This window comes from Taudactylus pleione, unplaced genomic scaffold (genome assembly GCF_031769625.1).
Source record: "Taudactylus pleione unplaced genomic scaffold, aTauple2 ptg000013l, whole genome shotgun sequence".
NCBI lineage: Eukaryota > Metazoa > Chordata > Amphibia > Anura > Myobatrachidae > Taudactylus > Taudactylus pleione.
Window position 1 is genome coordinate 2,731,669 of NW_028284416.1, and position 72,089 is coordinate 2,803,757.

Sequence of the window (72,089 nt, forward strand, 5' to 3'; positions counted from 1 at the left end):
ACATTGCACAAAATAAAAATTCCGCTGTCATAAAATATATTTTATGACACAAATTATGCTTAAACCACAACATTAATATGTAACATGCTATGAATTTGATCTGTACTGTATGTCATAGTGCACAGCTTTTGTACCAGAAAATAAACAAATTATACCCATTTGTTAAAGTACCAACCAATCAGCTCCTAACTGTCACTTTACAGGCTGTGTATGAAAAATGACAGTTTGGAGCTGATTGGTTGGTACTTTTTCTCTCTCCCCGGCTTAGTACATAGACCCCCACTGTATGTCTCCAATCAGATATAACTTATGATTATTCTCATGTTATACTGTATTATACCCAGGGGAAATGTAACAAATAAAACACACAAACCAGATTGACTATTGTACTTTAAGCAATGTTGGATTTGTGGAAAAGTCACACAGAATAAAGGGCCTGATTCAGAGCCGCTCGTAAGTGGCAGCTCGTTCACTCCAAGCGATGTTTGCCCAACTGCGCATGCGTACGGATCGTTATACGCATGCGCGAACCAGTCAGTGCGGCCGAAATTCATGTGCTCGCAAAATAGCGAATGCCTGCTAATTTGAGAGACAGGATGAGGCGTATGTGGGTGGTAACAGGGGAAGGTGCTTGAAAACGGGGAGTGGAGATCCGAACGCAGGCGTTTTATGGGTGTGCATAATTAATACAGGAGCGTCATTGACCACGTCACTGGGTTATTTTATAGCCAGAACTGCTCGCAAAATTGTGGTAGCAAAAACCAACCACAAGAATAGCGAGCAGTTCATACCCTGGTCGATGTACTCGATTAATCTAATAAATAGCGGACATGACGTATGGTGCGAGCGGCCAGGGGGCGTAGTTTCCAAAAAAACAACCGCAAGTTTTGTTCGCTCGTTCAGACCTAGAGGCGTGAACAGACTGCAAACAGCGAACGGTTCATTTGAATAGTCACCCCTATTTTCTGGACGAGCGAGTGCTAATTGCGTCCGGCTCTGAATCAGGCCCAAAGTCTATAGTGCCAGAAACGTTGGGCTCTGACAGTATAAAAATATGGTAATTTAGGTTCCTGATCCTCGTCATTACCTATCACTATCCGAGATCCGGATGTTCAGAATTACCTGTAACTGCTATCCGAAGCGCATGCAGCTCTTGACGCTTGCGCAGTTTGCTAAAAATCGCTTAATGCATCCACATTTGGAATTGCATGCAAGTCAGTGTTAGACGCAATATATATTAATAGTTGAAGTGTAATAAAAGTGTATCATCAATGTAATGCCACGTATCCACTAGATGATATAATGAACGATTGAACAATAACGATATCGTTATCGTTTAATCATTCATTATATTGTGCAGTGGACTTAGGGCCTGATTCAGAGCCGGACGCTATTTGCGCTCCCTCGTTCAGAAAATAGGGGTGGCTATTCAAATGAACCGTTCGCTCTTTGCGGTCTGTTCACGCCTCTAGGTCTGAACGAGCGAACAAAACATGCGGTCGTTTTTTGAAAAAATACGCCCCCTGGCCGCTCGCATCCTACATCATATCCGCTATTTATTAGATTAATCGAGTACATCGACCAGGGTATGAACTGCTCGCTATTCTTGTGGTTGGTTTTTGCTACCACAATTTTGCGAGCAGTTCTGGCTATAAAATAACCCAGTGACGTGGTCAATGACGCTGCTATTTTAATTATGCACACCCATAAAACGCCCGTTTTGACCTTTAAGCACGCCTGCGTTCGGATCTCCACTCCCCGTTTTCAAGCACCTTCCCGTTACCACCCACATACGCCTCATTCTGTCACTCAATGTATCAGGCATTCGCTATTTTGCGAGCACATGAATTTCGACCGCACTGACTGGTTCGCACATGCGTATAACGATCCGTACGCATGCGCAGTTGGGCAAACATCGCTCAGAGCGAACGAGCGGCCGCTTACGAGCGGCTCTGAATCAGGCCCATTGAGCCCACACTGTACGATATCTGTCAGTGCCGGCACCCTCCCTCATCCCCGACAGCAGGTTCGGGCGATGAGCGGTGCCGTAAAATATCGTTATCGTTCAATCGTTCATTATATCGTCTAGTGGATATGCGGCATTAGTGATCTGTTGTTGAAATTGTATTTGAACTGAGCAACAAAAAAAAGAAGAGAATAACCTGTGGCGCTATGGAAAACAAAATATATATATATTAAAAAAAAATAAAAAATTAGAAAAATATTTTTTAAAAAAGGGACAGATACACCTAGCCACTGTGCTTATATGTTGCCAGCAGAAACCACTAACAAATAACAAAAAAAAAAGAATAGTGCTAAAGGGGTATCTGATAATCCCTTAATAATAATCATGAAATTAAACCAATTAAGCAACACTAAAATATTAGTAAATAAATCAATAAAAATGCAAATAAGCCATTAGCAATTTATTAGGTCAATCAATAAATAAATAATAAAATATAAAAAAATAAATTAAGCATAATAATATAATTTATAAATGCAATAAACATAGGGCCTGATTCAGACCCAGTTACAAGCGCTCGCAACCGGGTCGATGGTGTCCCACAGCGCATGCGCACGATGGAGCCGGCTCCGTCGTGCACATGCGCAAGACCCGGCTAGCAACGGGCAATCCGTCGCTCTGGGTCTCGCACCAAAGGGGGCAAGCTGTCAATGTTGAGTGACAGCTCGCCCTCTTTGGTGGGCGGGCTGGGGGGGTGGCTGCCCAAACGGAGACGTTCCTGTTAGAGCCGAAATCTCTCTGGGGCTTGCGGCCACGAGACCCTACCACAAGAGTCTCGTCGCAAGCCCGATGGTCGCGATGGTCTTGACCATCGCGGCCATCATCATGGCCGCTCGCAATAGCTGTAGGTGGCCACCCACAGCTATGCGAGCGGCCAAGAGGCCGATCCAAAACAAAATAGCCCGGCCCTAATTCAGAGCGAGCGGCTCTGAATCAGGCCCATAGAACAGTATAAGAGAAATAATCCTTTGAAACTATATGAACCCAGTGCTTTGTCAATCGGGCTGGGTGGTGGTGATAAAATATTGCCTAAAAGAAACAATGGACCTCATTCAGACCCGGTCGCAAGCGCAGAGCGCTCGCAACCAGTTCGATGTTTAGGCCCTGCGCACGCACTGCGGCCGCACTGCGCGTGCGCAAGCCCCGGAGCGAGAGAGAAATTCTCTCGCTCCGGAGCTCTCTACAAAAGGGGCGGCTGTCGATGTTGATCGATAGCTCGCCCCGCTTTGTAGGCGTGGCGGGGGGGTTTCACTAACGGATGCCTGCCGTTTTGTGGGCGGCCGCACTGACATCAGCAGTGATGTCAGTGGGGAGCTTCCTGCTCAATCAGAGCAGGAAGCTCCCTGGGGCTTGCGGTGGCCAAGACCCTACCTTAGGGTCTTGTCGCAAGCCCCGATGGTCGCGATGGTCTTGACCATCACGACCATCAACCTGGTCGGTTGCTAAAGCTGTGGGTGGTAACCCACAGCTTAGCTAGCGACCAGGAGGCCGCACTAGAAAAGTAAAGCGGCCGCCCTCATTCAGAGCGAGCGCTCGCTTCTTGCGACCGCCTCTGAACGAGGGCCTATGTCTCTAGTTGCAGCCACAATGATGTTCCGACTTGTGATTTATATTAACATGTATCCACGTTTATAGGAAGCAATAAATAGATCTTCCAGTTCTGTTAGGAAAAGAAAATTAATGTATATAAAAGTGTGTAGTGGATATAACCACATTTCAAAATAATGTAATGGGGGAGACAATGGTTATGCAGTGGAGATAAAATCGTATACCTGCAGCCGCGTCCGGCTAAACAGAGATTGTTATCTCCACTCCAACATATTGTATAGGAGGAGAAAGTTCTTTTCCTAAAAACAGGCTCCCAGAAAACCGCACTGACAGCGGGTGCTTACGAGTAATGTGAGCGGCCATTCAAAAAAAAAAATTCTAGTATTGATTGACGTATTGTGTTCTCTGCAGTTCTTCTACGCTGACCAGGGGTTAAAGTGGGCCGGTATGGGGCGAAACTGCGTTCCGTCACCTCTATTTGGAGACGGGACCAGTTCCGCCTCCTCCGACCCAATTACAAGATGTATGTGCTCTCGCCATTCATTTGACAATACTGATTTTATAGCTACGAATTCGATCTTGTTAAAGAAAAACATTTAGGGGTATATTTAATAGAGTGCGGGTTTTTAGAAGTGGAGATGTTGCCCATAGCAACCAATCAGATTCTACTTAACATACTGTATATCTAGCACCTTCTAGAAGATAATAGCTAAAATCTGATTGGTTGCTATGGGCAACATCTCCACTTCTAAAAACTCTCACTTTAGTAAATATATCCCTTAGAATTTAATTTTTTTTCTGTTTGTTTCCGTGCTGATTTTTGCAACTTTTTTGGGTGGTTTTTAAATTTTGGTTACTCATTTAACAAAATCATAAATGAAGGCGTACAAAATGAATTACCTAAAACAATGTGGTGCCGTGCTGGTCAGGAATCAGGTGCATTTGCTCCCGGCATGGCAATTATACGCATTATGCAGTAAGCCTGCCCCAATCCGTAAGCTTGGTTTGCTGTCATCATCAGTTTGTACATGCGCCATCTTATACTAGGTATAATCGATATGTGCGAATACAGGCGCATTTACGCTTATGCCAAACTCTGAGTAGCACGCAGTTGCGTGGACATGTCTTCACTGTACATTGCCTATGTGAGAACACCCCATTACAGCCCAATTATGCCCCTTCCGTTGAAAGTGAAGATACCCTTAAAATGCGTACGACCCTCCTCTACCACTTGCATATGCTGGATTACCAAGCATGCGCAGGGCACACAGATGAAAGACGCTTCGCAAACAGGCGCCAGGCCCAAGAATTTTATTTTTATAAATTAATTTTGCTGACAAAATTTGCTTCGAAAAATATCTGGTCAATTTATTTAAAAATTTATTTTGCGTTATTTTTTTAATGGACAACTATTTCCAGAGACAACGCAAGACTGTATATGGATCGTGCATATGGCGCACGGGATGGCATGTATCTTCTAAGGGTCATATGTACACAGGTAAAGCAGATGGAAGAGAAATCACTGTAACGTTCAAAGCCAGTAATAAGGCACTTCAGTTGCACTGGGCTAGCTTTTTACTTTATCGGACTCAGGGCCTGATCTGCTCGCAAGCGCTATGCGCTCGCAAGCAGGTCGATGGCCGGGCAGTGTGCACGCGCCACGTGCGCACTGTGCGTGCGTGAGCCCCGGAGCGAGCGAGAAATCACTCGCTCCAGGCTCGCAACAAAAAACGGAGCGGCTGTCGATATTGATCGACAGCTTGCCCCAAAGGAACGCCTGCCGTTTGAGAGCGGCCCTACTGACATCACTCGCGATGTCAGTAGTTGAGCTTCCTGCTCTATTAGAGCAGGAAGCTCACGGGGCCTTGCGGGAATGAGACCCTACCACAAGGGTCTCGTCGCAAGCCCGATGGTCGCGACCATCGTGACCATCACCTGGCTGCTCGCAAAAGCTGTGGGTGGCTCAGCGAGCAGCCAGGAGGCCACGTCTTAAAAAAAAAAACGGCCGCCCTGATTCAGAGCGAGCGCTCACTTTTTGCGAGCAGCTCTGAATCAGGGCCTCATTACCATAGGCAGGGTGCTGGAGGTCCCCCAACACAGATGTCTGGAAAACCCACTCTGGGCTAAGCATACTGAATAAAATATGAATTTAATCAGTGGCATGTCTATGTCATGCACTGCATAAGTATTTGCAATGTCTCCTGTTTGTAGAGGAGGGGGATGTGTCAAAATCATAAGCTTGTCCTGTTCGTTATAGGAAAACTGTCCCAGCGCACACATTATAGATCAGTCAGTGTCGATCACACATTTATGAGTAGGTCAAATATTTTGTGCTGACTTAATTCATTCAGACATAAGCCTGATGGGCAATGGGACCTGTCTAAGTTGTAGTTAGAGCCTAGTATCCTGTATGATGGAGATTGGGAAAGGAGATACATTGTACTTACCTGGGCTCATCGGTCACACAACACATGAACTAATCTGCTGTCAGTATCACTTTTTATACCCGAATCCCTTCCCTGCTGACTTTCCAATTACATCGTGGACTTCCGCTGGGAAATCATGCAGATCAGGGAGAGCTTCTCTCGGGGGTTCCCGAAATGAAAAAGTTCATATCAAACTTAAATACACTGAAAAGAAAACAATATTGGCTCTATAGTTACCATTCGCAGTGTGGTCACTAATTTAGGCCCTCATTCAGAGCCGCTCGCTAGCGGCCGTACGCTCTTTCCGAGCGATGTTCGCACATCTGCGCATGCGTACGGTTTTTAGTACGCATGCGCGAACCAGTCAGTGCGGCCGAAAATCGTTTGTACGCTATATAGCGAGTGCCTGCTATTTTGAGTGACAGAATGCGGCGTATGTGGTTGGTAACAGGGGAAGGTGCTTGTAAACGGGGGAGTGGAATTCGAACGCAGGCGTGCTTAAAGGTCAAAACGGGCGTTTTAAGGGAGTGCATAATTAATACAGCAGCGTCATTGACCACGTCACTTGGTTTTTTTTAACTCAGAACTGCTCGCAAAATAGCGGTTGAAAAAACCAACCACAAGAATAGCGATCAGTTCATACGCTGGTCGATGTACTCGATTAATCTAATAAATAGCGGACATGACGTATGGTGCGAGCGGCCAGGGGGCGTTTTTAACAAATAAACGAGCGTATGTTTTGCACGCTCGTTCAGACTTAGAGGTGTGAACAGACTGCAATTTGCGAACGGATCATTTGAATAGCCACCCCTTGTTTTTGAACGAACGACCGCAAATAGCGAACGGCTCTGAATCAGGCCCTTAGTCTTTCTTTACACCCTGTAATTACTGGACGTGATACTTTGGGGGCTGTTCATGAAAGCTTGGAGAGAGAGATGAAGTACCAACCAATCAGCTCCTAACTGTTTCAAACACAGACTGCAAAGAGACAGTTAGGAGCTGATGGGTTGGTAATTTATCTCCATTCACTTCATCTCTTTCCAAGACTTAGGGCCTGATTCAGAGGCGCTTGCGATTTGCAATCGCTCGCTCTGAATCAGGGCAGATTTTTTTTTTTAAAATCTGCCTCCAGGCCGCTGGCATAGCTGTGGGTGACCACCCACAGCTTTTGCGAGCGGCCTGGCGATGGTCGCGGTTATCGCGACCATCGGGCTTGCGAGGAGACCCTGTGGTGGTGTCTCGGTTCCCGCAAGCCTGAGTGAATTTCCTGCTCTAATAGAGCAGGAAGTTCACTACTGACATCACGAATGATGTCAGTAGGGCCGCCCACAAACGGCAGGTGTACCTTCAGGAATGCCTCCGTTTGTCCAGCCACCCCCCCTCCCCACCTACAAAACGGGGCGAGCTGTCGATCAACATCGACAGCTACCCCGTTTTGTAGCGAGCCCCGGAGCGAGTGACGTTCTCTCTTTCTCTGGGGCTCACGCACACCGCGCGTGCGCACTGGCTGACCTCGACCCGCTCGCAAGCGCTCTGCGCGTTTGCGAGCGGGTCTGAATCAGACCCTTAGTACATAAACCCCTTTATGAGCTCCACTGGGCTGTGCAAGAATACCACCGGACTGTAAAGTATAGGGTCTGTGAGGCAGGCACCAGTTGAACCCAAGGTCATTGCTAGGCTGAGCTGACTATAATGCTTAACGTTCTACGTGCTTGTTGTATTATGTTGCGTGGGGATTTGTTGACTGTCCAGAATGTCCTGGAGACACCCGAATTATTAGGAAATCTCCCAGATCCCCAGAAGAGGATACGAAGCTCTGATACGTTTGCCATAATCTTGCATTTTGTGTCACTATATGCCTTGGCCCATTCTGTTAATGAGACAAATGGGAAGAGTCACCCATACCCTTCCTATGATACAGCTTCATCTCTCAGAGATTAGGTATAAGAAAACGTAAGACAGGGGCTGGTTCAGAGATGCCGGTTGTAGCCAATCTCATAATATGCAAATGCTAATCTTAGCATCCCTTAGTGCAGGACGGCGCGTTGGGGTGTATGAGCGCTGAGACGCCCACTTTCCGGCTGAGTGGTCTGTGCATTTGCGATAGCGATTGTAAACACTCCAACATCGGTCGCACCATTAACATGTGCGGTAGCCTCGAGTCTACAACGGCAACTCTCCTCTAATCCAAGTAAACATGGCCTCTGACCGCTGTGGATTTGCGATTGGGGATGCAGCAGCGATCCCAGACCCGCCTGTGTCACTCCCCTAACACGCCCGTGACACGGTGCCTTTTGGTCACCTCCCAGTCTCCACCCTGGAATGCCCAGGGAACGCAACCCCCTTCTCAAGTGTTAGCGATTCCATACGCAGTTGCGGACAGTATTGCACACATTGGTACACGCGTGGGTGCAGTAAGGATGTCCTAGACTTGTCCTAGAAAAACATCGCTCAACTGCGTAAATGTCTGCGCCGTTTCCATCTCTGAATCAGGACTACACTAATCAGCACAGAAACAATGACATGGGTTTATTAAAACCCAGAAAGGTGGGGGGCTTCCCAAGTCCCTGTACTAGGCGCCCCCAGCCTCAATGAGGCCCAATGTTGGCGATGATGACATTGTATGTGCCGCGTGAATATCACTGATCCTTTCCTCCCCTTCAAGGTTTATTTCAGCTCTTGTCTTCAGGGGCAAGTTGATCCTCCCATGACCCCCCCTGGTAGCGCCATTGAGCACATCATGCAATGTGATTGGTCAGCAACACGCGACCTGCACTGAATGATGCCGACCGCACACAACGTAGCCGCTGACAGAGCACGAAAAGACGGTCGGCTTAGTAAAGAGGTGAGTGCTGAGACTCCGCGTGAATGACTGCGAGTGAGTCTTTAGAGCAGGTAAGTACATGTAGGGGTGTATACACGTAACGTGGGGGCTGTTAAAGTAATGCGAGGTTAGTGGGGGGTTGACTAATAAGTGGTAAGGGCTGCTAAAGTAATATAAGTTCTCCCCATTAAATGTAGGTGCTAATAATGTTATGTGGAGATACATTTGGGGAAGTAGGCCTAATTAGTAAGTGGGGATGCTATTCATGTAATGTTGAAGCTGGTTGTGGGTGGAGGGGGGGGGGGGAAATAGGCCTATTTACTAAATCCATACCTCTGAAGTGCCCAAAGGGCAAAATGTTGGCAGAAATGGGATGCACCACCCAAACCAACAGGAAGAGTAGTTTAATTTGTTCTGAAGGGCCGGCCAAGCATGGCACCGTCAGGAGACATGGCACATCACCACGTGGCTGGGCAGCTCTGTTTAATTCAACGAACAAATTGCCAACTTTAAAGTGTACTTATACAGGTACATACACTATCCTGTATTATCCCCGTGTTGCCCTGCTATAATTGTGTAAGTATCTTGTGCTCCTCAGTAGACCACACAAATATTACAAGTCTCCTCTCCAGATGATTAGGGTAATGGGGAGAGTGGTGGGGGTGGGGGGAATGCCTGGGTGTGTGCCGGTCACTGACGCCACAGCCCATATCAGGAACATGATTAGTAATCCGTTTACTCCAGGTGACCTCGGTAGATGTTCCAGTTTTTGAATTTTTTTTTACTTTTTATTGACTCCACGTGAAAGAATTCAAGTGATCTCCATTGACATCAGTGTTATAGAAGAGTTATTGTTTATCTGTGAGCAAACGGAGGAGGACACTGTCAGATTAAAGGGACTTTAGATCCCAGTGTTAAATTAGAGCACAGATTGGAATCTATTCATGACGAAATGCGCATGATAATGACCTGCTTCGGGCAGACAATGGGAGATGTTTACATCCCCAAAGCTTCTGAAATCATTATCTGTTCACTAATTAAGTTTGGAGGTTTGGTGAGCGTGAACAATTTAACTTCGGGCAAAAAGTTTCTTTCCCCGCAGGGGGTCCAGGGTAAGCCTTCCTGGATGGGGTGAGAGCCCAGTGATGAATTAAACACATTGCAATAAAGCTTATTCTTCAACGCGTTCCTGTTTTTTGTAGCCTAAACCAGACTCATTTCTCTTACAAAGGGATCATGTCGAGTTTCTTGCCACCAAGTATAAAACAGGTTTTACAAAGAATTTGTTTTGTGTCCCCCCTTAGCATCTTACCTCCCAAGTGTCCACATTTAGGTGGGACAGTCAGAACTTTTTTTATAAAGTTCCAGCCAGGCGGCAGCATATCGCTTTATTTTATGCTATTCTCTCGCAGGGGCAGGAGAGAACAGCACCAAAACAAATTGGTTCAGTGTGCAAAAGAGACACGGAGGAGACACTGGGATGAGCTACAGGGGTACTAATAGTGGTAGTTGCTGGCATTTTGAGAGTTCAGGCAAGTGGGCAGAAAAGACACAGCGGAGACACAGAGTTATCAAACCTTCTAAAGAGGACAATCAGATTATAGTTATAATTTCATAGAATGTACAAGATAAATGATAGCGAGAATCTGATTGGTTACTATAGGCAACTCCTCCACTGGTCTTCTTTAGCAGGTTTCATGAACCTCGCCCATAAGGAAGGGAGCTAGCCATAACCAATCGCTCCCCCATAGCCTAGAACGCACCCTAAAAACCCACCTCATTATTATAGTTACCCTAGTCCTATGTATACTACATACACTACTGCCCCCAACTCATGATTACAGTTACCCTACACCCATGCATACTATACACACTACTGCCCCACCTCATTATTAAAGTTACCCTACTCCTATGTATACTACATACACTAATGCCCCCAACTCATTATTACAGTTACCCTACACCCATGCATACTATACACACTACTGCCCCACCTCATTATTAAAGTTACCCTACTCCTATGTATACTACATACACTACTGCCCCCAACTCATTATTAAAGTTACCCTACTCCTATGTATACTACATACACTACTGCCCCACCTCATTATTATAGTTACTCTACTCCCATGTATACTGTACACACTACTGCCCCACCTCATTATTACATTTACCCTACTCCCATGTATAGTATACACACTACTGCCCCACCTCATTATTATAGTTACCCTACTCCTATGTATACTATACACACTACTGCCCCCACCTCATTATTATAGTTACCCTACTCCCATGTATACTGTACACACTACTGCCCCACCTCATTATTATAGCTTATCCTACTCCTATGTATACTATACACACTAATGCCCCTACTTCATTATTATAGTTACCCTACTCCCATGTATACTACATACACTACTGCCCCACCTCATTATTATAGTTACCCTACTCCCATGTATACTATACACACTACTGCCCCACCTCATTATTATAGTTACCCTACTCCCATGTATACTATACACACTAATGCCCCTACCTCATTATTATAGTTACCCTACTCCCATGTATACTATACACACTACTGCCCCACCTCATTATTATAGTTACCCTACTCCCATGTATACTATACACACTAATGCCCCTACCTCATTATTATAGTAACCCTACTCCCATGTATACTATACACACTAATGCCCCCACCTCATTATTATAGCTTACCCTACTCTTATGTATACTATACACACTACTGCCCCCACCTCATTATTATAGCTTACCCTTCTCCTATCTATACTATTCACACTTAATGCCTCCACCACATTATTTAACTTACCCTACTCCTATGTATACTATCCACACTAGTGCCCCCACCTCATTGCTATAGCTTACCCTACTCCTATCTATACTATTCACACTAATTCCCCCACCCCACTTCATTATTATAGTTACCCTACTCCTTTCTATACTATACACACTAATGCCCTCACCTCATTATATAGCTTACCCTACTCCTATCTATACTATCCACACTTAATGCCTCCTCCTCATTATTATTGTTACCCTACTCTCATGTATACTATCCACACTTAGGACCTCATTCAGAGTCGGTCGTTGCGGCCGCACGGTCGTACTGGAAAAGGGGCCGGATATGCAAATGATGCACTCGCATGTTGCGTCCCTAAGGTCGGATCGTTAGCTGGCCAACCAAGGGGAGGAAGCGGTCGGAACACAAAAAATATGTCCCAATCTCGTACGCATTACACGTCATCTCCGGCCATATAAGGATTAATCGCGAGCATCGGGAACCATACGAACTGGTCGTAGAGCTTCAGGCTGACCATACCCTCTCTTAAGCTCTACGATCATGTCAATGTTCAAACCTCCCATGTCACATGTGCCATGACACTACTTTGTTAATTATGCACTCCCATAAAACGCCGTTCGCATAATTAGCCACCCCTGCGTTCGGATCTCCACTCCCCCGTTTTCAAGCACCTTCCCCTGTTACCACCCACAAACGCCGCAATCTGTCACTCAAACTACCGACCTGGCTGTGTTCAAGGAGAGAGAAATTCCTGATCATAGCTGCTAGTTTGCGCACGCGCATTGCGAACTTTACGCATGCGCAGTTTAGCGAACATCGGTGGTGTACGACCGTGCGGCCGCAACGCCCGACTCTGAATGAGGTCCTTAATGCCTCCATCCACCTCATTATTTAATTTACCCTACTCCTATCTATGCTATCCACACTTAATGCCCCCACCTCATTATTATAGCTTACCCTACTCCTATCTATACTATTCACACTAGTGCCCCCACCCCACTTCATTATTATAGTTACTCTACTCCTATCTATACTATACACACTAATGCCCCCACCTCATTATTATAGTTACCCTACTCCCATCTATACTATTCACACCAGTGCCCCACCTCATTATTATAGCTTACCCTACTCTCATGTATACTATACACACTAATGCCCCCACCTCATTAATATAGCTTACCCTACTCTCATGTATACTATACACACTAATGCCCCCACCTCATTAATATAGCTTACCCTACTCTCATGTATAATATACACACTAATGCCCTCACCTCATTATTGTAGTTACCCTACTCCCATGTATACTATACACACTACTGCTCCACCCCATTAAAGTTACCCTACTCCCATGTATACTATACACACTACTGCCCCACCTCATTATTATAGTTACCCTACTCCCATGTATACTATACACACTAATGCCCCTACCTCATTATTATAGCTTACCCTACTCTTATGTATACTATACACACTAATGCCCCTACCTCATTATTATAGTTACCCTACTCCCATGTATACTATACACACTACTGCCCCACCTCATTATTATAGCTTACCCTACTCTTATGTATACTATACACACTAATGCCCCTACCTCATTATTATAGCTACCCTACTCCCATGTATACTATACACACTAATACCCCACCTCATTATTATAGTTACCCTACTCCCATGTATACTATACACACTATTTCCCTACCTCATTATTATAGTTACCCTACTCCCATGTATACTATACACACTACTGCCCCACCTCATTATTATAGTTACCCTACTCCCATGTATGCTATATATTATTATAGTTACCCTACTCCCATGTATACTATACACACTACTGCCCCCACCTCATTATTATAGTTACCCTACTCCCATGTATACTATACACACTAATGCCCCTACCTCATTATTATAGTTACCCTACTCCCATGTATACTATACACACTACTGCCCCACCTCATTATTATAGCTTACCCTACTCTTATGTATACTATACACACTAATGCCCCTACCTCATTATTATAGCTACCCTACTCTCATGTATACTATACACACTAATGCCCCTAACTCATTATTATAGTTACCCTACTCCCATTTATACTATACACACTACTGCCCTACCTCATTATTATAGCTTACCCTACTCTTATGTATACTATACACACTACTGCCCCACCTCATTATTATAGCTTACCCTACTCTTATGTATACTATACACACTAATGCCCCTACCTCATTATTATAGCTACCCTACTCCCATGTATACTATACACACTAATGCCCCTAACTCATTATTATAGTTACCCTACTCCCATTTATACTATACACACTACTGCCCCACCTCATTATTATAGTTACCCTGCTCCCATGTATACTATACACACTAATGCCTCTACCTCATTATTATAGTTACCCTACTCCCATGTATACTATACACACTAATGCCCCCATCTCATTATTATAGTTACCCTACTCCCATGTATACTATACACACTAATGCCCCTACCTCATTATTATAGTTACCCTACTCTTATGTATACTATACACACTAATGCCCCTACCTCATTATTATAGTTACCCTACTCCCATCTATACCATCTACACTAATGCCCCCACCTCATTATTGTAGTTACCCTACTCCTATCTATACTATACACACTAATGCCCCCACCTCATTATTATACTTACCCTACTCCTTTCTATACTATACACGCTAATGCCCCCACCTCATTATTATACTTACCCTACTCCTTTCTATACTTTACACACTAATGCCCCCACCTCATTATTATACTTACCCTACTCCTTTCTATACTATACACACTAATGCCCCCACCTCGTTATTATAGCTTACCCTACTGTCATGTATACTATACACACTAATGCCCCCACCTCTTTATTATACTTACCCTACTCCCATGTATACTATACACACTAATGCCCCAACCTCATTATTATACTTACCCTACTCCTATCTATACTATTCATACTAATGTGCCCCACACACTTGCCCTACAGCCACTTAACGCCACACATGAATGCCCCTCACCAGTGTTCCAGTCTCCACTCTGAGCCACCCTCACTCTTCTTGTCTCATTAGATTGTAATCTCTAAAAAAAATGTCCTCCTGCCATCTGTTTCCATATCTCAATGTATTCCTGTGTGCCCACTCTGACAGCTTTCTAATCAATAATGATAAGTGTCTGGTACAAAAGTAACTGTAATTTTTCAAATACAGCCTGTAAAGTGACGGTTAGGAGCTGACTCGTTGGTTCTTTAACTCTCTCCATTTTATCTATCTCCTAGCTTTGATACATTTCCTCTTTTCTCTGTCTCCAAGTTTTTAATACATATGCCCCTATGAGATAGATGTATCAATCCTTCCAAAGAGGACATGTGGAGAAGTTGCCCATAGCAACCAATCAGCTACTAGCTACCATTTTATAGGCTGTACTAGATAAATGATAGCTAGAAGCTGATTGGTTGCTGGGGGCAACTTCTCACTTATCCTATTTTGAAGGTTAGATACATCTCTCCTTATAGGGGATAGACATGAGACAGAGCTGAGTAAGGGGAGACTCACTGGCAGTATCTACTGGGCAATATCACCAGGAAAATGGGGCTGGCACCATTTTTATAATGATCGCTTCTGAATCATGGCCATATATATGAAGAAACCACTAGAAAAATGGAGCTGGCTCTTGAAAAGTAGGTAAATGAAGTGGGTGCATGGTATGACGCGTGGGCCTGCCTTTACTCGGTGGGCCCACAGGGACCCTGCACCCATTACAGATATACAATACTGCCTCCATGATAGAAGAGGGGGCAGAGCTCCTATCACTATGGGGTCTATTTACTAAGCCTTGGATGGAGATAAACTGGACGGAGATAAAGTACCAGCCAACCAGCTCCTAACTCATTTTTCAAACACAGCCTGTGAAATGGTAGTTAGGAGCTGGTTGGCTGGTACTCTATCTCTGTTCACTTTATCTCCCTCCAAGGCTTAGTAAATGGACCCCTTTGGAATAGAAAGGCATTGTGGGAGAAATAGCTGGGGGTTTCTTGTAACAATAGCATGGTAGCAGTAATGTAATGTAAGTTTCTTCATGCATCCAAAATGGCAGAAAACCCTACACGGGCATGAATCCAGACCAAGCTGCCTATTGTGCTTGCCCATCCTGCTAAATGGTGACAGCTGTCCATGGCTTCAATATGTAGGCCCATGAATTAAAATAAAACAAAATGATCATTTGTTATTAGGAAAACTGACACTTTTTATCGACAGTCCCTCTTACCTCTTTTGTCTGCCTGTTTTATTGCTTGTTTGTTTCCGAGTGCCACAAAATGTTGGTGTCGTATAAATGTTAATAAAGTATATAAATGTCATGCAATGAGGTGTTCTACGCAGTTCTTTGGGAAGCCTTTCAATGTCAGCGGCACTAGTATCATCACACAACACTAAAACATATCATTTATAGAAAGTTATGTGGAAGATTAATAACAGCAAAAAAGAATACGAATGATCAAAATATCTATAATAGATGGCAATAATTAACATGGACTTAAATGTAAGGTTTCTTAGTACATGTTTGGCCAAAGATGTTTGCCCACCTACCACGTCACATCGAACCTTATATAGGTGGGTCCCTAACATCTCTAATACTGACACACTAATTAATTTATCTAGGACTTACCTATCATAGGGCCCATTAGATGTGTGTACTGCAATGCAAGGACCCATACCACTTAATGGGGTCTATTTACTAAGCAGTGTTAGGAGAAGTGAAAAGTGATAAGGTACCAGCCAATCAGCTCCCAACTGTCATTTTTCAAACACAGCCTGTGAGATGGCAGTTGGGAGCTGATTGGCTGGTACCTTATCACTTTTCACTTCTCCTAACACTGCTTAGTAAATAGACCGCAAAATCACCTGGGGCAGGTAGGAATAGTGCTAGCCCAAAGAAGGGGTCTCACCTTCAGAATGTACCTTAAATACACACACACAGGAAAAGGAACGGGCTGGGCTGCACATCCTAATATTAAACATGTTTAATATTAGGATGTGCAGCCCAGCCCGTTCCTTTTCCTGTGTGTGAAGATTAAAAACACCCAATTATGTAGTGTAGGCAGCCATTTTGTAGCCTGTAAGAAGGTCTATGAAAATGGAGCCTATTGTTAGTTCACCAGCAGCTAATTCAATCCCCAATACATGAGATACTTCATCGCCACGGTGATATCACTAGGGGAATTATAGGCTGCTCAGTCAACAAAATGGCTGCCTCCTTGGTGTATAGGCAACAATACACTTTTAAGTGACTGGAAAAAAAGTAGAGCTACTACTAGCTATAAACACACAAAAAAATAAATACACATGCATACAAAAATGTGAAAGGAAAATTATTTATTTACATTCACAATGACAAGAGAAATACATTATGTATTAATATCCCATATAATGCTTTCCAAGACACTAACATGCATGAGGAGATGTGACACAAAATAGCTGCATGCATGTATAATGTACATTTACACAAAGAAACCAACCACTTGCAACGCCATATATGAAATATGTGAAGATTTCCTGGTGCATGAATCAGCTGAACAAGAAGCACTTTCTTACATCAAAAAATAAGAGCTTGCTCTTGTTTGGCTAGTCCAAAACCAGATGTGAATATTGCTTCAGTTCCTGTGAGGGAATCAGGACTCCAGAAATATGGCCGCCACTAAAATCTACATGTAAGCCCAACATATCAAACTATAGAAGTCACAGTTGAAATCATTATGAGGAAAAAAGTATACATAGGTAAATAATACTGTACAATGAATAGGAAGCGTAAAATAATAGTTTTTAGGAAGTATAAAATAGAACTTTAGTATTATAGTGTTTATGGGAAATATATCAACTAGGAAGAGTCTAGTGAGGAGGATGCAACATTAGTAAAAAAGGTCAATATAAAATAAAGCAATATACTAGAAAATATTATTAGGATTTATGCAGAATAGTAAGGAGGAGGCCATGGATCCAGATGTTCCAGTGAATACAGAACAACTCGAAAAGAAAGCACTTACCCAGCTGATATATACAAGAAAGGGCTATTTTTTCGGGTGTTTTGTATGCAGATTTTAGGGAGGCCTGTACCTGAGATGAACAGCAGCAGATTTCCTGGCGCACAAAACAACCAAAAAAAAAAGAAACACTTTCTGAGGCATTTTCTTACACGTTAAAGGTATTATCAGGAATTATGGTGGGAGTAGTAAGGAGGCCATGGACTGATGCTCCACCGCACACAAAACAACTCGAAAAGAAAGCACTTACCCAATGGGTATAAACTGGAAAGCGCCTTATTTCCGGTCCTTTGCAGGCAGATTTTTAGAAAGACCACAAGTTCCTGGTATACAAATTAGCCAAAAAGGAAGTTGCACTTTATCAAGGAGAGCTCTGCCGGTCCTCAGAATGTCCACTCACCAACCAAACTAGAAAGCACTTACTCGAAGGTGATAACGAGACAGTGCCTTAGTTTAGCTGATGTGTAAACACAAAAGGTAGATCACGAAATGGAGACAGGGGTCACTTAGAGTGTGGACAACAAAAATGCATTCACAGGACATCAGATAAAAAAAAAAAAGTTAAATATGGTTAGCAAATATAGGGTCTTGAGGGGAACCTCAAGACCCTAAATTGCAATTAATTTTAAGAAAGCAGTTAATTCGATGTTCCACATCCAGTTGAGACAGCCGCTCATGCGATACCCCAAACAATGAAGCACTTTCCATCTTCAACGCAGAAAAGTACTTAAGTTTAGGGCGTAGCACAGACAGATATGTTTGCAAGGCCCAAGTACGGTGGCTACAGTACCACATTTTGCCCATTAGCAAGACCCAATCCTTGAAGCCCATTAACCTTAATAGTAAGCACTTACTTGGAGTAACAGCAACGGAAGACTCTCGTTGATGTATAAACCTTAAGTGAGAATGGGTTCATTTAAAAAGATAATTTTGATAATTAGTGGATAAAAAACATTCAAAAAAGAGGCTAAAAACCAAGAAGCAGCAGTTGAGAGACAGCCAAATAAGTGTTCCAGTACTGCTGAAAAATTGCCCATACAATGCCCCAAACAAGAAAGCACTTTCTCCATGTTTGGCACAGAAGGCGTGCTTTGTTCAGGGTGCTGTGCAGACATAATACGTTTATACATGGAACATTAAGACCAACCAGTTTGCAACTCAGCAGGACTTCGCTACGAACGACATCCAACACTTGACAATTGACTTTGCTTGCCCGCATACCAACTGAACTAATAAGCACTTACTAGTATTTCATAATAAGCAAGCGCCCTAGTTTAGTTGATGTGCAAACAACATACAGTAAATGTAAGACTGAGGACATTTTTTCAGGAGAACACAGTCCAGGAAGATAGAATGATTAAAGAAGATGGGTAGAGGTTCTAGCAAAACAGAAGGGACACCAAGACAAGGCAAAGGGGTTTATTATGGCAGTAACTAAAAGGAGTACCAGAGTAAAGTGGATAAAGTAAAAAATAAACTAGTGGTCAGGGTATAAAATATACTGGCGAAGAAATGGAGAAGTGTGGCATAACATCAGCAAAAGAAGGGTAGAACATAGATAAAAAGAGATAGCGACACAGTGGTAGGACATGACACCAGTAGAAGAGTAAACCACACCTGCTCACACAATGCCCCAAACAATTAAGCACTTTTCCTAAATTCCACACACAGGAAAGTGCTTAGTTTAGGGTGTCGTGCAGACAGATTACAGCCAGGAGCTGCACGATGGACGCCAGGCACTTGATAATCTCCAGCCAGTTTCACGACAGAACCTATGACATAAAATTATAGCAGAAGTCTCAAAAGGGGCGCAAGTCCCAGGATCCTGGATCTCAACAAGTAGGATCCTCTTTGGCTTGTTGTCTGATTGGTCTCAGAGATGTAACGGCATACGCCACCATTGGCTGGGAATCTAGAAAACAAAAAGGCACGGATCACAAGAGCGGAATTACACAATGCTGGTGTCATCTTCAACTGAATAAGCAAGATGAAGTGGTCTACAAAAAAGTATTTAGAATCTGTGGTGCCCTAGACACCCTACGCAAATACACCCCACAAGATCATCTCCATCTCCCAACACCCACTCTGCCGTTACTACAAAGGCAATACGTGGTAGGTATCTATGTGTAATAAGGGTAGAGATAAAGGGACAATATAATAATTTGAACACGTTATGAGTACAAAAAAAATCAACAGGCCATGGACCTTGATGCTCCGCTGCACACAGAATGCCCCAAAAAGAAAGCACTTACCCATTTGATATAACACAGGAAAAGGCTTTATTTGGGGTGTTTTGCATGCAGATTTTAGGGAGACAGGAAATGCAGATTTCATGGTCCACAAAATCAGGATAAAGTTAGGCCTGTCTTACCAAGGCAACCAAGAGAGGTCTAATCTACAGTATGTTCATAACTTGGACCTCTGAGAAATAGCAAAAGTATATCCCAACATAAAGCAATAAATAAATGAATGAATAAATATATATATTCTGCTTAGACATTTACCTAGGTGATCTATATAGTATAGCTCTATACCACACATTTCTAAAAAAAAAAAAATTCAAAAATTGCATCAAACGAAAGTTGAGGCTATTCTTCAGTAAAATAGGAAAATTAAGGATTAAATGAAAACACAAAGGAGATCATGGCAACTGAAGTTGCTTGGAGAGCAGAGGACAACCTAACACCCAGCAGAGACATAATGAAGAGAGGTCTCCAACTTACCTGGATTGATCTTCTCACAACAGCTGCTGTAAACCCTCAGCCTTTATAAGGGTTCCAGGGAGGACCACCACCCAATCAAGACATTGGGACATCACCTAATTGCTTTGCATATCACTGCAGGAGGCATTGTTTAACTGCGAACAAATGGGGGCGGAGGGAGCCTGATTGAAGAGACCCTTTGGAACCAAATGTTGAATTAAAATAGAGATTGGAATCTATTCATGGTGGGAACTCGCATTCAAAAGGTCTCTGGCAGGACAATAGGGGATGTTTACATCCTCAAAGCCGAATTGGCTGATCTGCTTCTGAAACTGTAACCTATTCACTAATTAAGTGGTAGGTTCTTGAAAAAAGAAACCAGCTCTATATTTTACAGTCAATAAGTCAATATACTGAATGGAGATCTAGGTGACTTGCTAAGTATACAGGGATATATATATATATATATATATATATATATATATTATAAAATATATATTTATGTGTGTATTTATATAAGTGTTTGTACATATATATTTATGTGTGTAAACAACATATATATATATATATATATATATATATATATATATATATATATGTCTGCCCTAAAATAAATAAAATTGGAACCTATTACATATACTCCAGTGTTATGAGTTGTAGTGCACCCACAGAAATTAGATACTTGTCAAATTTTAACCACAATTGCTCTGATTTAGACTCATATAGAAGATTACAAACATGAGACATTTTCATTACACATATAAACAAAATTGGCTGCATTTAGTATTGCACATATCTGCAAATTTGGCATATACACACACACATATATATACTGTATATTATTTATTATCAGTTATTTATATAGCGCACACATATTCCGCAGCGCTTTACAGAACTTTATATATTTATTCATATATTATTTATTTACTTATCTAGATATGCCCAGTGTAAATATGAACATAACTTTTGGAGAAAAGTGCTATATAAATAAAATTATTAATAATAATTGATTATTATTATTATTATTATTATTATTATTATTATTATTATTATTATTGTATGAGAAGCACTCCTGTGTGACCTGCAGTTCCCAAGATTTTGTGTTAAAAAAAAAACCCGTGACTGCTATATAAAAATCAGGACACGTAAGGAGCAGGTATAATAGGAATCAAAGTATAGGGGCCCATTTATCAAAGTGCATTTGAGGTAAATTCCCCGAAAACACCTGTTTTCGGGGGTTTACCTCAAATACTAAGTATCCCCCGAATGTATGAAGGAGGGACCGTAATCTCTCCATTGCCGCCGGCAGCCGTCTCCCCCATAGGTTTCTATAGGGGATGCGATGCTGCCAAATGTATCAATATCGGGAATGCGAAGCATTCCCGATATTGACCCCAGCAGCTAACGCAATCTGCAGATAGCGTTAGCCGCTGTGTCCTATGGGCACTCACCGCATTTCAGCCGGCGAAGGGATTTTCCAGATCCCTCCGTCGGCAATGGGCGACGCTCATGTGCAGTCCTCGGGACTGCGCATGCGCAGTAGCACGGAATGTGCTCCGGCCACGTCGCAGGGACGGGCTCTTTTCGGAGCCCATCTTCCTGCATGTGCTGGGTCATACATTCGGCCGGTATGATCGCATTTTGCAATGCGATCATGGGCGGTACTGCATGCCCTGATCGCATTGCAAAATGCGATCCTTAATAAATGGGTCCCATAGTGTTGTAATAGGAGCCACTGTTTTACCAAAGAATTAGCAACTTAACAGAATAATGGCTTCCACTGATTCTTGAAGCTTACAATCTAGTAGTATAATACAAGCTGCTGCCGCATTAAATTTACGGTTTGGTGATATAACTCCGGGACACAGTTTCTCAAGAAGCTTGCAATCTAGACTTATAAAGGGGACCTCTTTTCCAATGAGTTTGCAGTCTAGTAGTATTTTGTCATGTTTTTTTTTTTTAATTATTAAACTAAAAACATTGAGGTCTACGTATTAAGATTGGTCCCTGGAAATGAAAACTACATAACTCCACATATCTCGGTAATATGTTTTTTTCTTTTCTCACCTATTTACCAATCTGGGACTCTTTTTGCAGTCCCAGCAAAAACGTACCTACATAGCAATGGCTCTCACCCCCTCATCAGCAGCCCAACTATGTCAGTGGGAAGTTAAGTCGGTATGTGCATGCCTGGCATAATAATGAAAAATCGTAGCTCACAGTCTACCACTCAAGTTGGCGTTCGCTATCAGGGGGATAAATCTCAGTGTGTATGGATATCTTATGGTGTTATGTTGGGATGTGGTTATGAGACCGGCAGTCGCGATGCTGACGGTCTCAATACCGACAAGGAAATCCAGACAAGGGACTTAAGATAGGCATTGAAATACCGATGCCTATCTTAATCCCGACGTAGGAACGGCGAAGGACGCCTGCCCGAACGAGGTAAGTCCAGGGCGCCCTTAGTGTTAGCCGCAGGAGGGGAGGGTTAGGTTTAGGGAGTGTAGTGGGGTTAGGTTTTGGGGGGAGGTTAGAGATAGGCACCCCGGGGGAGGTTAGGGTTAGGCACTAGGGGGGAGGTTAGGAGGGGGGAGAGGTAGGGATAGGGTACTTACCTGCCCTGTCGGAATCTTCTCCCTTCTGGCTGCCGGCATCGGGATATTCAGATGCCGGGACTTCATACCCATTCTGTTTTATTATGCACGGTTGGCATAGTGGATAGCACTTACCAGTTTATCAGCACTGAGGTTTTCGGTTTGATTCCCACCAAGGCCCTGGGCAGGATGCAGCAATGTCAGAGATGCAGTCATACTGCATTTCTCATCTGCACCAAGCTCCGGAATGTGCTTGGATGCGGTGGGCAACGTCATCTTTAGATAGTGTTGCCCAATAGCCTATGGCTTCTATTCACGATGCCCCCTGGGAGAAATCCATTCGGATCCCTCCCATCTCCCCCCGCAGTGTGCGTATCCATGCGCAGAAGGACGCCAAAGGGACTTCTGGGTCATAGCCGCAGAAATCCCTCACTCACATTGGACAGTTCTTACCGAGCGAGCTGTCTTTTGCGTTTTTCTTCAAGCATGCCACCGTAATTAACGCCAGCATGCATGCGATGAGTGGCGGGAGATATTGCATGCTAATCGTGATGCGTCATACACCCAGCCCCCCATCTGTGTGGAGTTTGTATGTTCTATCTGTGTTTGTGTGGGTTTCTTCCTGGGTGCTCCGGTTTCCTCCCACAATTCAAAAACATAGAGGTAGATTAATTGTACTCTGACAAAATAAATAAATAAATGAACCCTAGTGTGTATGTGATTGTCCATGTGGTAGGGAATATAGGGGTCTATTTACTAAGCAGTGTTAGGAGAAGTGAATAGTGATAAGGTGCCAACCAATCAGCTCCTAACTGCCATCTCACAGGCTGTGTTTGAAAAATGACAGTTAGGAGCTGATTGGCTGGTACCTTATCACTTTTCACTCTGTCTCCTAACACTGCTTAGTAAATAGACCCCATAGAGTGTAAACTCCAATGAGGCAAGGACTGATGTGTATGATGGAAATATTCTCTGTAAACGCTATATAAATAAATAATAATTGTGAATAAACTGAAAGTAATACAATGCGGAATAGCTGATCTGGAGCATTGGAAGATGGGGGGGCTGATGTGGGGTGTTAATAGGGGGCACACAGCCTTTAATACACATACTGTAACTGGAAACACTCCCTGCCCGGGGTCTGGTCTGATCCAGCTGTAAGGAGAGGGGGGAGCTCTGCCGGCCTAATCTACTTTTCATATCAACACCTTTGTCTTGCTCTGTTTGAGCCTTTTAAATTGCAAATAGCTCCCTGGGTGAATATTCAATATTTAAATGACAAGTTACAATCACTCACACCTCACAGTCTTTTATGCTGATGAAGTGGCACTAAACCAGCCAGGTCTATTTATTTAAATCCACCTATGTGTCAATTTTGGCTATGTAACTGTAATTAAATGTACCATTTATCCCCTCCCGTATGGAAAATAGGACCACAATGCTCACTTCCTGTGGTAAGTAATGAGAGCCAGGTACAGCCCTGTGTGTACATCAGGATTCTAACGTTTCCATTAGAGAATCAAATTATATCTGGAAATCAGCTGTGTGTGCTCAGCATTCGCGTAATAATATAATGTCATTATATTACAGATGTCTGTGTATTAAGGGCCTGATTCGAAGATTTACGCAACAGCGATATTTACGCAGGTCAAGCGATTTTTAGCCATGGCACATGCGTGAAAGCCAAACTGCGTACGCACAGCAATTGTATAACAATTAAGCTTGTGCTGGGGATTCATTAGAAAAGTGAGCGACAGGTAGTAAGCATTTGGGGGAGATCATGGGGGTGGTTAGGTAAACGCAGGTGTGATAGGAAAGTTTAAACTCTGTTTAATGGGCGTGCATAAATGACCTATTGCGATCTCCTTCGCAGCATGAGAGCTCTCAGCAATGCTTGAGACAGGTCAGACTTCACTCAGAGGCTGCGTCGCTGGCCAATCTGCGTCGATGTTCCCGATGTTTGCGCTGTTGCACGTCGTCGGACGGACACGAGAAGGCAGCAGTGTCATACATGCCTACCCTCCCGGAATGGCTGGGAGGCTCCCGAAAATCAGGTGGCACTCCCAGACACCTGGAAAGGTAGACAAGTCTCCCGGGGGAAGGTTGGCAAGTATGAGCGGTGGGCGTCCCTATGCTCGGGGGAAGCTTTGGAAAGCATTAGCATATTTTAGCAATTGCGGACCGGAGAGATCGCAGTTACTATTGCATTAACGTAAATCTCTGAATCAGGCCGTAAGTCAATTATTGGATAAACATAAAATATTTAGGATATAGATGATATATAGGATATAAAATAAATATTAACGTAACAGGTTATGCACCTGCGATTTGGGGCGCAATTGCGGAATCACTCTATCAGGCCTTGGGTCTGCACAGGAGGTTTAAGGAAAACTAACTTTAACTGGCTCCTAAACAAGTTTCAGATCCCAAACAATAACTAATGATCACTCTCTTTCCATAGTGAATTGTACACTCCGATGTGCAAGGAACATTTATTTATATGTCATCATAGTATTGTATAGATGGCGTATCTGCACAGGATTAACGGTTGAAATAAAACTGTACTCTGCAGATTCCATTTGTAAAGGAGAATTTTATTGGAGGTGATAGCAATCAAAATGAACTTTTAAAAACACAATACTAAATCATGAACATATTGGAAAACTGGGACCAGTGGTCAAAAAATAGGGGTCAGGAGTGTGCTTGCTCAGACATAAGCGTAGTCTAAGCTGTACTACTAATATTCATAAAATCCCTGCATGTGTAGGCAGTGCAGAAGACAAAACAAAAAGTTGCTTCACACAAGAGAGCGACAAATACATTTCGAACACAAATATACATAGGAAAGTTTCCGGAACTATAGGTGTAATTGTGGGGGAAGTTATTTCTCATGCGCACTAGACTTCCTTGCACCAGAAATTGTGCACCCAAGAAATTCTTCCTACATAATATAACGCAATGATAATTAGTTTCAGACTGAAATATAAATGTGTGTGGCTTTTTATCCATGTGTAATATATGTACAGGTTGAGTCTCCCATATCCAAAATGTTTGGGACCAGGGGTATTTTGGATAACAGAATATTCCGTAGTTTGGAATAATTGCATATCGTAATGAGATATCTTAGGAATGGGACCCCAATATAAACACAGAATGCATTTATGTGTTATATACACCTTATACACACACAGCCTGCAGGTCATTATATACACCTTATACACACACAGCCTGCAGGTCATTATATACACCTTATACACACAGCCTGAAGGTAATTTTATACATTATTTTTAATAATTTGTGCTTTTTCAACAAAATTTGTGTACATTGAACCATCAAAAAGCAAAGGTTTAATTTTTTCAGTCATGCAAAACTTATTCCATATTTCGGAATATTTGGGAATGGGAGACTCAACCTGTATTAAAAAAAATCCCTATTTTTGTGCATTTTGGTGAATTAATACAGGACGAACCGTTTCCAAACACTGATACATGCAGGGCCGTAAATAGGATAGTGCGACACTGTTACATGCATGGCCGTAAATAGGATATAGCACAGGGCACCACAGGGCAGGGGGCACCATTCTGGCCTGTCAGGGTTGGACTCGCCCACGGGGGTACAGGGGAAATCCCCGGTGGGCCCCACTGCCTGAGGGCCCCACCACTTCCTCTAATGTCAGGTTCCAGACTGTGCACTCGAATTAAGCTCAATTAAAGGGTCAGTTACATGGTCTCTAATGTCTGTCCAAACCTCAGTAGGGGCTGGCCTCATCCCTGGTGGTAACTGACCACACCCCAAAGCATGGGCCCCTACGACTACATAACCCTGGTGGGCCCTTCATGCTCCAGTCCGACACTGATTTTCTGTTTATTATCATTCACACTTTTAGCTTCCTCTTATATTATCCCCAGCATCTCCTGGCCTCCCCTATCTCTTCCCTGGCCCTTCCCCATGAGGCCATGACCCTCTCTCAGGTGCACTATATTATGCCCCTATTTATCCCCAGCATCTCCTGGTCTCCCCTATCTCTTCCCTGGCCCTTCCCCATGAGGCGATGACCCTCTCTCAGGTGCACTATATTATGCCCCTATTTATCCCCAGCATCTCCTGGTCTCCCCTATCTCTTCCCTGGCCCTTCCCCATGAGGCCATGGCCCTCTCTCAAGTGCAGTATATTATGTCCCTATTTATCCCCAGCATCTTCTGGCCTCCCCTATCTCTTCCCTGGCCCTCCCCATGAGGCCATGGCCCTCTCTCAGGTGCACTATATTATGTCCCTATTTATCCCCAGCATCTCCTGGCCTCCCCTATCTCTTCCCTGGCGCTTCCCCATGAGGCCATGGCCCTCTCTCAGGTGCACTATATTATGTCCCTATTTATCCCCAGCATCTCCTGGCCTCCCCTATCTCTTCCCTGGCCCTTCCCCATGAGGCCATGGCCCTCTCTCAGGTGCACTATATTATGTCCCTATTTATCCCCAGCATCTCCTGGCCTCTCCTATCTCTTCCCTGGCCCTTCCCCATGAGGCCATGGCCCTCTCTCAGGTGCACTATATTATGTCCCTATTTATCCCCAGCATCTCCTGGCCTCTCCTATCTCTTCCCTGGCCCTTCCCCATGAGGCCATGGCCCTCTCTCAGGTGCACTATATTATGTCCCTATTTATCCCCAGCATCTCCTGGCCTCCCCTATCTCTTCCCTGGCCCTTCCCCATGAGGCCATGGCCTTCTCTCAGGTGCACTATATTATGTCCCTATTTATCCCCAGCATCTCCTGGCCTCCCCTATCACTTCCCTGGCCCTTCCCCATGAGGCCATGGCCCTCTCTCAGGCGCACTATATTATGTCCCTATTTATCCCCAGCATCTCCTGGCCTCCCCTATCTCTTCCCTGGCCCTTCCCCATGAGGCCATGGCCCTCTCTCAGGTGCACTATATTATGTCCCTACTTATCCCCAGCATCTCCTGGCCTCCCCTATCTCTTCCCTGGCCCTTCCCCATGAGGCCATGGCCCTCTCTCAGGTGCACTATATTATCTCCCTATTTATCCCCAGCATCTCCTGGCCTCCCCTATCTCTTCCCTGGCCCTTCCCCATGAGGCCATGGCCCTCTCTCAGGTGCACTATATTATGTCCCTATTTATCCCCAGCATCTCCTGGCCTCCCCTATCTCTTCCCTGGCCCTTCCCCATGAGGCCATGGCCCTCTCTCAGGTGCACTATATTATGTCCCTATTTATCCCCAGCATCTCCTGGCCTCCCCTATCTCTTCCCTGGCCCTTCCCCATGAGGCCATGGCCCTCTCTCAGGTGCACTATATTATGTCCCTATTTATCCCCAGCATCTCCTGGCCTCCCCTATCTCTTCCCTGGCCCTTCCCCATGAGGCCATGGCCCTCTCTCAGGTGCACTATATTATGTCCCTATTTATCCCCAGCATCTCCTGGCCTCCCCTATCTCTTCCCTGGCCCTTCCCCATGAGGCCATGGCCCTCTCTCAGGTGCACTATCTTATGTCCCTATTGAAAAATAGGGGTGGGGGGGGCAATGATTTCTCTTGCACAGGGCACCAAAAAGTCTAGTTATGGCTTTGGTTACATGTCATGTCCATCATCTCCTCTCATGGTTTGGGCATAGCTGTCCCCACTTTCTGGGAACAGTCTCAGATTCTAAATCATACATGTCGGCATTTTCACGTGTAACGCGACTCTCAGTGGCTAGATTGCGTGGGACACGGTTAGCATGAATGGCCGATGACAGCACACCCCGGCGATTCCGGGACAGCTGGGATTTTCAGGAAGTGCCAATAAGCATCTAATTAATCCCGATCAGAATTAGATCTAGGGTGCTGGTATTTATGGGGGTTGGGTAATGGATACCGACCCCTTTTGGTAAAAATCCTATAACCCTACCACTAAACCTAGACCTCCCTCTCCCCCCAGTGCCTAATCATAACCCTCGCCCTAGTGCCTAACCCTAACCCTACTACTTATCATCAGGATGCCGGCGATCAGGATACTAGCGCGGGGATTCTGTGGTCGGGATTTAAACTACACCCCATTTTTGGCACCACACTCGCAGAGACATAACCCGCTAAAGGGTTTATGTCCTCCTTTCAATATTTATCAAACAGCGGTAAACTAAGATTACCGTTGTTTGTCACTGTGGGGCCTATTCATCATACGATAAATGGCCCGGTAACCATGCAGAAATGCTATTCATCATCAGGGGTCCGATAGGACCCCCTGATATTCAGCAAACTCCAAAAACTGAAAGTTTTCAGAGTTTGCTTCCGAGAACAAGCGCCATCTTCAGACAGCGCTTGTTCTCGGATCCCGGGGATGCGATGAGGGATCCCAGCGGATCCCTCCGCCGCCTCCTCACTGCCTTCAATGCAGCTTTGCGCATGCATGACCTCGGGTCACACATGTGTAGCCGTGACGACGGGTGAGCAGGTAAGTAACGCAGCTGCTTCTGTAGCTGCGATACTAACCACGGGGACAATTGCTTTTTCCCTCGCCGTGAGTTGGATACTCAAGTATAGGACATACGGCCTCCGATGATGAATAGGCCCCTGTCTCACTTACTCCATCTATAGATGGAGAGTACGATACGGTCCCCAACGCCAGTAATGGGGACCCAGCAACAGCCTTTCCAGCTTCAGCGGAGCTTTGCTGTGTCCCCGCCAAGTGATCGTGTCATGCGCACTTGCAGACAGGCCGTCACCCATGCGTATGACACAGCAGCCCGTCCCTGGAAGCGGTAGGCTGCAAGCAGCAGAGGAGAGGATGCCTCTGGGGAGGGGGGGGGGGGGCGTCACCAAACCTCGCCGTAGGAGTAAGTGTAATGTTGAATACCAGCGGAATATTCGTTTGTGCCGCTGCGATACTAAACAAAGTATGCCGCTTGACTTCAGAAAAAATGGTAAAGGGACCCTTGGTGCCAGTTTTGTTTAAAGTAACAACATTGGCTGCCCAATACACGGTGCGTCTGGGCAGTTTCAGTTAAGGCGGTAGCAGAAAATAATAATTGAATCATTTTTATTATTATTGTTTATTTATATAGTGCCATCAATTTACACAGCTCTGTACATGGTATAAACTGTATGTTAGGGGTTCCCAAACAGGGTGCGGTGGCATTCTGGGGTGCCTCGGGTCAGTTGCAGGGGTGCCACGAGTTGATGTTCCAGTGCTGATGATCAGTAGTGCAACGTCACCTCTTCTGATTGGCTGATTGTGCGTTGTCCGCAGCAGCTGATAATAGTTAGTGTGGCTGCTATATTACATGAAGTGGCTGCCGTCTACTATCACTACTGAATTTCCATAGGGACTGCTGCAGGATAAAGAGGGAAAAATAACATGTATGTATTTAACTACATTTGTGTTGATTCTGAATCCCATTTCATATGATACACATAACTTTAGCATTTGTTAATAACAGTCAAGACGACACTATTCCCTGGAGACTCTTCATCATTTTATTATATTGTGTACAAGTAGGGTAACGTGGCGTTCGCATTCACTGCTAAGACTGGGTCTGATTCAGAGCCGGACGCTATTTGCGCTCACTCGTTCAGAAAAAGGGGCTGGCTATTTAAATTAACCGTTCGCTCTTTGCGGTCTGTTCACGCCTCTATGTCTGAACGAGCGAACAAAACATGCGGTTATTTTGAAAAAAACGCCCCCTGGCCGCTCGCATCATACGTCATGTCCGCTGTTTATTAGATTAATCGAATACATCGAACAGCGTATGAACTGCTCGCTATTCTTGTGGTTGGTTTTTCCTACCGCAATCATGCGAGCAGTTCTGGCTAAAAGACACCCCACTGATGTGGTCGATGACGCTGCTTTTCTTAATTATGCACACCCTTAAAACGCCCGTTTTGACCTTTAAGCACGCCTGCGTTCTGATCTCCACTCCCCGTTTTCAAGCACCTTCCCCTGTTACCACCCACAAACGCCTCATCCTGTCACTCAAATTAGCAGGCATTCGCTATTTTGCGAGCACACGATTTTCGGACGCACTGACTGGTTCGCGCATGCGTACTAAAACCCGTACGCATGCGCAGTTGTGCGAACATCGTTCAGAACGAACGAGCGGCCGCTTACGAGCGGCTCTGAATGAAGCCCTCTGTCAGGCCGCTTTTCTGCGCTATTGTGCGAGGTAAGCGCACACACTCATCACTACTAATGTAAAGCTGGCTCATATGTTAGTGACGTAGGTACAGCTGGACGCAGTTTGAGATGCATCGCGTAAATGTGCCTGTACATGCCTGCACCTTTGCCTGTTTACGTTTGAGGTGCAAATTCGCCCCACTCTACGTGAGCCCCATAGCGCCAGGTTGAGAGCTCTGGTTCCCAATTCAGCCAACAAAATCTCGGCTTTCCCCTTGTGTAGGAACTGGTCCACCATAAAGATGTATTTTAGGATTGCAGATGAGCCCGGACAATGGTCTGAGGTTTGCTGACGACATTACCATGACAAACAGCTCCAGGCTCCTCTCCTCAGGTACATTAGGATGGAGGAGGTGAATTTGGCATTGAATTCTAACACCCCCACAGCTTCAAAGAAATGGTGATCAGGTCAATCCTGTGTGGAATGTAATCAAGAGTAATATGTATGCGAGGGCCAGCTGAGGAGACAGGAAGATGGGCTGATAATGAGGGAATGAGACATTTTTACCTCTTCCCCAAGAAATATCCAAGTATCCCCCTGACTGCCTGGACGTCATATGTACCTGTGTATATATTATATATATATATATATATATATATATATATATTGGCAGACTGACCCCTAATATTTCTGTAAAATGCCCTTACCTGGGTCACGTCCGGACAGTACCTGCTATTGTTTGCAATTGTTATTTTTTGGGGAGTTTATTTCATTTTTTTTCCTCCTTAAATAATCCCAGTTTCTCAAATTTTTTAATGTATTATTATTATTATTATTATTATTATTACAGGTCCCTGCATTAGGACGCTTTCATCGACTGTCCAATCCCATCACGGGGCCCAAGTGTCATGTAACGCGGTCACTGCTCAGTTTGATGATCTAGGCATGAGGTCACATTGGATGAGACCGGGCCATTCATGTCACTTCCAGATCACACGGGTGTCCAATAGTTCATAATTCTGAATGGCGGTTTATTTCATATATTTATTATTTAAAAAAAATGCTTCATTTGCAAAGAAAATAAAAATTGTACTCCCACCCCAAAGTAAAATGACCCAGGAACCACTGCTGATAGCCTGTGCTATAGCTAGATATACCACCAGGAGAACATCTGGAACCTGCGTATAACACCAAAAAAATATTTTATATACCTATGTATGTATAACTCTAATGGTGCATACACACGATCAGATTTTTCCTTCAGATATGAACGATAACGATTTAAAAATCGTTCAGTCGTTCATATCTGAATGAAAATCGTTCATATCTGACATGCCTGAACGATGGACGATCAACGATGCGCGTTCCCGTTTGTCAGATAACGATATCTGACATCTGATGGGTTTGCAGTCAGACTTGGACGATTCCATTCATTTTAATGCAGTCAAAAATCGTTCAATCGTTCAAATCGTTCACATCGTTCAAAACTATGGTAAAATCGTTCAAATCGTTCAGATCGTTTAATCGTTCAATCGTTCATCTGACAAATCTGACAAGTCTGACAAATCTGACCGTGTGTACGCTCCATAAAGCTGCATACACACACACAACGATTTTGTTACCAATGATTATATGAACGATTTTATGTCAGATTATCTGTCAGATTTTTTAAAGTGTAATGAACAATTTTTTTGAACTACAAACGATTTTGCATATTCCCTTAATGAAAATTGTTGAGTTGACAAGTCTGACTGAACTACAAACGTGAACGCGCATGAACAATTATCGTTCATCGTTTGACTCAGAAAGTGAACGATTTTGTTAAACGATATCATTTAACGATAATCGTTCAAAAAATCGTTGTGTGTGTATGCAGCTTATGGAGCGTACACACGGTCAGATTTGTCAGACTTGTCAGATTTGTCAGATGAACGATTGAACGATTGAACGATTTGAACGATTTGACTGATTGAACGATTTTTGACTGCATTAAAATGAATGGAATTGTCCAAGTCTGACTGCAAACACATCAGATGTCAGATATCATTATCTGACCATCGGGAACGCGCATCGTTCATCGTCCATCGTTCAGGCATGTCAGATATGTTAGATTTTCCTTCAGATATGAACAACTGAATGATTTTTAAATCGTTATCGTTCATATCTGAAGGAAAAATCTGACCATGTGTATACACCATTAAGAGAACATTGTACACCTGTGTAATACACTCATACAGGAAATATTGTACCTTTATATAACCTAAAAGAACAACTTATTTTCGGTACAGAGTACTTATAGTGCTGTTCATAACGGTAAAAGAATACCTTAGACCTGTGTATAACACATTGAGAAACACAGGAACCCATGTATAACTCTTACAGAACTTCATATTACCTTGCATAACATATAGCTTTGTAGACCTGTGTATAACACAATGAAAACAGCTCTCCTACCTGTGTACAACACGATGAAAACAGCTCTCCTACCTGTGTACAACACGATGAAAACAGCTCTCCTACCTGTGTATAACACGATGAAAACAGCTCTCCTACCTGTGTATAACACAATGAAAACAGCTCTCCTACCTGTGTACAACACGATAAAAACAGCTCTCCTACCTGTGTATAACACGATGAAAACAGCTCTCCTACCTGTGTATAACACGATGAAAACAGCTCTCCTACCTGTGTACAACACGATAAAAACAGCTCTCCTACCTGTGTACAACACGATGAAAACAGCTCTCCTACCTGTGTATAACACGATGAAAACAGCTCTCCTACCTGTGTATAACACGATGAAAACAGCTCTCCTACCTGTGTATAACACGATGAAAACAGCTCTCCTACCTGTGTATAACACGATGAAAACAGCTCTCCTACCTGTGTATAACACGATGAAAACAGCTCTCTTACCTGTGTACAACACGATAAAAACAGCTCTCCTACCTGTGTACAACACGATAAAAACAGCTCTCCTACCTGTGTATAACACGAGGAAAACAACTCTCCTACCTGTATATAACACGATGAAAACAGCTCTCCTACCTGAGTACAACACGATGAAAACAGCTCTCCTACCTGTATATAACACGAGGAAAACAGCTCTCCTACCTGTGTATAACACGATGAAAACAGCTCTCCTACCTGTGTACAACACGATGAAAACAGCTCTCCTACCTGTGTATAACACGATGAAAACAGCTCTCCTACCTGAGTACAACACGATGAAAACAGCTCTCCTACCTGTATATAACACGAGGAAAACAGCTCTCCTACCTGTATATAACACGAGGAAAACAGCTCTCCTACCTGTGTATAACACGATGAAAACAGCTCTCCTACCTGTGTATAACACGATGAAAACAGCTCTCCTACCTGTGTACAACACGATGAAAACAGCTCTCCTACCTTTGTATAACACTCTGAGAAATCTCCTACCTGTGTATAACACTATAGTAACAGCATCAACCTGCGTATAACGCTGAGAACAGATTATACGCATCTATAACACTATTATGAGAGCAGATTATACCTGTGTATAACACTAAAAGAAACAATACCTTATAGCTGTATATAGCACAAAATAACATTGTATTTGTGTGTGACACAAGGATAAACACTTTCATCTGTGAATAATTCTTAGAGCATGTTATGTACCTCTGTGTTATGCTAATGTACTCTCTTATACACAGTATAACTATATTGAGCTTGTGTATAACACCACCCATCCCCGCATTATTACTGCCTGCCCAGCAGCAGCAATGCATCAGGCGGGTAACAGGTGCCCTATATCCGCAGGGGGGAGAAGGGGAGGGATTGGCAGCACATAAATTAGTAACTAGTGGGGGCAGAGATCCGCAGGGACGATTAAAGGGGCTCATTGGATTCGTGTACAGGTAATTACATTTTATAAACTGTGAAAACATAGGCCCTGATTCAGAGCCGGACGCTCTAACAGAGCGCTCGCTCTGAATATGGGCCGTCCCTCTGAATTTTAGAGCGGCCTCCCGGCCGCTCGCATAGCTATGGGTAACCACTCACAGCTATAGTGAGCGGCCAGGAAGATGGTCGCGATGGTCAAGACCATCGCGACCATCGGGCTTGAGACGAGACCCTTGTGGTAGGGTCTCGTTGCCGCAAGCCCTGGAGTGCTTTCGGCTCTATCAGAGCCGAGAGCACTCCCACTGACATCACTTGTGATGTCAGTGGGGCCGGCCCCAAACGGTAGGCGTTCCCATGGGAACGACTCCGTCTGGGCAGCCACGCCCACCAAAGGGGGCGTGCTGTCACTCACCATCGACAGCACGCCCCCTTTGGTATGAGACCCGGAACGACGGCTTGCCCGTCGCTATCCGGGTCTCGCGCATGCGCATGACGGAGGCGGCATGCGCACTGGGTTAACATCGACCCGCTTGCGAGCGGGTCTGAATCAGGACCATAGGACCAAATACTCTGGGTTTGAAGATCCTCCCCCAATGCACCCATGACACCTTACTGAGTGACCTTTTCAGCCTCTAAGGCCTATAGGCTTCCATTACAGATTATCTTATTATGGGAAGCACCTACGATATCGGTCCTAATGTCTGTTACAGAGAAAGCTACATGTGTAAGATCTCAGTGATAGGGAGGCAGCAGCTAGGGAAGAATGGGGCCAGTTACGAATATTTTAACCTATATATTTTTTTTTTTAAGAAAATCTTGAGAATAAAGTTAGTCACGCGCAAGTTAGTCGCACTGTGTGCTCGGTAATAAGTGCGTATCTTCACTTGTGTTCAGCGTTGCCTGCAACTAGGCGACCACACCACCCCTCTCCATCCGATTGTGACGGTACCGGTCACCATGGTCAGCGCACACTTGCGCCAGCCCCGGTAATTTGGATATTACTGGTCGGGAGCGTTCTGGGCGGAGTTTTTCTCCTACAGCAATGTCGTTATTCACTAGGGCGCTCTAGCAGGACATTTCTGAGAGATAATTGTTTCCCCAACTAGGATTATAAATTTCAAATGATTAAGCCTGTGGCGATTCTCCCAGACGTCCATTTTATTGCTCTGAAATAAAACTATAGCGTAGGGGAGTTAGCGATGCGTCTCTTCGTATTGGCTTCTCATGGAGACTTAGCATTTGTAATAGAGGTGTGGGGAACCTCATGCCTCTATTATAAATGCTAAGTCTCAAGGCGGGATGCATTAACAATGAAAATGCGGTAAAACCCCCCGAAAATGCCATTTTGGGGGATTTTACCGCAATCATCATGGAGGTGGCGTTACCCAATAGAAGCCTATGGGCTTCTTTTCGGGACATTCCCCCTTGGGAGGGATCCGATGGAATCCCTCCCATTCCCAACGCACCCGGCGGCCTTCTGTGTATGAGCAGGTGGTCGCCAGAGGGGCTTCTGGGTGTTATACCCAGAAATCCCTCTGTCCGGAGCCATGGCAAAGGACAACGGTTATCGGGAGAGCTGTCCTTTGCGATATTCTTGGTACATACCGCTGTAATGAACTGCGGTATGTACCGAAGACATGGGGGACATACCACATTGCGGAAGCGATGCTTAGTACATCCTCCCCTCAATGAGAAGCAATACGAAGAGACGTTTCCTATACTCTGTCCTCTAAGCTCCCATAACAGTCCTGGTTTTAAGGATGTCCTCGCTTGAGTAGAGTTGACAAAGAGATCTATGTACTAAGCCTTGGAGAGAGATAAAGTGGACGGAGTTAAAGTACCAACCAATCAGCTCCTGTCATTTTCCAAACACAGCATGTGAAGTGACAGGAGCTGATTGGTTGGTACTTGCTCTCCAGTGCTTAGTACAGAGACCCAGGGGCATATTAAGAGAGGCGGCCGGCAGCGCAGTAGTAGACTTTAGCACTGTACAATACTGCCCATGCACAAAACACAGCGCCATTTTGCTGGTGATTTGTACAGAACTGCTACCGCCGAAGCAGGACTCTGGAGAGCTATTGAACAAATTGGTGCAGGGACTGCGGTGTGGGCCCCCTTGGACCCTAGGGGCCCATGTGCACCGCACACCCTGCACCCATTATAGACACACCCTTGCATAGACCCCTTAATTAGTACCAGAGTCATATTGGTTTAACCAACGGTCCTCATGCATTGGATATCTGGACTATTAAAGGGCTTTGAGGACTGAGGGGGAGATTTATAAATTCTTGGAGAGTGATAAAAAAAAAAAAAGGGAAGTTGCCCATAGCAACCAAGCAGCTCCTAAATGTCATTTTTATAAACAGCCTGTAACATGACAGAAACTGATTGGTTGGTACTTTCTCTCTCTCCAAGATTGATAAATCTCCCCCTTAGTTTGGGGAAGACCACTTTATCACCTAAGGATAATATATAGTGACATCCTCTCTGCTATTTCTGCTGCAGGTAGAAGATTCCAATTTTACAGGGGTGGGATGGAGTTTAATGAGGATGAGGCACGTCCTTAGTAAATGGGACCTGGGCCTCTACCCATATTAAGGGCATGGACTGTGTAATGGTACAAGGTCTTCCCATGTCCCCTCCCGAAAACTTTTCAGAACAAGAACAAAAACTAAGCATTTTTTTTAGGGTCACATCAATCTTTGATAACGTTTAATATAGATTAGCCTCTTACAAGGGATTCCATTTTATTTCTTAGCATTAATTGATATAGCGCCACAATCCGAGGCAGCGCTGTACAGGGAATATTTGTCCCTCACACCAGTCCCTGTCCCGGTGGAGCGCAGTCCGCATTCTAAAACAAAACAACATACATGATGCCATAAAGATAAGTGTGTGCAATGCATGGGGTGGGTTCATACAGGAAACTGGTATCTATCTCCTGTATGGGGGATTGACAGATTAGCACTGTAGATTATCACGGGGCAGCCATGCTCCACTATCTCTGCACACTGTATTCCATTTGTCCTGGTAACACAGAGGTGACCTCTCCTATCTGTGCAGGGTGTATAGACTATGCCCGCATAAGGTTCAGTCTCTTTTGTTTGTCCCCAGTGGGGGGCTTAGTGACTTCTATTCATTGGTATTTAAATAGAGCCATTCTCTAGGAGGGAGGTGGAAGGATATGCAGGGTTACTGAGTCCTGCCTCCTTTGCACACATATCAGGAGGGCAGCTGGTAATTCTGCAGGGCCCAGAAATTCAGGAAGAACCTGTCGTTGAATCCTTGACCTGAGATCAAAGGAATTCCACTCACCAGCCCCACCAAAGGGTCTGCCCCACTTGTGACATTCCTGGGGATGCTCTACCTTGATAACATTCTTTGGGATTTATCATTAATTGGAATAACGTCTCCTGTAATATATCCCCAGACGATAAACTGAGATAGCATCTGCAGTGAGTGATACTACTGGATTGTTAGCTCTTTGGTTCAGGGTCTTGCAGTCATTATGAATATTAGTTCCTTGGTACATGTTTTCCATTATAACCTTATAGTACCTATCATAATAATAAATTTATTTCTAAAGCGCTTTTCTCCAACAGGACTCCAGGTGCTTAACAGATACCGTGACCATGATACAGGGGGTTAGACTTTCATAACTTACAGAAACCACGAAAATAATACAGGTGAGGCAGCCATTTTGGGTCTACATTAAGGAAATTTAGGACCCCATTTATTAACGATGGTATACAAATGAAAAAAGAAAAACACACTGGTATTTATTTACCGATACTTACACACACAAAGTGCTATATACTCACCTACAAGAGATTATGGGGCATATGTATCAAAACTTGATGTGAGAGAAAATTGTGAGATATATATCACCACTCAGTTTCTAACTTACATTTTGCAGGTTGTGTTTAAGAAATGATAGCTTGGAGCTGATTGGTTGGTGATATATATTTCACAATTTTATCTCACATCAAGCTTTGATACATATGCACGTATATAAACACTTAATGCTGCAAAAAAGGCACTTTGTTTTTTTTGCATTAAGCAGCAACTTATTAGAAAAGAGGGGGAACATTATATATATGTATATATATATATTTTTTTTATTTTATTTTTTTTTTGGAGTTTCAGGGTTTTGAAAGAAAAGAAAAAAAAAATCACAGAAAAAAAACTCAGTGTAGTATTTGTTTAGTAAAATAATTGAATTGGTCGTGTTTTCCAACCTCAGTGCTCAAGACCGTTTTGAAGTCAGTCATACTCGAACGCAGGTGACTTAATTGCCACCTCAGTTATTTTGATTTACGCATCTGTGCTCAAGCTTGGATATCCTTAAAACCTGGACTGTTAGTGTGCCTTGAGGACAGAGTTTGGGATACACTGCTAGCAATAGGAAGGGAAGATCATTGCTGGTCATTGCGGTCCGTATGGAGGGGGCGGAGCTAAATGACGCAAAAAAATTGACCATTTACCTCGGCCCCTTGTGGTAGTCCCAAATTTTGCAGCAGTTTGCGGTGACGGAGGCGAGTCCTAACGACATAGGAGCCAGCTGTGTCTCCTCTCCAGGTTTCTCCCAGAGGGGAGTTTTTAAATGTCAGCAAATATGGATTAGAGGCCCCTGGAAAGGTTTTCCAAAATGTTAGCATCTAGTACTCCTAAAATGGGTTGCGTATTTGATGCCAGGGCTCAGGATCCCGACAGGGCTAGAATACAGACACATGGCGGTAGGTACCCTAACCCTTCCCCTACCTCCCTCCCCAGACCCTGAACGTGATTATCAGGTGACGGCACGTGTGTCACAGCTGTGCTGCACAGGCGCCAGGTACCTCTGCGATATCGCTCGCTTTGAGGATTACTTCACAAGCAATTGACAGTCGGGGAACATTGGGGTAAAGTAGTGACTGCCAAAAAAAAAAAAAAAAAAAAAAAAAACAGGTGTCCTTGAAATTTTTTGGTGCCTGTCGTAGCCAGAGTCTGCGATCTCATACGCAGATAAAGTAGTTCCGACGTCTCAGTTCAGGCGGCCATTCTGCGTGACTGAAGGGCTACTCAGATGGCACATTATAGAATAATCTGCAACGGCAGCTGATCACTGTGGGAGTGAGGCTGGGTGCTTCTAGTCATTAGTGATTCTAAACAACGCGCCATTGTAGGCCCACATCCCGCCCACTTCACTCCTAGTGGGCGGGATATGGGCCCACATTTCCATGAGGGCCGTGGGATTTCTGAATCGCGTGATCCAGTATTTTGATCTTGGTGAGAAGACCCCAAAGTGATTCCGAACTGGGAATCGGAAACCCTAAGTTTGTCTAAGTTTGGTTTTCTCAAAGACCCGAACATCTCTACTTTTAAGTGTTTGCGTGTTGCTTTCAGGAAACCGTATACAATATTAGTTGCATTTAATATTAACATTTATATACCTTCATTACATTGAGCGTATAATCTGCAAAAACTAACACAGATGAGGACAATGAACTTTCATACATCAATAATATTTTTCCTTTCTGTAGCTTTTGTTACAGGACAAATTAAGAGAAATTAAGCCGACTACAAGGATCCCAGAGGCCCAGCAGTATCTCTCTGCGGATCCTACCTACAAACATGTTTACAGGGTGGAAGTGCTGGCACCCTGGAGTCTGGAGCCCGTACCCCTCAGAGCCTCATTACCGGTAACATTTAATTAATAAGTGGCACAAAGGAGATTATAGATTCAAAGCATACACCAAAAGCAGCCAGTACAATATTGCATAACGTTCCCACAAGCTTCAGTCTACAGTAACAAGTTATTTACTTAACCATCTCATGGAATTTGCAATAATGTAGTTATCACAGAGGTTTCAAACCAGCTGTAGGGGTCTAGTTATTAAGCAGTGTTAGGAGACAGAGTGAAAAGTGATAAGAAAGTGATAAGGTGCCAGCCAATCAGCTCCCAACTGTCATCTCACAGGCTGTGTTTGAAAAATGACAGTTGGGAGCTGATTGGCTGGCACCTTATCACTTTTCACTCTGTCTCCTAACACTGCTTAATAAATATACCCCTTAGACACACACAGCTCAGGAGTTTAGCCAACTACACTGATAGGCTTCCTATAGACAGGAGGAAACAGTCTATTTATCATTGGTTGCAGTGAGGAACCCCAAAAGTAAAATTACTTATCGCCGCTATCATGGTGATAAGGAATTATTTTTCAGCGCTATTTAAACACTTAACGGATATTAACATAACACATACTAGCCAAGTTTAAAACGTTCCCCTCCTGGAAAGTTCCAGGAGTGGAGATGAAGCGGATCAGTGTGGGGGCGGAGCTAGTTGCTTATTATTAGGCCCTGCCCCCATGACAATGACATCTCTGAGGGACGCCCCACCTATTTCACTAGTGAGTGGGCGGGATATGGGAGAGTGACAACCTTCTGGGTTTTTACCCTCAGTGCTGATTGTAGGTCAGCACGATGTGTTAATGTCTATTGAGTCTACATACCAAGGAATAAAGTGGACGTAGATGAAGTACCAACCAATCAGCTCCTTTTTCAAACAGCTTGTAAAGTGACAGTTAGGAGCTGATTGGTTGGTACTTTACCTCCGTCCACTTTCTCTCTCTCTCCAAGGGGCCCATTTATAATTCAATATTTGAGGTAAAATCCCCGAAAACACACGTTTTCGAGAGGTTTACCCATACTTGCCTACCCTCCCGATTTGGTCGGGAGCCTCCCGAAAATCGGGTGCCGCTCCCGACTTCCCGGGAAGGCAGGCAAGCCTCCCGGCTGCCATCGACCACTCTGCTCCCCTCCGCAATTCCATGTAAAACCCCCGCAGCAGGGGGGTGGTGACGTGATTGTGTGTAGCAGGGGCGGGGCCAATATGACGTGATCACATAGCTCCGCCCCCGCCCGCAAATACTTGTCATCTGGCCGGCCCCGCCCCTGTATGCTGGCCACACACCCCCCGGGAAGGGGCAGCCAGATAGTCGGCAAGTATGGGTTTACCTCAAATACTAAGTATCCCGGCTGTATGAAGGAGGGACCTCAGCAGATATCTCCGATATCTATATATAGGATGATCTCCGATACCTGCTGCGATCCCTCCATTGCCGCCTCCCCATAGGTTTCTATGGGGGATGCGATGCTGCCAAATGTACCAATATCCAGAATGCAAAGCATTCCCGGTATTGGCCCCAGCAGCTAACGCAGCTGAAGATAGCGTTAGCCACTGTTGCCTATGGGGACTTACCGCATGTCAGCCAGCAGAGGGATCTCCCAGATCCCTCCGCAGGCAATGGGGCGCCGCTCATGTGCAGTCCGCGGGACTGCGCATATGCAGCAGCCCCGAGTGCACTCCGGCTACATCACAGGGACAGGCTTCTTTCGGAGCCCGTCTCCCTGCATGTCCCGGATAATACATCCGGCCGCTATGATCGCATTTTGCAATGCGCACATGAGCGGTACTGACATGCCCTGATCGCATTGCAAAATGCGATCATTAATGAATGGGCCGCCAAGGCTTAACACTATTGGTTGGAATGAAAATATGGTAATGTATGGGAGTAAATGACAATCAGTAATTTGCTCACAAACACCAGAAAACAGATGAAAATGGTCGGTTAGTCAAGTTGGTTAAATCGGTGTTTGGGAGCAAATGGCTGATTCTCATTACCAGGTTTTCAGTCCAACCAACTAGTTGCATGGTTTAATGAAAGTTGGTCTAATGTTTGGTCAGTTTAATACTGACAGCGCTGGCATGGGAAAGCCATTTACCAAGCATCACAGGGGCACAGGATTACAATAGATCTAAAAGCTTTCCTAGAATAAAAATACAATACCGCTTAAAATGATTCTTGTTTTTACCAGCAAAGAGATTTGTTTTTGTCTTTGCCTCATTAGGCACAAATAAAAAACCAAAAACCTCATTGCTAAATAAGTCCCTAAATTTGACTTGCGCACATGAAGTGTATGTGGTTGTGTAACTTGATAGTAAGCTCCGCTGAGACTATGGCAGATGTAAATGTGCTCTGTCTGTTTAGTGCTGCAAACTATATTCATGATATAGCTATAAAGGATGTATACAGCCAGCAGGGATTTGCTGCATTACTGTCCAGTGCATAGTAACGCAGGAATCACTGACTGCCACTGCCCCCTAGTGGCAAACACAAAGAACGCTTACTCTGTAGTACGTAGACCTGTCTGGGGGAATGCAGACAGGAAGCAGACTGTCGAAACGCCAACCGCCGGCTTCCTGACTGACTAATCCCGGCAGGGTTCTATTGGTAGGGTTAGGCACTGGGGGGGGAGGTTAGGGTTAGGCACCCTTAAGGGGAGTTGGGGGGGGGAGACAGGGTTAGTTGTATTCCCTGTCTGGGGTATCTGCACACCCAGCTGCTTGGCCTGGCAAAGCTGTATTATAGAAACTTTATGAGGGGCAATACTATATATTCACACTAGATATAACAATCTAGGGCAGATGTACAAAGCTCTGAAAGGTGATAAATTGGAAAGTGATAAACTACCAACCAATTAGCTCCTGTCATTTTTCAAACACAGCCTGTAACATGACAGTTAGTAACTGAGCAGCTGGTAATTTGTCACTTTCCAGAGCTTAGTACATCTCCCCCCCCCCCCCCCCCCAATGCTTCATCACAGGTGACTCAGGGCCTCATTATCAACGAGTTTTACCATTCACAAAGAGTGAAAACTAGCTGCATATGATAAATGATGCTCCAGCCAATCAGCTCCTAACTGTCATATTTCAAACAGATGACATTTGGGAGCTGATTGGCTGGAGCACCATTATCATACACAAGACGTTTTATTTTTATCACGCTTTGTGAATGATAAAACTTGTTGATAAATGAGGCCCTTAATTAGTACCTTAATCAGTTTGATTTAGCCAGGGCCGGATTCTAGGGAGGGCGACAGGGGCGGTCGTCCCAGGGCCCCCATACATTGGGGGCCCCCCCACACTGGGTCCGGCCCCAATCCCAAAGACAAACTTTTTTTTTCATTCATTGGAGCCGCTTGTCGCGGTCCACGATTGAGTCCTGCCCCGGTATTTGGCTCTGGCCCCCTTCTGCTGCTGTTGGCGAGAGAGAGAAAGACAGAGAGAGAAAGACAGAGAGAGAAAGACAGAGAGAGAAAGACAGAGAGAGAAAGACAGAGAGAGAAAGACAGAGAGAGAAAGACAGAGAGAGAAAGACAGACCCCCCACGTTTGTTACCCAGGGGCTCCCACAGACCTTAATCCAGCCCTGGATTTAGCCATCTGTGCCCAAGCATGGCTATCCTTAAAACCTGGACTGCTAGGGTGCCTTGAGGATCGTGTTTGGGAAGCCCTGTTGTGGAGGATATTTAGTTGGAACAGGGAAGGCCAGTCAACACCAAAGTACCGAATGTGTCCAACCTATAATTGCAGCTTTGCAGCATTTGAACCCTTATGGTTACAGCTTAATTCTAGTGTATAAATGCATCCAGCACCATCACATGGATGTGACCATTACCTCGCAGATCTGCTCCAGGCCCATGAGTCAGGCAAAGTTACATCTCCTGAAAGGCGTATCTTGAAACTAAAGCTGTGTACACATACAATATATTATTGGCCAATCTTGCCATCTGCAATGGATCACAATGTCCATCGCATAGTGTGTACCACCAATTCATTGTTGGATGACTTGTGTGGTCACATCTTCCCATCCGATGGGATGATGCGAAGTACAATGCTGTAAATAAATCCTGCAAGGATATATAGTGTCATTTGTGCGAATTGTGTAGTGTACTCTGACACTATATATCGTTACATTGTATCGAACGGTCACAAGATCCCTGGGGATTGTTCAAGTGTGTACCCAGCTTTAGTCTAAAACCAAATCGGATGCATCAGAGTTGGCTGGTGCCTCTGCACTCCCACAGTACTGAAGTTATATGTGACTGCCCGACACCCCTCCACACAAACCGCCGCCAGCGTAATATATTATACATGCAACTCAAATCATAGGTGCTACGAGGACTGTGGAGGGAAACGGATTTTACCCAAATCTACTAAATATAAATCAGGTCCTCAGTGTATAGGGTGTACCTTACATCAGACATGGCTTTATTTGCATGGTGAACTATATAGAATATTGCTCGTTATAATAAGTTTACATTTGGAATACAAAAACCCCGGCTAACATTACTGCGCTTATCACTACAAGCTACATGCATAAGGTACTGCAACACCCAGGAAACGTTCCACAATAGCAGCCTTCTGTCATAAACACAAGGGTCTTCAGGCAGAATACAGACGAATTACATACGACACAAGTCCGGCGGTTCAATTCCCGACAGCGGCTGGCCGACACGGCTGAAAATCCCGATCGTCCAAAGGTAAGTATCAACTAACCTAACCCCCCTAACCCTAACTCTCCTTAGGGGTGCCTAACTCTAACCTTCCTCCCAGTGCCTCACCCTAATCCCCCGGTGCCCTAAACCTAACCCTCCCCCCCCCGGCGGCTGTCCGAAGCATCACTTCGATAGGGATGCTGGGTGCCGGTCTCCCGGCGTCGGGAAAATGACAGGCATCTAGAATTAGACACCTGTCAATTAACCGTCGCCGGGATAAAGCAGTCGGGAAGACGGCTGTAGGGCTTACGTCAGCTGCTTCCCGATTGCATACCCTTCAGGCACCTACCCGCATGCAAGACATATACAATACCCCATAAGGGTGGTAACAATGGGCGGTACAATGGCAGCTACAGAGGGCAGTAGTTGCAGTTCTGGGTTGGTCTCATCTCGGAGCCTTCCCAAATCTAATTTTGCCTTGTTATTGACAGTTACACCCATGTGTACCCCATATAACTACATCTTTTCCATCAGCAATTTTTTTAGGGAGTCCTCTGTAGAGATATTATAGAGGTTTTCAAATGCAATTCTCAAGTTCAACAGCCCCACACACACACACACCGGGGGCATTTTTCAGGATTTCTTTAAATCATTCACAGGTGAGTTGATACATTTTGCTTGGTTAGTAGTTATCCCACCGAAAGAAATCCTGAAAACATAACCTGTTAACACTGGCATTACAGTGGAAAACCCCCGTGCTTTAGAATAGTGGGCCTGATACAGAGCCGGACACTCTGACAGAGCGCTCGCTCTGAATCAGTGCCCTCCTACCTAAAAATGGAGTGGCCTCCTGGCCGCTCGCATAGCTGTGGGTGACCACCCACAGCTTATGTGAGCGGCCAAAAAGATGGTCGCAATGGTCTTGACCATCGTGACTGCGACAAGACCCTGCGGTAGGGTCTCGCTGCCGCAAGCCCAGGAGTGCTTTTGGCTCTATCAGAGCCAAAATCACTCCCATTGACATCACTAGTGATGTCAGTGGGGCCGGACCCAGGCGGTAGGCGTTCCCATGGGAACGCCCCCGTCTGAGCAGCAAAGTCCCTGGCACGCCCACCAAAGGGGGCGTGCTGTCACTCAGCATCGACAGCACGCCCCCTTTGGTGCGAGACCCATAGCTATGCGGGTCTCGCGCATGCGCACGACGGAGCTCCCTCCGTCGTGCGCATATGCATTAGGGCACCATCGACCCGCTTGCGAGCGCTCAGCGCTCGCGAGCAGGTCTGAATTAGGCCCAGTGTTCACAGTATGAGAGAACTTGGAAATATATGGTAGACCTGAGAAACCTATAATTTTTATGATATTATACTCTTCAAGAACCAGCCCAGAAATTGCTGAAAGCTGAGCTACCATCATGGGACATAGGCCGACCAGCTGGCTACCATGAGCTGATCATGAATGGTTGGACACGCTGCCTGCCTCCTTCCCTGCTCTTATAACCCCCCTGGGGGTATATTTACTAAAGTGCAGGTTTTTAGAAGTGGAGATGTTGCCCATAGCAACCAGATTCTACTTAACATTTATCTAGCACCTTCTAGAAGATAATAGCTAGAATCTGATTTGTTGTTATGGGTAACACCTCCTTTTTAGAGGACCCACTGATAAATAAATGAACATAGTCAGGGCGGTATTTGAATGCAGGTTGCAGTTTATTTTAAATATTAGACTTGCTAGAATCATTTGTGGAGCGTTATAAAACTCTAGTGCAAATATAGCAAAAAACCCCAAAAAACCGTAGCCCAGCAAAGTGAAATATATAAATATACAGCAATAACCCCGAGTCACGGAGGATGAAACATGTGGGTTAGTGAGCAGGGGTGTCCGTAAATAGAAGTCATGCACGAAAGGCTTATCTGATCATACTTATGTATACTAGAGACGGGCGGTTCTGGGAACCGCATTAAATTGCTCAAAGTAACCACTGAATTCTTTTTTTTATTCATTAGGAGTCACATCTTCTATGGAGGAGATCAGGTGCAGTTTAACAGAATTCTATGCTCCAGACTGAAAGTTTCACTTATTCCGTACATCAGGGGTCCTCCAAAGCTGCTGTGAAGCTACACACACCAGCATGCCCAGATACAGTTTTGCTAGTCGGGTATGCTAAAACTGTGGAAGGCCATGCTGGGATTTGTAGTTCAACAGCACCACGTTGAATATCCTTGCCGTACAAATAGTCCAGCACCATCCTGAACATGCTAGAGCATTGTTATCTAGGGTAAAACAATGCATAGAACGGTATTGTCCCTTCAGTATGGCCACATGACGCATGGATTGAGCAGTTTTAGACTAGACATTCGTCATACCGATAGCAGCAGCAACACAAGCCGGTCACACACTACATTGTCCTGGACACCAGTGGCAGCCGGTCCCAGCTGTGTCATTGTCTTTGGTTCCTAGGAGGTTCCAGCCTATGGTATTATAATGCCCTGCAGGTATTTGCAAACTCTCCCTCAGGCTCCTGCTTGGTCTCCAGGGTTACATCGTTATATACAAGTCCCTTCCACACACCTTTTTCCTCCAGGTCGATTGTTTCTCCATTCACTTTGGTCTTGCGGATGAAGACAGTAAAGGGTATAGACGCGTTCTCCATTTTAGACACAACGAGCTGAGCTGTGACCTTACTATGCTCTGGAACACTGACGGTAGCTCTTCGCTTTTCCACTATAGATCTGTAGGTGGACGCGACCTTCTGGAATGTACCATTGTAGGTGATGGTCGCTTCAAAGGCCATGACTGAAAACGTGACAGAATAAGTGGCGTTAAGACCCCAGGTCGTGTCCCATTGAGTGGTGTCTGTGGTCCGGGTCTCCCAGCACAGAGCGAAATCATGATTCTGGGCCACGTCCGTCTTGTTGACGAAGGTCTCTTTCTTTAGCACGCAAGGGCGACACATGAGCTTTGAGACGTCGCTCAGCACCACATCGGAAATATCAAAGCAGGGGGGATACAAGTCGCCCATTCCTGTGCGAAATCGGCAGCACTCCTCCATCATGGACCGGCCAGCTTCTATGACGTCTCCGTGATGTCGGAAAGCTCTGCACACAAAGAGGCCATTGGAAGCCTTAAGCATCACCTTCGCCCCGTCGTTGAACACCTCAAACTCGCAGAGATCATCTGGGGTGCACTTCTCGATCTCCAAATACGTGACCCCATCGTGGCCAATCCAACTGACGTACATGTCCCGGAAATCCTGCAGTAGGATCTTGCCATTCGGGAGCAGAGAGATTTGAAACTTACTGGTGAGATCCTTCATCTCTCGGACATGGAGACGGTGGTTTGGGCCATTACAACAGGAGCACCAAAACATCTCATTGTCAGTCTGAAAGGAGACACCTTCTTCTGTGAACAAATGGACGCCGATGGGGCCAAGGCCTTTGGAAATACCCTGCAAGTACAGTTTAGGAAATTATGGTTAGAAGCCGATTGGTTGCTTTGGGAAACTTCTACACTTTCATCAAGGCTTGATACACCCAACCCCCACCCAATATTCCAGATCACATCGCAATCATAAAACAGTTTCATGATCCTAAAAACACGTTAGATCATAGGAGGTTCACACCACTTTTCTAATTATAGGAACAAAGTAAACAACCCAATGTTCCTCAACGTCAAGCTAAGATCCGAGTTGTCTCGCGGAGCATGTACACAAGCCAGATCTCTCACTATCTCGCATTAATAGATCTAGATGTAACTCTGCATTTCCATCACATCCCCCTCCCATTCTCATAGGCTTCAAACAGCTTGTGTAATAAATTACGTTCCAACATCCGCAATACAGATGTGTCCGCATAAACCTAACCTCAAATTGCTTCAAATAGCCCTATTTGGCATGCCACGGACTTTGCGACCAAGCCACGCGGCCCGCAAGAGAATTTTTCCACAAAATATGAGTCTTATTCGCATCACTAATGTGGCAGAAGTACAGTGCACGGGTACCCTGAATACGGACGCTGGCATCGTGTACTTGTGTGTGCGACTCAGTCGCTAATCTGGGTAAAAAGGTATAAAACAGGTCTGAGACAAGTGGCATGCGCCATGCCGTTGTGCTTAATCTACGACCTCATAACAATTCCTTGGCGACAAAAACACTAATCATACGTACCTAGGCAACTATAGTGAATTATATGCTAAATTCAGGATAAAGTATCATAGCCCCGGAAATCCCCACCAGTGGAGAAGCCATATTGTGCAAAATAGGACGAGGACACATTTGTAGTTTGTAAGTTCCATACCAAAGATATTGAGGAAGTTTAAGGAAAATAAAAAGGCTTTACTTACCATCTGTAGACAGATTCTGCTGCCAGGATTGAACAAATTCCTGCGAAATAAAAAGGACTTTGTGAAAACGTGTAAGAAGCAGAGTTGGTGACAAAAAACAAAAAAAACAAAAAGTACAGAGTTACCAAATATTACTCTCAACCTTTACTCAACAACCCATCTCGGTCACAGTCCTACAGACTCTTTATAAAGCTCCCAGCTTATAGGTAGCCGTTAGCCATGTACAGTACAAACCAGGAGACCTAGATCTTCAACTGCCAAGGTCACGATGCACGATTACAGTACGATACAGTGAACAGGCTTTACAACCTGAAAGTTGAATGAAACCCTTTAAGCTGTCTATACACAGAGTGAGCAGGTCTGGCAGTTCATTTTTTGACACCCACTCAGTATGCAGGGTCCAAATACCAAATTAGTGCACTACGTGTGTCCCCAAACTGGACAAAACTGATCTGCATGTACAGTGTACACACCTCCCAATAGTCCCAATTCCAGAGTAACTGTCCTGTGGATCAGGACTTTGCCATTTGCCAACTGTAATGGAATTATGACAAAGCATGGAATAAAACTTCACAAGTGGGGCTAAGCAGACTGAAAAAGACCCCCAGCAAGGGAAGTGCCCTATAAAACTATGGGCCTGATTCAGACCCGCTCGCGGGCGCTGAGCGCTCGCAAGCGGGTCGATGTTGGCCCAGTGCGCATGCGCACGAGGGAGCCGGCTCCGTCATGCGCATGCGCGAGACCCGGATAGCGACGGGGAAGCCGTCGCTCTGGGTCTCGCTACAAAGGGGGCGTGCTGTCGATGGTGAGTGACAGCACGCCCCCTTTGGTGGGCGTGGCTGCCCAGACGGAGGCGTTCCCATGTGGACGCCTACCGTCTGGGGCCGGCCCCACTGACATCACAAGTGATGTCAGTGGGAGTGCTCTCGGCTCTGATAGAGCCAAAAGCACTCCAGGGCTTGCGGCAACGAGACCCTACCACAAGGGTCTCGTCGCAAGCCCGATGGTCGCGATGGTCTTGACCATCACGACCATCTTTTTGGCCGCTCGCCATAGCTGTGGGTGGTCACCCACAGCTATGCGAGCACCCAGGAGGCCGCTCAAAAAAAACAGAGGGACAGCCCTGATTCAGAGCAAGCGCTCTGTCAGAGCGTCCGGCTCTGAATAAAGCCTATGTTTTATGTAACAAATGCATAAAACATAGACCTAGGCACCCTAGACCTAACCCTCCTGGGGGTGTCCCTAACCCTAACCCCCGCAGTGCCTAAACCTATCCCCCCCTTTCCCTAGCCTAACCCTCCCCGAGAGGGTGCCTAACCCTAAGTCCCCCCGGGGAGTTCCTAAACCTAACCCCCCCCATCATCGGCTACATCGCTACATACCTCCGGTGCTGGACGATCGGTTCGGCGTCCCAGCGTCGGGATTAACATAGGCGTCGGTATCCCTGCCAGGATTGTAGTGTCAGGATTGATCCCAGCCGGGAGGTAGGAGGGGGATGTGGGTATAAATGGGGAGATGCTGCATCTGTCATTGGCAGGGAGGAAGATCAGGCCTGAGATGCTGGTGCGGGGGCTTTGTAATACCCCTTTTCCAACAAAACCCCGGGTGTGTCCCAGGATTTTTTACCCTGCATTTTGCCAGGTCGTACATGGCTTAGACCCAGTTTGCAATGCACCCTCGTCCCAGGTAAGCCCAGCAAAACCTGTGAATGTCATTAAAAATGGCTTTTATTCCGGCCATTTTTAATGACATCCACATTAATGACATTTTTAATTACATAATTTATTTATTAATTTATTTTTAGTATTATTTTTTTTTATTATTATTATTATTATTATTAATAATTCCATTTATTTAATTATTTAATTTAATTTTTAATGACATCCTTTATTCAGGAGTCTCCTCTGGTCTCTGGGTGATTACATCAGCAGCCAGCACCCTGGAAGGACCAATCAGCATCTTTTGCAATTACCTGGGTCCAAAAATCCGTGCAAGTCCCCCATCGCCAGATGAATGTCCTCCACCTGCCAGTGTAATGCAAAACCAATAAACCATAATATTGAAATAACGACACCGAGACTTGCTTAAGGGGAAAGGAAGGTCAGCTTTATTTAATCTAGCTAAACTATTAATTAAAATTAATTAAAAGAACAGAATGAATCACTAAATAATCCAAGGAGGAAAGAAAGTATGGTGGCAACGAAAGAACGGCCCCACAATGCCAGATCCACCAACTGCCACTCCATACACCACCCCTTCGAAATTGGAGGCGACCAGCCAGCCCATTACCGCGCCCAAGGTATCCACTTCCCACCCCATTGATACAACATGAGGCCCATCTGGATCAATGATGTTGCTGACCCTAGTAGGGAAGAATCAGCCTTAGTCATGTATTGGAGGGGAAAGAATCTCAAGCACCATAGACAGATGGTATCTGCAACTGTTCTTTCCCGCCAACCACCAAAGCCGACACCAAGCAATGAAACAAAACAGGGAGGGAGGGCGGGGAACAAACCGACCAGAAAGATATCCCTAAAATGACTGCTACAGAACACTCAAAATGGCCCTAAAACCCCACCCCATTGCATCCCTCCTATAGGCTAACCCAACTCACCCCATCTCATACCACCTCCTACCCAAGACATTAACCCTCTCAGGCCCGTAGTCAGGCACTCCCTGGCTCGAGTGTTTAATTCAACTCCTTGCATATGAAATGCACTCCGTCTTAATTCCAATGCAGTATTACGGTATGCAATCGGGAAGCCGACTGCCTAAATATCGGCAGCCGGCTTCCCGACTGTCATATCACGGCAAGGGTGAAATGCCGGTAGTCTAGATGTATACGCCCGGCATTCCCCCGACGCCGGGAGACCAGCGCCCGGCATCCCAATCGTAGCGATGCCGGGCGCCGCGAGCGGACAGCCGCGCAGGGGGGGTAGGGTTAGGTTTAGGGCTCCCGGGGGGGGACTTAGGGTTTGGCACCCCCCCGGGAGGGTTAGGGTTAGGCTAGGGGTAGGGAGGGTTAGGGTTAGGCACCCCCGGGGGGAACTTAGGGTTAGGCACCCCCCCGGGGGACTTAGGTTTAGGTTTGCGGGGAAGGGGGTATTTAGGGTTAGGCACTTAGAGGTGGGATTAGGGTTAGGCACTTGGGGGGGATGTTAGGGTTAGGCACCCCTAAGGAGGGTTAGGTTAGGTTAGTAGATACTCACCAATCCATGATCGGCATTTCCAGCGCTGTCGGGTTTCCGCTGCCGGGATCTCTGCTGATGTCGGGCTGCCGCTGCCAGGAATCGCATGGCCGGCGGTATTTCATACCAATTCCAGTATTACTGGGTTTTACCCGCTAAAAATCCTGCTCAATACCTGGGAAGAAATCCTGGGTCAGTAGACCTGGGATTTTTGTTCCTTGGACCAGTCTCCACTGAGCCGAGTCCCAGGAAGACACGGCAATCACCCGGGTTTTTTTTAGGCAGTGGAAAAGAGGTATAAGGGAGGAGATTGGATTCTGTAAGGGAAGAGACTGGCAGAGTTAGGGCATTAGAGGTGAAGCAGAGGTAAAAAAAAAAAAAGTGTTATCCATACATGCCAACAAGGGGTCTGCCCTCTCTGGGAGGAGGCAGCCAGATCTGCACAGCAGGGGGCGGGACGCTAATTTGGGGGCGGATCGGGGGGCATGATTCCATGCTCGCTTCATCGCAGCCACTCCCCTGCCATTCAATGCCGAGATTACCGGCATGACGCGATTAAGCGCAAATAGAGTCATCGGCTCACCCGAATCGCCCACTTAGGCACTTAGACACCGGTGGAGCGGACGCTGGGGTGTAGGGGAATGTGGCGTCGGCAGGGAAACTTCCCACTTTTTCGGGGGGGCTGGGAAGGGACAGGATTGAAAGACTAGGGGGGCGGGGAATGATTCTAACTCCCAGCTCTGCATTAGCCCCTGTGGGCAGTGGGAGAGAGGGCAGCATGAAGAGGGTGACTCTCAGGCAGCAGACATGTGGAGCTGAGGAGAGTAGTGTTTTCCATATTGAAAAGTGTGTGTGAGAGGAGGGGGGTTTTGAAGACTTTAGGAGAGTGCTGGGCAATGAGTGGCACTCCAGCTGCTGTGGAACTACACATCCCAGCATGGCTAGACACGGATTTAGCATGTCCCAAGAGCAAAACTGTGGCAGGGCATAACTGGTTGTGTAGTTCCACACCAGCTGCAGAGTCACCTCGCTATAGAGGAACAAGTTGATGATCTCCGTATTTCAAATAAAGCTATAGATAGCATTGGGACACCACGAGGAAAAAGACAGCCGGATACACAAGAAAGGAGAGAAGGGGAGAGCCCTAATATTTACCCCTCAATTTAGGTCTCGGTTTGGACACATCCCTCCCAAATCAAACTCTGCACATGAGCTATAGGGGCCCATTTATCAAGGGGAATTTGAGGTAAATTCCCCGAAAACACCTGTTTTCGGGGGTTTACCTCAAATACTAAGTATCCCCCGGGTGTATGAAGGAGGGACCGCAGCAGGTATCTCCGATATCTATATATAGGATGGTCTCCGATACCTGCTGCGATCCCTCCATTGCCGCCGGCAGCCGCCTCCCCCATAGGTTTCTATGGGGGATGCGATGCTGCCAAATGTATCAATATCGGGAATGCGAATCAATCCCGATATTGGCCCCAGCAGCTAACGCCATCTGAAGATAGCGTTAGCCGCTGTAGTCTATGGGGACTTACTGCACGTCAGCCGGCGGAGGGATCTCCCAGATCTCTCTGCCGGCAATGGGCGCCGCTCATGTGCAGTCCGCGGGACTGCGCATGCGCAGCAGCCTCCGGCCACATCGTAGGGATGGGCTCTCCTTTCGGAGCCCATCACCCTTCATGTGCCGAATCATACATTCAGCCGCTATGATCGCATTTTGCAATGCGATCATGGACGGTACTGCACGCCCTGATCGCATTGCAAAATGCGATTAATATATGGGCCCCTAAATCTTCTGCACCTGCAGTGCAGCACGGTTATACCAAGATTCATTTACTTGCTCTATCGTACGCTATTCTCAAATCTGAACCAGGTCCTTATGCCGTTTCCGACATTTGCATGCCCGATTTGTGCCCGATTAACAAGTGATTGAACGATAACGATGTCGTTATCGTTCAATCGGAAAGTGGATACCCGCCTTTAGATTGTACTGAAATAAAGGACAGACGTATTTTCCAAACTGGGACTGTCCCTGACAAACTCGGGACAGTTAGAACATCAGTATTACAAGTCTTGGTAACCACAGCACCACCTACAGTTCATAAACAGTACTACATCCCATAAGTAGTACTGCATTAATTACCAACTTACAAAGGACATTTATTTTCACCAGTTCTTCATATAGTAACAACATATGCCGAAGTACTTTGGGAACACAGCAATAAAACAATACAGGGTGTTAACAACCATACAGGTAAGAGGATAATACTTGCAAACTAAGGGGCCTATTTACTAAGCTGTTAGGAGATTAAGTGAACAGTGATAAGGTACCAGCCAATCAGCTCCTAACTGCCATGTCACAGGCTGTGTTTGAAAAATGACAGTTAGGAGCCGATTGGCTGGCACCTTATATCGGTCGATTTTATCTCCATCCAAGGCTTAGTAAATAGACCCCTAACGATCAATAGGGATCAAAACACCCTTATGTATAGATTTACCATATCATCACTTTAACCGGGACACTAAAGACTAAAGGCCCCCATACATCAGAGATTGATTGTGTATAAAAATCTTTCCCTTTTTCAATCGATTGTAGCAATTCTGCAATCTGCAATCGATTGAAAAAGGGAAAGATTTTTATACACAATCGATTGCAAATTGCATGATTGCTGCAATCAATCTCTGATGTATGGGGGCCTTTACACAGGTTCCGTGGCTGGCTGACTTCAAGCCTGGATTTCACCTGGTTTTAATGAGCCACAGAAACTGTGTAATCCATGAGTATGCTGGCTTGAAGGGACAAGTATCCAAGTATATATAAGCCCACTTATGTATTTACCAGCTGTAACCGCAGAGGCCATATAGGATACAAAACCTACAGACCTGCTTCATCACAGGGACCAGGGTTTAGCCATCTAGACACCAGAATAAAGGCCGGTATTGGTTTAACATCACCTATGAAGATTTACAGCACATGAGTTGTTCATTTACATAAAATATATATATATATATATATATATATATATATATATATATATGACAAGCAGCCATTTATCACTTACCACATACATAGCATGGACTAATACATTTATTACTCCAGTGTAACCACTACTCACCAGCCAGCAGCCTGCTCCTCTCACCAGCAAACAAATCCTGACATGCCCCTGCCTGCTGGGATTTAACACTTTTGACTGGGACAGGTGTTGTGGGTCTACCCTAATGAGGGCACATTAATAAGTGTGGGGATAGATGGGAAGAAACATTATTCTATGCTTTGCAGTCTTGTAACTATATGCACAAATGTGCAAAGTGTAGAGATGAGCATAACATTTATATTATTGCAATAAGTTCATATATATATATATATATTTTCCAAGTGTGCCTCAACCTCAGGCCTCCTCAATTGTGCCTCTGCACTATCCCATCCCTTACCAAGTGTGTATCTGCCCCCTCCCCCCCCCTCAAGTGTGACTCTGCCTTGGTCATCCCTAAATGTGACTCTGCCCCAGTCCTCCTTAAGTGTGCCTCTACCCCCCCCAAAGTGTGACTCTGCCTTGGTCATCCCTAAATGTGACTCTGCCCCTGCCCTCCTCAAGTGTGCCTCTTCCCCCATGCCTCAGCAAGTGTGCCTCTGTCTCTTTCCCCGAGTGTGCCTCTGCACCAATAAATAATTTGGACTTTTCTCCCTTTACAGGGTTGTCTATAACTCTGCTATGAGGCGCACGTCAGTACTGTGGGGGGTATAGCGTGTGCTTGCTCTCTGTACCAGCGCTCCAAGATATATCGCTGTGTCCACTGGGTGGGAGGCCAAGGGCCCTGCCTGTTTCAACTGCACTGGGCCCCACAATGTCTGATGCCAGCCCTGCCAGCACAGCACGCAGAAGTACCCAACTGCTCCCCATACAGACATTTCTTATAAAATGTTGCCTAATGAAACCCTGCTTTTTCTTTATTTATTTTACTTATGTGCCTGTGTGAGTGTGTGTATAGTTATTAGTTATTATGTGCCTGCGTGAGTGTGTGTATAGTTATTAGTTATTATGTGCCAGCGTGAGTGAGTGTTTAGTTATTATGTGCCTGCGTGAGTGTGTGTATAGTTATTAGTTATTATGTGCCTGTGTGAGTGTGTGTATAGTTATTAGTTATTATGTGCCTGTGTGAGTGTGTGTATAGTTATGTTATTATGTGCCTGCGTAAGTATGTGTATAGTTATTAGTTATTATGTGCCTGCGTGAGTGAGTGTTTAGTTATTATGTGCCTGCGTGAGCGTGTGTATAGTTATTAGCTATTATGTGCCTGTGTGAGTGTGTGTATAGTTATTATGTGCCTGCATGAGTGTGTGTTTAGTTATTATGTGCCTGTGTGAGTGTGTGTATAGTTATTATGTGCTTGCGTGAGTGTGTTTTTAGTTATTAGTTATTATGTGTCTGTGTGAGTGTGTGTATAGTTATTATGTGCCTGCGTGAGTGTGTATTTAGTTATTATGTGCCTGTGTGAGTGTGTGTATAGTTATTATGTGCCTGCGTGAGTGTGTGTATAGTTATTAGTTATTATGTGCCTGTGTGAGTCTGTGTATAATTATTAGTTATTATGTGCCTGTGTGAGTGTGTGTACAATTATTAGTTATTATGTGCCTGCATGAGTGTGTGTTTAGTTATTATGTGCCTGTGTGAGTGTGTGTATAGTTATTATGTGCTTGCGTGAGTGTGTGTTTAGTTATTAGTTATTATGTGACTGTGTGAGTGTGTGTATAGTTATTATGTGCCTGCGTGAGTGTGTGTTTAGTTAATATGTGCCTGTGTGAGTGTGTGTATAGTTATTATGTGCCTGCGTGAGTGTGTGTATAGTTATTAGTTATTATGTGCCTGTGTGAGTGTGTGTATAATTATTAGTTATTATGTGCCTGTGTGAGTGTGTGCATAGTTATTAGTTATTATGTGCCTGTGTGAGTGTGTGTGTATAGTTATTAGTTATTATGTGCCTGTGTGAGTGTGAGTATAGTTATTAGTTATTATGTGCCTGTGTGACTGTGTGTATATAGTTATTAGTTATTATGTGCCTGTGTGAGTGTGTGTATATAGTTATTAGTTATTCTGTGCCTGTGTGAGTGTGTGTATAGATATTAGTTATTATGTGCCTGTGTGAGTGTGTGTATAGTTATTAGTTATTATGTGCCTGTGTGAGTGTGTGTATAATTATTAGTTATTATGTGCCTGTGTGAGTGTGTGTATAGTTATTAGTTATTATGTGCCTGTGTGAGTGTGTGTATAGTTATTAGTTATTATGTGCCTGTGTGAGTGTGTGTATAGTTATTAGTTATTATGTGCCTGTGTGAGTGTGTGTATAGTTATTAGTTATTATGTGCCTGTGTAAGTGTGTGTATAATTTAGGGGTGTGCACCGGACACTTTTCGTGTTTTGTGTTTTGGTTTTGGATCTGGATCTTTCTTCGTGTTTTGGATCTGGATTGGTTTTGCCAAAACCACCCTTCCGTGTTTTGGGTTCTGGGTTTTGTGTTTTGGATCTGGATTTTTTCTTAAAAAATAAAAAAAACCCGCTAAAATCACATAAATGGGCCTTTTTTTGTTCCTACGCTATTAATAACCCCAATAACATTAATTTCCACTCATTTCCACTCTATTCTGAACACCTCACACCTCACAATATTGTTTTTAGGCCAAAAGGTTGTACCGAGGAAGCTGGATGACTATGCTAAGCGACACAAGGGGGCGGCACAAACACGTGGCCCATCTAGGAGTGGCACTGCAGTGGCAGACAGGAAGCCAATCAGCGTTATGGTGCCCATTTGCATGTAGCACGAACCCGGGAGATCCGTGCTACATGCATCTGTGTGATTGGCACAGAGCAATGACAGGTCCGTGAGACCCGTCTGTGCTGCTGTGGTAAAAAAAAAAAAAAAAACCTGTGTAAAAAAAGAAAAAAATGGCGTGCACCCCCCCAAAAAAGAGCAACCAGCCCCGGGCATTAGTAACCCAGTGCTGGGTGTGCTTAAATACAGGGGACAAACGACGTAGGGGTCCCCTGTACTTAAGCACAACCAGCACCGGGCTAGTCAGAACCAGCGCTGGTTGCCAAAATACGGGGGACAAACGACGTAGGGGTCCCCTGTATTCTGCGCAACCAGCTCTGGGCTCTGATCCGGTCCTGGTTCTGGAAATATAGGGGACAAAAAATGAGTAGGGTTCCCCTGTATGTTCCAGAACCAGCACTGGACTTTTTCTAGCGGGGGGCTGATGCCACAGCCAGGGGAGCCCTTTCACCGGGCCCCCCAGCCGCAGCATCAACCCTGACCGCTAGTCAGCCCAGGCCGGGGATCCCTGGAGAGCTGGGGACCCCCCCAATAAAGGGGTCACCCTCTCCAGGGCACCCCAGGCCCAGGCTGATAGCCCGGGGCTATCCCCGCCACCCCTGGTGGAGGTGGGTGGCGGGTTGATTGTGTGGTGTGGTGTAAATAAAGAATATCAAACATTGTCTTTACAAGTAGAACTGCAAGTCCCAGCTAGCCTGCCCCGCATGCTGGTACTTGGAGAACCACAAGTACCAGCATGCAGGGCATTAAGGGCCCACTAGTACCTGTAGTTCACCTGTAAAAAAAATGTTTAAAAAAACACAGGACACACACACCGTGACAGTATAAGTTTATTAAACATACATACACACACACACATGTACACATACTTACCTATGTAACCTGTAGCATCGGTCCACTTGTCCGGTAAAGTATCCATAGGGGACCTGTGAAAAAAAACATACTCACCATCTCCTATGCGAGGTTCTGTCCTCTTCGTTCCAAAGTAGGCATCCCCGGACTTGGCAAAAAAAAAAAACGAAAACGCGATCCACGAACTTAGTACCGTTCTATAGAACGGTACTTCCCGAATGAGAGCTTAGCGGCGGGGTATCACCATGGAAACCCCGCTGCTAAGCGTTCATTGGCTGAGAGAGGTCATCTCCCGTCTCTCAGCCAATGAACGGCTCCCTCCATTGTAGTCAATGGTGGGAACCGCAGGGTAAACTTTAATAACCTTGCGGCTCCCAGCATTGACTACAATGGAGGGAGCCGTTCATTGGCTGAGAGAGACGGGAGATGGCCTCTCTCAGCCAATGAACGCTTAGCAGCGGGGTTTCCATGGTGATACCCCGCCGCTAAGCTCTCATTCGGGAAGTACCGTTCTATAGAACGGTACTAAGTTCGTGGATCGCGTTTTCGTTTTTTTTTTTTTGCCAAGTCCGGGGATGCCTACTTTGGAACGAAGAGGACAGAACCTCGCATAGGAGATGGTGAGTATGTTTTTTTTCACAGGTCCCCTATGGATACTTTACCGGACAAGTGGACCGATGCTACAGGGTTACATAGGTGAGTATGTGTACATGTGTGTGTGTGTGTGTGTGTGTGTGTATGTATGTTTAATAAACTTATACTGTCACGGTGTGTGTGTCCTGTGTTTTTTTAAACATTTTTTTTACAGGTGAACTACAGGTACTAGTGGGCCCTTAATGCCCTGCATGCTGGTACTTGTGGTTCTCCAAGTACCAGCATGCGGGGCAGGCTAGCTGGGACTTGCAGTTCTACTTGTAAAGACAATGTTTGATATTCTTTATTTACACCACACCACACAATCAACCCGCCACCCACCGCCACCAGGGGTGGCGGGGATAGCCCCGGGCTATCAGCCTGGGCCTGGGGTGCCCTGGAGAGGGTGACCCCTTTATTGGGGGGGTCCCCAGCTCTCCAGGGATCCCCGGCCTGGGCTGACTAGCGGTCAGGGCTGATGCTGCGGCTGGGGGGCCCGGTGAAAGGGCTCCCCTGGCTGTGGCATCAGCCCCCCGCTAGAAAAAGTCCAGTGCTGGTTCTGGAACATACAGGGGAACCCTACTCATTTTTTTCCCCTGTATTTCCAGAACCAGGACCGGATCAGAGCCCAGAGCTGGTTGCGCAGAATACAGGGGACCCCTACGTCGTTTGTCCCCCGTATTTTGGCAACCAGCTCTGGTTCTGACTAGCCCGGTGCTGGTTGTGTTTAAGTACAGGGGACCCCTATGTCGTTTGTCCCCTGTATTTAAGCACACCCAGCACTGGGTCACTAATGCCCGGGGCTGGTTGCTCTTTTTTTGGGGGGGAGGACGCCATTTTTTTCTCTTTTTACACAGGTTTTTTTTTTTTTATTTACCACAGCAGCACAGACGGGTCTCACGGACCCGTTAGTGCTCTGTGTCAATGACACAGATGCAAGTAGCACGGATCTCCTGGTCCGTGCGTGCATCTGTGTCATTGAAATACACAGCAGCACAGACGGGTCTCACTGACCCATCTGTGCTCTGTGTCACTGTCAATCACACAGATGCATGTAGCACGGATCTCACGAGTCCGTGCTACATGCAAATGAGCACCATAATGCTGATTGGCTGAGAGCCATGACAGACGGCTCTGTCAGCCAATCAGCACTTTGCCCATTAAAGGCAAAGGCATTTTTTTTTAAATGGCCGCTCGAGGCAAAACCTCGAGATCCGACAGCAGATCTCGAGGTTTTGCCTCGGGAGAGGGATCCGGGGCAGACAGGGAGATCCGAGCTTGGGCTCGGATCGCCCCGGATCCCCGAAGTTCGGGTGGGTTCGGTTCTCAGGGAACCGAACCCGCTCATCCCTAGTATAATTATTAGTTATTATGTGCCAGTGTGAGTGTGTGTATAGTTATTAGTTATTATGTGCCTGTGTGAGTGTGTGTATATAGTTATTAGTTATTATGTGCCTGTGTGAGTGTGTGTATAGTTATTAGTTATTATGTGCCTGTGTAAGTGTGTGTATATAGTTATTAGTTATTATGTGCCTGTGTGAGTGTGTGTATATAGTTATTAGTTATTATGTGCCTGTGTGAGTGTGTGTATAGTTATTAGTTATTATGTGCCTGTGTGACTGTGTGTATATAGTTATTAGTTATTATGTGCCTGTGTGAGTGTGTGTATAGTTATTAGTTATTATGTGCCTGTGTGAGTGTGTGTATAATTATTAGTTATTATGTGCCTGTGTGAGTGTGTGTATAGTTATTAGTTATTATGTGCCTGTGTGAGTGTGTGTATATAGTTATTAGTTATTATGTGCCTGTGTGAGTGTGTGTATAGTTATTAGTTATTATGTGCCTGTGTGACTGTGTGTATATAGTTATTAGTTATTATGTGCCTGTGTGAGTGTGTGTATATAGTTATTAGTTTTTATGTGCCTGTGTGAGTGTGTGTATAGTTATTAGTTATTATGTGCCTGTGTGAGTGTGTGTATAGTTATTAGTTATTATGTGCCCCTGTGTGAGTGTGTGTATAATTATTAGTTATTATGTGCCTCTGTGAGTGTGTGTATAGTTATTAGTTATTATTTGCCTGTGTGAGTGTGTGATAGTTATTAGTTATTATGTGCCTGTGTGAGTGTGTGTATAGTTATTAGTTATTATGTGCCTGTGTGTGTGTGTATAATTATTAGTTATTATGTGCCTGTGTGAGTGTGTGTATAGTTATTAGTTATTATGTGCCTGTGTGAGTGTGTGTATATAGTTATTAGTTATTATGTGCCTGTGTGAGTGTGTGTATAGTTATTAGTTATTATATGCCTGTGTGACTGTGTGTATATAGTTTTTAGTTATTATGTGCCTGTGTGAGTGTGTGTATAGTTATTAGTTATTATGTGCCTGTGTGAGTGTGTGTATAGTTATTAGTTATTATGTGCCTGTGTGAGTGTGTGTGTATAGTTATTAGTTATTATGTGCCTGTGTGACTGTGTGTGTATAGTTATTAGTTATTATGTGCCTGTGTCAGTGTTTGTATAGTTATTAGTTATTATGTGCCTGTGTGAGTGTGTGTATAATTATTAGTTATTATGTGCCTGTGTGAGTGTGTGTATAGTTATTAGTAATTATGTGCCTGTGTGAGTGTGTGTATAGTTATTAGTTATTATGTGCCTGTGTGAGTGTGTGTATATAGTTATTAGTTATTATGTGCCTGTGTGAGTGTGTGTATATAGTTATTAGTTATTATGTGCCTGTGTGAGTGTGTGTATAGTTATTAGTTATTATGTGCCTGTGTGACTGTGTGTATAGTTATTAGTTATTATGTGCCTGTGTGAGTGTGTGTATAGTTATTAGTTATTATGTGCCTGTGTGAATGTGTGTGTATAGTTATTAGTTATTATGTGCCTGTGTAAGTGTGTATATAGTTATTAGTTATTATTATGTGCCTCTGTGAGTGTGTGTATGGTTATTAGTTATTATGTGCCTGTGTGAGTGTGTGTGTATAGCTATTAGTTATTATGTGCCTGTGTGAGTGTGTGTATAGTTATTAGTTATTATGTGCCTGCGTGAGTATGTTTATAGTTATTAGTTATTATTTGCCTGTGTGAGAGTATGTATAGTTATTAGTTATTATGTGCCTGTGTGAGTGTTCGTGTATAGTTATTAGTTATTATGTGCCTGTGTGAGTGTGTGTATATAGTTATTAGTTATTATGTGCCTGCGTGAGTATGTGTATAGTTATTAGTTATTATGTGCCTGTATGAGTGTGTGTATAGTTATTAGTTATTATGTGCCTGTCTGAGTGTGTGTGTATAGTTATTAGTTATTATGTGCCTGCGTGAGTATGTTTATAGTTATTAGTTATTATTTGCCTGTGTGAGAGTGTGTATAGTTATTAGTTATTATGTGCCTGTGTGAGTATGTGTGTATAGTTATTAGTTATTATGTGCCTGTGTGAGTGTGTGTATATAGTTATTAGTTATTATGTGCCTGTGTGAGTGTGTGTATAGTTATTAGTTATTATATGCCTGTGTGACTGTGTGTATATAGTTATTAGTTATTATGTGCCTGTGTGAGTGTGTGTATATAGTTATTAGTTATTATGTGCCTCTGTGAGTGTGTGTATAGTTATTAGTTATTATTTGCCTGTGTGAGTGTGTGTATAGTTATTAGTTATTATGTGCCTGTGTGAGTGTGTGTATAGTTATTAGTTATTATGTGCCTGTGTGAGAGTGTGTATAATTATTAGTTATTATGTGCCTGTGTGAGTGTGTGTATAGTTATTAGTTATTATGTGCCTGTGTGAGTGTGTGTATAGTTATTAGTTATTATGTGCCTGTGTGAGTGTGTGTATAGTTATTAGTTATTATGTGCCTGTGTGAGTGTGTGTATAGTTATTAGTTATTATGTGCCTGTGTGAGTGTGTGTATAATTATTAGTTATTATGTGCCAGTGTGAGTGTGTGTATAGTTATTAGTTATTATGTGCCTGTGTGAGTGTGTGTATATAGTTATTAGTTATTATGTGCCTGTGTGAGTGTGTGTATAGTTATTAGTTATTATGTGCCTGTGTGAGTGTGTGTATATAGTTATTAGTTATTATGTGCCTGTGTGAGTGTGTGTATATAGTTATTAGTTATTATGTGCCTGTGTGAGTGTGTGTATAGTTATTAGTTATTATGTGCCTGTGTGACTGTGTGTATATAGTTATTAGTTATTATGTGCCTGTGTGAGTGTGTGTATAGTTATTAGTTATTATGTGCCTGTGTGAGTGTGTGTATAATTATTAGTTATTATGTGCCTGTGTGAGTGTGTGTATAGTTATTAGTTATTATGTGCCTGTGTGAGTGTGTGTATATAGTTATTAGTTATTATGTGCCTGTGTGAGTGTGTGTATAGTTATTAGTTATTATGTGCCTGTGTGACTGTGTGTATATAGTTATTAGTTATTATGTGCCTGTGTGAGTGTGTGTATATAGTTATTAGTTATTATGTGCCTGTGTGAGTGTGTGTATAGTTATTAGTTATTATGTGCCTGTGTGAGTGTGTGTATAGTTATTAGTTATTATGTGCCTCTGTGTGAGTGTGTGTATAATTATTAGTTATTATGTGCCTCTGTGAGTGTGTGTATAGTTATTAGTTATTATTTGCCTGTGTGAGTGTGTGTATAGTTATTAGTTATTATGTGCCTGTGTGAGTGTGTGTATAGTTATTAGTTATTATGTGCCTGTGTGAGTGTGTGTATAATTATTAGGTATTATGTGCCTGTGTGAGTGTGTGTATAGTTATTAGTTATTATGTGCCTGTGTGAGTGTGTGTATATAGTTATTAGTTATTATGTGCCTGTGTGAGTGTGTGTATAGTTATTAGTTATTATGTGCCTGTGTGACTGTGTGTATATAGTTTTTAGTTATTATGTGCCTGTGTGAGTGTGTGTATATAGTTATTAGTTATTATGTGCCTGTGTGAGTGTGTGTATAGTTATTAGTTATTATGTGCCTGTGTGAGTGTGTGTATAGTTATTAGTTATTATGTGCCTGTGTGAGTGTGTGTGTATAGTTATTAGTTATTATGTGCCTGTGTGACTGTGTGTATATAGTTATTAGTTATTATGTGCCTGTGTGAGTGTGTGTATAGTTATTAGTTATTATGTGCCTGTGTGAGTGTGTGTATAATTATTAGTTATTATGTGCCTGTGTGAGTGTGTGTATAGTTATTAGTAATTATGTGCCTGTGTGAGTGTGTGTATAGTTATTAGTTATTATGTGCCTGTGTGAGTGTGTGTATATAGTTATTAGTTATTATGTGCCTGTGTGAGTGTGTGTATATAGTTATTAGTTATTATGTGCCTGTGTGAGTGTGTGTATAGTTATTAGATATTATGTGCCTGTGTGACTGTGTGTATAGTTATTAGTTATTATGTGCCTGTGTGAGTGTGTGTATAGTTATTAGTTATTATGTGCCTGTGTGAATGTGTGTGTATAGTTATTAGTTATTATGTGCCTGTGTGAGTGTGTATATAGTTATTAGTTATTATTATGTGCCTCTGTGAGTGTGTGTATGGTTATTAGTTATTATGTGCCTGTGTGAGTGTGTGTGTATAGCTATTAGTTATTATGTGCCTGTGTGAGTGTGTGTATAGTTATTAGTTATTATGTGCCTGCGTGAGTATGTTTATAGTTATTAGTTATTATTTGCCTGTGTGAGTGTGTGTATAGTTATTAGTTATTATGTGCCTGTGTGAGTGTTCGTGTATAGTTATTAGTTATTATGTGCCTGTGTGAGTGTGTGTGTATATAGTTATTAGTTATTATGTGCCTGCGTGAGTATGTGTATAGTTATTAGTTATTATGTGCCTGTATGAGTGTGTGTATAGTTATTAGTTATTATGTGCCTGTCTGAGTGTGTGTGTATAGTTATTAGTTATTATGTGCCTGCGTGAGTATGTTTATAGTTATTAGTTATTATTTGCCTGTGTGAGAGTGTGTATAGTTATTAGTTATTATGTGCCTGTGTGAGTGTGTGTATAGTTATTAGTTATTATGTGCCTGTGTGAGTGTGTGTATATAGTTATTAGTTATTATGTGCCTGTGTGAGTGTGTGTATAGTTATTAGTTATTATGTGCCTGTGTGACTGTGTGTATATAGTTATTAGTTATTATGTGCCTGTGTGAGTGTGTGTATATAGTTATTAGTTATTATGTGCCTGTGTGAGTGTGTGTATAGTTATTAGTTATTATGTGCCTGTGTGAGTGTGTGTATAGTTATTAGTTATTATGTGCCCCTGTATGAGTGTGTGTATAATTATTTGTTATTATGTGCCTCTGTGAGTGTGTGTATAGTTATTAGTTATGATTTGCCTGTGTGAGTGTGTGTATAGTTATTAGTTATTATGTGCCTGTGTGAGTGTGTGTATAGTTATTAGTTATTATGTGCCTGTGTGAGTGTGTGTATAATTATTAGTTATTATGTGCCTGTGTGAGTGTGTGTATAGTTATTAGTTATTATGTGCCTGTGTGAGTGTGTGTATATAGTTATTAGTTATTATGTGCCTGTGTGAGTGTGTGTATAGTTATTAGTTATTATGTGCCTGTGTGACTGTGTGTATATAGTTTTTAGTTATTATGTGCCTGTGTGAGTGTGTGTATATAGTTATTAGTTATTATGTGCCTGTGTGAGTGTGTGTATAGTTATTAGTTATTATGTGCCTGTGTGAGTGTGTGTATAGTTATTAGTTATTATGTGCCTGTGTGAGTGTGTGTTTATAGTTATTAGTTATTATGTGCCTGTGTGACTGTGTGTATATAGTTATTAGTTATTATGTGCCTGTGTGAGTGTGTGTATAGTTATTAGTTATTATGTGCCTGTGTGAGTGTGTGTATAATTATTAGTTATTATGTGCCTGTGTGAGTGTGTGTATAGTTATTAGTAATTATGTGCCTGTGTGAGTGTGTGTATAGTTATTAGTTATTATGTGCCTGTGTGAGTGTGTGTATATAGTTATTAGTTATTATGTGCCTGTGTGAGTGTGTGTATATAGTTATTAGTTATTATGTGCCTGTGTGAGTGTGTGTATAGTTATTAATTATTATGTGCCTGTGTGACTGTGTGTATAGTTATTAGTTATTATGTGCCTGTGTGAATGTGTGTATAGTTATTAGTTATTATGTGCCTGTGTGAATGTGTGTGTATAGTTATTAGTTATTATGTGCCTGTGTGAGTGTGTATATAGTTATTAGTTATTATTATGTGCCTCTGTGAGTTTCTGTATGGTTATTAGTTATTATGTGCCTGTGTGAGTGTGTGTGTATAGCTATTAGTTATTATGTGCCTGTGTGAGTGTGTGTATAGTTATTAGTTATTATGTGCCTGCGTCAGTATGTTTATAGTTATTAGTTATTATTTGCCTGTGTGAGAGTGTGTATAGTTATTAGTTATCATGTGCCTGTGTGAGTGTTCGTGTATAGTTATTAGTTATTATGTGCCTGTGTGAGTGTGTGTATATAGTTATTAGTTATTATGTGCCTGCGTGAGTATGTGTATAGTTATTAGTTATTATGTGCCTGTATGAGTGTGTGTATAGTTATTAGTATTTATGTGCCTGTCTGAGTGTGTGTGTATAGTTATTAGTTATTATGTGCCTGTGTGAGTGTGTGTATAGTTATTAGTTATTATGTGCCTGTGTGAGTGTGTGTATATAGGTATTAGTTATTATGTGCCTGCGTGAGTATGTTTATAGTTATTAGTTATTATTTGCCTGTGTGAGAGTGTGTATAGTTATTAGTTATTATGTGCCTGTGTGAGTATGTGTGTATAGTTATTAGTTATTATGTGCCTGTGTGAGTGTGTGTATATAGTTATTAGTTATTATGTGCCTGTGTGAATGTGTGTGTATAGTTATTAGTTATTATGTGCCTGTGTGAATGTGTGTTTATAGTTATTAGTTATTATTTGCCTGTGTGAGTGTGTATATAGTTATTAGTTATTATGTGCCTGTGTGAGTGTGTGTGTATAGTTATTAGTTATTATGTGCCTGTGTGAGTGTGTGTGTATAGTTATTAGTTATTATGTGCCTGTGTGAGTGTGTGTATATAGTTATTAGTTATTATGTGCCTGTGTGAGTGTGTGTGTATAGTTATTAGTTATTATGTGCCTGTGTGAGTGTGTGTATAGTTATTAGTTATTATGTGCCTGTGTGAGTGTGTGTGTATAGTTATTAGTTTTTATGTGCCTGTGTGAATGTGTGTGTATAGCTATTAGTTATTATGTGCCTGTGTGAGTGTGTATATAGTTATTAGTTATTATGTGCCTGTGTGAGTGTGTGTGTGTATAGTTATTAGTTATTATGTGCCTGTGTGAGTGTGTGTATAGTTATTAGTTATTATGTGCCTGTGTGAGTGTGTGTATAGTTATTAGTTATTATGTGCCTGTGTGAGTGTGTGTGTGTATAGTTATTAGTTATTATGTGCCTGTGTGAGTGTGTGTATAGTTATTAGTTATTATGTGCCTGTGTGAGTGTGTGTATAGTTATTAGTTATTATGTGCCTGTGTGAGTGTGTGTATAGTTATTAGTTATTATGTGCCTGTGTGAGTGTGTGTGTGTATAGTTATTAGTTATTATGTGCCTGTGTGAGTGTGTGTATAGTTGTTAGTTATTATGTGCCTGTGTGAGTGTTCGTGTATAGTTATTAGTTATTATGTGCCTGTGTGAGTGTGATTACATAGTTATTAGTTATTATGTGCCTGCGTGAGTATGTGTATAGTTATTAGTTATTATGTGCCTGTATGAGTGTTTGTATAGTTATTAGTTATTATGTGCCTGTGTGAGTGTGTGTGTAGGTATTAGTTATTATGTGCCTGTGTGAGTGTGTGTATATAGTTATTAGTTATTAGGTGCCTGTGTGAGTGTGTGTATAGTTATTAGTTATTATGTGCCTGTGTGAGTGTGTGTATAATTATTAGTTATTATGTGCCTGTGTGAGTGTGTGTATAGTTATTAGTTATTATGTGCCTGTGTGAGTGTGTGTATATAGTTATTAGTTATTATGTGCCTGTGTGAGTGCGTGTATAGTTATTAGTTATTATGTGCCTGTGTGACTGTGTGTATATAGTTTTTAGTTATTATGTGCCTGTGTGAGTGTGTGTATATAGTTATTAGTTATTATGTGCCTGTGTGAGTGTGTGTATATAGTTATTAGTTATTATGTGCCTGTGTGAGTGTGTGTATAGTTATTAGTTATTATGTGCCTGTGTGACTGTGTGTATAGTTATTAGTTATTATGTGCCTGTGTGAATGTGTGTATAGTTATTAGTTATTATGTGCCTGTGTGAATGTGTGTGTATAGTTATTAGTTATTATGTGCCTGTGTGAGTGTGTATATAGTTATTAGTTATTATTATGTGCCTCTGTGAGTGTGTGAATGGTTATTAGTTATTATGTGCCTGTGTGAGTCTGTGTGTATAGCTATTAGTTATTATGTGCCTGTGTGAGTGTGTGTATAGTTATTAGTTATTATGTGCCTGCGTGAGTATGTTTATAGTTATTAGTTGATATTTGCCTGTGTGAGAGTGTGTATAGTTATTAGTTATTATGTGCCTGTGTGAGTGTTCGTGTATAGTTATTAGTTATTATGTGCCTGTGTGAGTGTGTGTATATAGTTATTAGTTATTATGTGCCTGCGTGAGTATGTGTATAGTTATTAGTTATTATGTGCCTGTATGAGTGTGTGTATAGTTATTAGTTTTTATGTGCCTGTCTGAGTGTGTGTGTATAGTTATTAGTTATTATGTGCCTGTGTGAGTGTGTGTATAGTTATTAGTTATTATGTGCCTGTGTGAGTGTGTGTATATAGTTATTAGTTATTATGTGCCTGCGTGAGTATGTTTATAGTTATTAGATATTATTTGCCTGTGTGAGAGTGTGTACAGTTATTAGTTATTATGTGCCTGTGTGAGTATTTGTGTATAGTTATTAGTTATTATGTGCCTGTGTGAGTGTGTGTATATAGTTATTACTTATTATGTGCCTGTGTGAATGTGTGTGTATAGTTATTAGTTATTATGTGCCTGTGTGAATGTGTGTTTACAGTTATTAGTTATTATTTGCCTGTGTGAGTGTGTATATAGTTATTAGTTATTATGTGCCTGTGTGAGTGTGTGTGTATAGTTATTAGTTATTATGTGCCTGTGTGAGTGTGTGTGTATAGTTATTAGTTATTATGTGCCTGTGTGAGTGTGTGTATATAGTTATTAGTTATTATGTGCCTGTGTGAGTGTGTGTGTATAGTTATTAGTTATTATGTGCCTGTGTGAGTGTGTGTATAGTTATTAGTTATTATGTGCCTGTGTGAGTGTGTGTGTATAGTTATTAGTTTTTATGTGCCTGTGTGAATGTGTGTGTATAGCTATTAGTTATTATGTGCCTGTGTGAGTGTGTATATAGTTATTAGTTATTATGTGCCTGTGTGAGTGTGTGTATATAGTTCTTAGTTATTATGTGCCTGCGTGAGTATGTGTATAGTTATTAGTTATTATGTGCCTGTATGAGTGTGTGTATAGTTATTAGTTATTATGTGCCTGTGTGAGTGTGTGTGTATAGTTATTAGTTATTATGTGCCTGCGTGAGTATGTTTATAGTTATTAGTTATTATTTGCCTGTGTGAGAGTGTGTATAGTTATTAGTTATTATGTGCCTGTGTGAGTATGTGTGTATAGTTATTAGTTATTATGTGCCTGTGTGAGTGTGTGTATATAGTTATTAGTTATTATGTGCCTGTGTGAATGTGTGTGTATAGTTATTAGTTATTATGTGCCTGTGTGAATGTGTGTTTATAGTTATTAGTTATTATTTGCCTGTGTGAGTGTGTATATAGTTATTAGTTATTATGTGCCTGTGTGAGTGTGTGTGTATAGATATTAGTTATTATGTGCCTGTGTGATTGTGTGTGTATAGTTATTAGTTTGTATGTGCCTGTGTGAATGTGTGTGTATAGTTATTAGTTATTATGTGCCTGTGTGAGTGTGTATATAGTTATTAGTTATTATGTGCCTGTGTGAGTGGGTGTGTGTATAGTTATTAGTTATTATGTGCCTGTGTGAGTGTGTGTGTGTGTGTGTGTGTGTATAGTTATTAGTTATTATGTGCCTGTGTGAGTGTGTGTGTGTGTATAGTTATTAGTTATTATGTGCCTGTGTGAGTGTGTGTATATAGTTATTAGTTATTATGTGCCTGTGTGAGTGTGTGTGTATAGTTATTAGTTATTATGTGCCTGTGTGAGTGTGTGTGTATAGTTATTAGTTATTATGTGCCTGTGTGAGTGTGTGTGTATAGTTATTAGTTTTTATGTGCCTGTGTGAATGTGTGTGTATAGCTATTAGTTATTATGTGCCTGTGTGAGTGTGTATATAGTTATTAGTTATTATGTGCCTGTGTGAGTGTGTTTGTGTATAGTTATTAGTTATTATGTGCCTGTGTGAGTGTATAGTTATTAGTTATTATGTGCCTGTGTGAGTGTGTGTGTGTATAGTTATTAGTTATTATGTGCCTGTGTGAGTGTGTGTGTATAGTTATTAGTTATTATGTGCCTGCGTGAGTATGTTTATAGTTATTAGTTATTATTTGCCTGTGTGAGAGTGTGTATAGTTATTATTTATTATGTGCCTGTGTGAGTATGTGTGTATAGTTATTAGTTATTATGTGCCTGTGTGAGTGTGTGTATATAGTTATTAGTTATTATGTGCCTCTGTGAATGTGTGTGTATAGTTATTAGTTATTATGTGCCTGTGTGAGTGTGTGTGTATAGTTATTAGTTATTATGTGCCTGTGTGAGTGTGTGTGTATAGTTATTAGTTATTATGTGCCTGTGTGAGTGTGTGTGTATAGTTATTAGTTTTTATGTGCCTGTGTGAATGTGTGTGTATAGTTATTAGTTATTATGTG

General features: G+C 43.5%; 1 protein-coding gene across 1 annotated transcript; it reads right to left on the reverse strand.

The window, feature by feature from the left end:
- Nucleotides 1-47,007: 47,007 nt before the first annotated feature.
- LOC148542310 (uncharacterized) lies at nucleotides 47,008-51,686 on the reverse strand. Its single transcript, XM_088469066.1, has 3 exons — nucleotides 51,635-51,686; nucleotides 49,663-49,702; nucleotides 47,008-48,769 (listed from the first exon to the last, which is right to left on the reverse strand). Exons 2-3 carry the CDS (start codon nucleotides 49,663-49,665, stop codon nucleotides 47,801-47,803), a joined length of 972 nt encoding a protein of 323 aa, XP_088325192.1. The 5' UTR covers nucleotides 49,666-49,702; nucleotides 51,635-51,686; the 3' UTR covers nucleotides 47,008-47,800.
- Nucleotides 51,687-72,089: the final 20,403 nt, after the last annotated feature.